At 37.4% G+C, this 72089-nt stretch overlaps 1 protein-coding gene across 1 annotated transcript; it reads right to left on the reverse strand.

Moving 5' to 3' along the window:
- Window positions 1-31690: 31690 nt before the first annotated feature.
- Window positions 31691-44222, reverse strand: slc6a1a (solute carrier family 6 member 1a). The gene is made up of 15 exons (XM_036591423.1): window positions 43726-44222; window positions 42367-42724; window positions 42069-42200; window positions 40466-40566; window positions 40253-40362; window positions 39957-40089; window positions 39266-39400; window positions 38616-38719; window positions 38114-38238; window positions 37308-37420; window positions 36385-36516; window positions 35487-35589; window positions 35056-35156; window positions 33080-33247; window positions 31691-32104 (listed from the first exon to the last, which is right to left on the reverse strand). The coding sequence occupies exons 2-15, from the start codon at window positions 42605-42607 to the stop codon at window positions 31832-31834; spliced, it is 1971 nt and encodes a 656-aa protein (XP_036447316.1). The 5' UTR covers window positions 42608-42724; window positions 43726-44222; the 3' UTR covers window positions 31691-31831.
- Window positions 44223-72089: the final 27867 nt, after the last annotated feature.

Below are 72089 nucleotides of genomic sequence, written 5' to 3' on the forward strand. Positions count from 1 at the left end.
GTTTCCAAATAAAAAGTGTTACCAAATATCTAGACATAGCTTAAATTATCTTATACCATGCCTGCAACAAACAAATTTAGAAATATTACATATATTGACTAGATGTAAGAGGATTTCTTTTTTACACTGTAGATGATTGCCCAACTCAAAAGCCCAGAGCCTCAAACAATTTAAAAATGTGCATCCAGGGAGCCCCATTCTTGTCTTTTGCCTGAAGCCCCAGAATCACTAAATCTGCTCATACATACATGGTCTAATGCAAACAATTAGGCTATCGTTACATCCTATGGGTGGAGTGACATGTGATGCATAACATCCTAGCAAAGCCTCTGTGTTGGGTAAGCAGTAACCTCTACTAAACAAAACTGGCGTCCCATTAATTGCAATTGTAGTGAACTTAAAAGGCCACTAGGGGGCAATATGACTCCATGTTCTGCACATGCCTGAAAGCTTAAACAAAGAAATATGCCACATCACCCAAGGCCTCCTTATGAATGTATCAACATCCTCTTCTTCTTTTATCTCCATAAATAGCATTAAGCTTCCGTTTCCTTTTGGAAATCTATGATATGTGATTGAAACATGGTGTTTCATAAACATGTGTGGAGTCCAATATGTGTGGTCTTCTCAAAAATATTTTTGCTAGGCAAAGGAAAAGGCCTAAATGCACTACATCTAGTTGGCTTTCCATTCGCTAGGTTTGGAGTAGCTCTAAACCCGTAAAAAAAGGAACTCAGCCTCTGTGAGATTAAGCTGAAGCAAAACACAACGACTCTCTCCATGACAAGCCTTCCACAGAACTGGGCTCTTTGAGGATTACGGAGTGGATTTCCTAATTTTCTCGGTTGTGGAGAAGCGAATGGAGAATGGAGGTGTTTTTTGCACGGCATTGGCACCTGTCTGCAGAGAAAACGAAGAAAAGCTTTGAAGTGACACGACATATCGGGGTCACATGAAATTCTGGCCTCTGGTTTGCATGGGCCACAAGGAGCGTGACATCTGCTTATATGAGGTGGTGCAATATAAGATTGGATGAGACTATCTACGTGTTCATCTACTCATTTATTTCTCTGTTTTGATAGCAAATGTTGCTCACCAGCCTTCATTTTTGGAAGAACATTGGGAACAAGGTTTCCACCTGTCCTGTTATATCCATAGTGAAGTGTTCATGAGGATAGTGGCAATGAACCTTCCAAATCCTGGATGTGTATATGTACATCATTCTGCAAGTGGCTGATGTGAATCTCGTCCTTTTTTGTCCCCTGTACCATTTTGGTAAAGAGGTAAAGCTGCACTACGCTATCTCTGTTTTTTGGGGGCGACGCCATCACAGGATTTCCATAATTGCTTGTAGATTATTTGAGCTTTATCCATCCCTCTTGAGCAGCTCCCCTCTGAAGAGGATGTGAGTATGTCCTCAGGGGGGAAAGGCAAATCTAAAATAGATCCTATAAGCAAGTGGAGTAGATGCACACGCGCGAGACCACGGCCCTGAGGCGGACTTGAGTCATGCTGGCAAGATCATGCTCCCTGGGCTGACAGTTTACCATGCCCTATTGTTAAGCATGTCATTTCTGCAGCGAGCAGTGGTCACTATGTTTGAACAACACGAAGAAGAAAACAGTGATTCGTGAGGCTGTTCTTCAGTACTGGCACTGGAAAGCTTGGTGAGGTCCAGAAGGCTGACCTGGCGAGGATAAAGTGGCCGGAGCTCGGAGATTCATCCATTGTGTCAGCTCCACTGCTGGCAATGGCATAACCTCTGTGAGAAAAGAGGAGACAACGCGGTCACTCCCCATCACGGTCTACCCACGAACAGAAACTGAACCTGTCAGGCCGTCTCAGCGTCAGCTTGCCTTTCAGCACGAGTCTCTGCCTATTGGTCATCTCCTTTCTCTCCTTCTATTCCCCTACAACTTGCTTTAGCCCAGCTTAAGCATTCTACTTTAGCCCACATTCATTCTCACTACTCTCTTAAAAATAAAGATACCAAAAAGAATTCTTTGGAGCCATTTGAGCTGTTTGGTTCCCTGAAGAACCTTTTAGTGGACAGCTCTCTAAAGAACCATTGTATAAATGAGGTGTGTGTATGAAAAACCTGTAAATTTAAACCAAGAGCCATTTAGGAATGTTTATTTCAAGAGTAGAATGGTGCACCATTTTAATAGGGGCTTTAAGTAAAGGCATAGGGCAAGGGCTGGAAACACAGGGCTCTTTTACTGCCATGTTGCAGCTCCACAGCAAAATTAGATTTTTAGGTAATCTGATCGTTGTAACACTGTTTTAACAGTAAATGGTCTTAAACGATGGAGTTAATGTAGAACTGCTAATTCACCCTTTAACTTTGAAGGTTGGCACTCACACTGCTGGTCATATAGCAACACAGACAACAATCTCGCCTAGCTAGCAGCTAAAGAAAAAAGGCAAAGAGAAAGATTTAAGATGAACATTGATAAATTGGAGACAAGTGGACTTTTATAAGCACTCAGCTGTTTTCCTGATACATTTAATCTGCAGCGAGAAACTGTCCAACACTAAAAAGGTCATGAAGCTGAAGTCAGCTCCTCATTTGCCAGCTTCTTGTTCGAATTTTCCTGTTCTACCTTAAATGGTGCAGCAGTTAGCTACATAGTTAGCTACATTCTGCGCCTTAGGCACCATTTAAGGTGGAACAGGAAAATTCGAACAAGAAGCTGATGAATGAGAAGCTGACCTCAACCTTGTAAAAAGTCAAATGTTAAGAGATATTTTACAAGAAACTGTTCTACTTTTGTGGAAAAGTTGCCTGCTGGAGATGCGAGAAAAGCAGCTATAGCTGAGCTAGAGCTTAAAGTAGAGCAAAGTAAGTCTGTGTTTTTGTTTATATTACTTTTTTTGCCTGTACTAGGACATATTTATAGCCAAGATGGTGAAATGTTAAAAATGGAAATGAAATGACTCCCAAGGTGGTTTGATTTTTGTTGTAACTTGACAAAATGGCTCTTAACAAATTTGGTTGACAACCCTTGGCATAGAAGAACCACTTTTGGTTCCCTTAAGATTTTTTCTAGTTTTACTAGAACCATACATCTAAGCTTGGGACCATTAGTGGTTATTCTATAGCATCTCTCAAAGAACCCTTTTGGAATGTAGTTATTTAAACAAACCTTTCAAAAATGGTTCAGTATTGTACCAAAAAGTGTTCTGCTATGGTTACAAGCCACAGAGCCTTATTGGTACTGTATAGAGCCTTTTTAGCTAAGAGTGTCGGTGCTTATCAGTTCATATATGGCTTTGGACTTGGATGTGTTAAAAATAAGGTTTTTTCCAGCAGCGGAAGCTAAACTGAATCAGCTTGTGATGAAAAAAACAGGGCCTTAATCCTGTAAAAATGGAAACATGCAGAAAAGCACGTAAGACAACTATTCCTTTCTCTCAAAGGCTTTTTTTGCATCCTTTTTGTGCTTTTTTATGCAGCTTATTGTGTTGTGAGGAAGCACTCTAGCATACACACTTATGACCTAGATAGTACACTCATTTCCATAAGAGCGCAGCACGGAACGGGATTTGAGCTCCTAGCAGTTGCCTTGACAAGCTGACAACAGAACTGTTACATATATTGTCTATGGGACAGTCTCTTATATGTTTGTGTGAGACATTTTCTCCAGCATCATTGCTTTCTGACCATTTAGGTTTGCCTCACAGTGCCTTGCCTAAAAACTGCTTGCTCCAAAGCAGCAGATAGGTAAAGACATATCCAAGTATAAACTGACCTGTATAACTTTTTCAGATTAATGAAGCACATGGTATGGTTTGGTAGCACATTTACTATAGACAATACATAACCATTCTGTTCTCAGCTTGAAAGATAGGTATGATAACACTTTAATTTGAAGCTTACGTCATAGGAACTTCATAACACATGCATTAACTTTGCATAATGTTTTATACTTTCCTGTAGGGTTCTGTTCATAAGGCTACATGATGGCTACATAAGCTTATCATGACAACTGACATAACCGTATGTAAACATTTATAAATGCTTATTCCAGTAGGCGTCACCGGTCATAAAGGCCGCTTTAGCTAACTAATCAAAACTGGCACATGTAACCTTTATAGTGAATTACATAGTGAAAAAGCATTTATGAACATTTATGTAGGGTTATGTCAGTTGTCATGACAAGGTTATGTAAGTGACATATAGCCTTATGAACAGCACTCTACGGTAAAGTGTTACCAATACATATATATACAGAGAGAGAGAGAGAGAGAGACAGAGAGAGAGAGAGAGAGAGAGAGAATTAAATAGCTGTTTAACAGGGTAGTAACTGTTTATTTGCCTAGAACAGTCCTAATAATATAATAAATAGATATAACATTAATTCAATATGCAGTGATTTTATCAAGTCAATGTGTTCGTTTGAATTTCCAAACCTCTCCTTGAGGAAGCTCAGTACTGACTGTAGTTATTCCAATACTAGGTTTATCTAATCAATCATTCATTAAGTTAAATGTTAAAAGTGTGCTGCTGATGGAATTTAACAAATCCATGTGATGGCTGGTGGTATCCAGGAGAAATCTGGAACCAAACTTTCTTCAAACTAGCTCACAAACTAATTTTTTTCAAATTAGAAATTCTTTTACTTTGCCTTGTTTATGTTTATTTGCATAATTCGAATGATATGTTGTGTGTTTTACAGGCAAAAACAAACTTTGTAAATGGTTTTAAACATCTTAAGAACCTTAAACCAGTGCCAAGCATGGATTAGAGGGGTTTAAAGCCCCCCATCATTGGACTGTGGAGCAATGGAACTACACTGGAGTGACAGAGCTCCATCTAATACTTTATACTTTTGGAATGAGTTGGAGTGATCCAGAACTGATCATCAACATCAGTACCTGAGCCTTACTAATGCTCTTGTAGCTGCAATCAAATCCTCACAGCAAGGTTCCAACATCTAGTGTCAAGCCTTCCCAGAAGAGTAGATACTGCAACGAACTCCCTATTAAGGCCCTTGATTTTGGAATTATGAAACAGCATCATTGCTTCCTTATAATCATGCTTCTGTATGTCCTGCACAAAGAGAAAGGCTCTTCAATTGAAACGATCAGACGTGTGAAGGCAGACAAATGTTGCACCGTCACTAAGAGCCATTCTCGAGTCTCATTATCAGCCTTGTTAGGCGAGACATTAAGCCTTGCTCGGCTGAGCAGCCTTAATAAGTGAAATGACACAACGCCAATATGAGCAGCACTGTTTCTCCTCTCATGTCCCTCCATCTTCGCCCTGCCTTCTCTGTCCTGCTCCTTTTGGCAGTCACACATCCAGGCATGTGTGTTAAAGACGTTACATAATCGCCGTCATTCAGAGTGTAGCTCATCAAAGGCAAGCCGCTCCGGAGACACTCTCCCTGTTCTCCTGCTTCCGCTGCTTTTCCCTCTCTCTATTTTCTTCCTTCCTTCCTTTCTTTCTTTCTTTTTCTTTTTTCATTCCTCCTTCCTTCCTTCCTTCCTTTCTTTCTTATTCATTCTTCCTTCCTTCCATATTTTTTTCTTTCTTTCTTTCTTTCTTTCTTTCTTTCTTTCTTTCTTTTTTCGTTCTTCCTTCCTTCCTTTTTTCTTTCTTTCTTTCTTTCTTTCTTTCTTTCTTTCTTTCTTTCTTTCTTTCTTCCTTTCTTTCTTTCTTTTTCTTTTTTCATTCCTCCTTCCTTCCTTCCTTCCTTTCTTTCTTATTCATTCTTCCTTCCTTCCATATTTTTTTCTTTCTTTCTTTCTTTCTTTCTTTCTTTCTTTTTTCGTTCTTCCTTCCTTCCTTTTTTCTTTCTTTCTTTCTTTCTTTCTTTCTTTCGTTCTTTTTCTTTCTTTCTTTTTTCATTCTTCCTTCTTTCCTTTCGTTTTCTTTTTCATTCTTCCTCCCTTCCTTCCTTCCTTCCTTGCTTCAATTTTATTCAGCAGTGATTTTACATAAAGAAGTCAAATATGTTTGTAGATATGTACAGATGCATGTTAAAGGAATACATTTTCTCAGTCTTCCTTGAAGAGCCCCCTTTTTTAAGGGTGCAGTACAAAAATGAACAGGTTTTATGACTTGTAACAGTGGCGAAACAATTTTTAGTGCCATATTAAAACATTTTTTTTAAAGTTAAAAAAAAACACATACATCAGGTTCTCCCTCATATAGATAAACCATTTAATGATTCAAAGAAACATTTATGCAAATGATTCTGTATTTGACCACTGCTTTTACTAAAAAAACCCTTAAGAGCCCTCTTTTTAAGGGTTTTGTAGTAGTATTGAAACAATAGCAGAACCCTTTTTTGGTGTCGAACCATTTTTTTAAAGATTTTAAAAAAAAATCTTATACAATACGTTCTCCATCGTAGAGAAGAACCATTTATGCATTCAAATGGTTCAATGAATTGTCACAGTTCTACACTATTAGCAAAAAGGGTTCTTTATAGTACCAAAAACGGGTTTTTTGGCTTGTAAGAGTAGTGGTACCCATTTTGGTGCTGTATTGAGCCATTTTTAAAAGGTTCTATATTGAAACCATCTCCAACATATTCTCTATCAATCTGAAGAGCCCTTTCACCATGCAAAGAACCCTTTAATCATGCAAAGAGTTGTTTTAGAGTGTTTGGTTCTATATAGAACACTTTTCTTTACTAAAGAACCCTTGAAGCACCCCTGTTTTAAGAGTGTGCTCTCACTTGTAACAATGGTGAAACTCTTTTGCTGTTATAATGTATATAGAGCCATTTTTAAAGGTTCTTTAAAGAACCAGGCACAACAGGTTCTCCATCATAGAGAAGAACCATTAATCATGCAAAGAACCATTTATGTATTCATGTTTTTTTTTGTTGTTTTGGTATTAAATATAACCACTGCCTTTACTTAAAAACATTTGAAGACCTTTTTGGTTTAGTACCTGAAAAAACAGGTTCTATGACTCGTAGCAATATTGGAGCCCTGTTCGGTGTTCTATAGAACTATTTTTTTAAAAGTTATTTAAAGAACCAAATAGAACAGGTTCTCCATCATGGAGAAGAATCATTTAACTATGCAAGGAACCATTTATACAGTTAAATGGGTCATGGTTCCATAAATAACAGTTGCCTTTACCAAAGAACCCTTGAAGAAGCATTTTTTTACTTTAAGGGTGTACTACATATGATTGTCTGTCAAAAATGGTTTACATAGAAACACTTACAATAATAGCCAATAGGCAAATGATAAAGCATCTGTCTATTAACTTCTATTGTATTTTTTTATTTATTTAACACATGTAAATACAGAGGAATGCATCAAAATGATTATCTGTAGTAATGGACCATATGCTACAGATCTGGCAGACAGAGATTACATTGAAAAAGTGTTTCTTTAAGAACTACGCTGCAATCTAATGATCCAGTATGGTGTGTGATGCTTGCCGTCTCAGTGGCAGCACATTAATTGAAATTAATTGTGACTGAGGCCCTTTCTTGTAGCATTCTCTGAATAATAGATGATGTTGATGACCAAAATGGAAACCCTTAATATTCTTCCCTCTACATATTTATGATTACAAACAGCTCAGCAAAGCTGAGTCCTCTCATCCTGCTTCTTCACATTTTCAGCATCTCAGAGAGAGACAGGGAGCGAGAGCTGGCATCAAACAAAAGGAAAAAGGCTCTGCCGTGTCCAGAGGCACGTGAGGATTGAAATAATGAGCTTGTGCTGCGCAATATTACCCCCACAGCCAAATTAACCCAGCAGATTTTTTTTTCTTCTCTTTTTTTTCCGGAGACTTAGAGCTATGGAGGATTCAAAAGGACAAAGAAGTGGCAGTAAAGGTGGAAAGAAAGAGTCAGACTTCTTGCTCCAAAGCAGGTCTGTTGCAGGGCATTGGCTTTATCAGTTTAAATGTATAAGGACAGGAGGTGAAGACTTTTGCAAGTGTGAACCAAGCTGTATCTGTTTTATTAAGCAGGTGCTATACATTCCCAAACCAATTCCAAACAAATGTTTTTTTTTTTTTCAATTCACTTCATATATTAATATGTCATACATACAGCACTGTGCAGAAGTCAGGAAAACAGCATGTTTAAATAATTACAAATAATATCATTATAATAAGTAGTGATTTTTTCAGTAAATGTATTCATTTCCAAATAGTTAAATGGCAGTTATTTGTAGGTGTCATATATCTTATATATCTTATTTATACACATATATGATATACATCTTATACATACATATAACATTTGATTTATATATCACTGCTGTCAGAAGAAAACCTTGTATCTCCATTTTTGATGTTTTTAAGTTTTTGACATAATTTGAAAATGCCTGTTGCCCTTTTCATTGTGTGTAAATTCCATGATGGATGGACCAAAAGAAACAGGCTAAAATGACTTGGAAAGAGGTCTGGTTCCATTGACTTACATTAAAAGTAAAGTGTGTTTTTTCCTTCTCCTGTAAAGTTATCATTTTGGAGATACAATGTTTTGTTGCGACAACAACGATATATATATATATATATATATATATATATATATATATATATATATATATATATATATGTGTGTGTATATATATATATATATATATATGTGTATATATATATATATATATATATATATACAACAACGTATGTTGTTCTTTAATGTAAGTTAATATTCTGAGATTTTATTCCAGGAATTTTTGGACTAATTCTATTACTAAAACTATGCTAATTCAATTTTTTACATAATGTAAAGAGCTGCTGACATTTTCAAATGGTGGAACAAAAAAGAGTTACAAGGTTTACAAATTTATAAAGCCACAAGATACACATCTGCCTGAGCTCTTAAAGGGTCTGACAACTACACTGAGTCTAGTGAGGTGTGTTAAAACATAAAAACAGCCATTGTATCTGAACTGCAATTGAGAAGCTCATGACTTGCACATTAAGATATTTACTGTTATTTTACGGCAGAATAAGCCATCATTTTTACCTACCCATAATGAGATTAATTCACTGACTGATTTATCGATTGATTACTTCGAACAATGGCCCTGCACCAAAGATATTGATTCCATGTGCTTCAGCTTCATGACCTGATGACCCTAGACAGACCTTGCCCTTAGCTCCCTGAGGTCTCTAAAGAAAGAACACCACCATTTTTTTTGTTTTTAAATGCATTGCTGATGCAACCCTGCGCTTTGAATCTGATATTCCAATATGTCAGACCAATAAATCAGGATCAGACAAAGGCATGCATGCACTTAGGAAGCAGTCATGAAAAAGCTTGTTTCCCAATGGAAATAAAAAAAAAACTAAGGACTAAAATTAAAAAATCTTTTGCTTCTATATAAACAAGTTTTTGTTGCTTTAAAAAGTGTGTATAACTACAATTCACAACCACTCCTTGAAGTTCTACAGCTTGACAACTGGCTGTACCATTCAGAGAAAATCTGAAGTAAATAAAAGCTCCTGCCTGTTCATGAGACAGGAAAAAAGGGCTGCACTCTCTGACAACGTCCCGCTGATGTATATTTGGTACACCCTCTAAGCAGTCCCATTGTGAAACAATAGGGAACCTGAGAATGATCTGAAGACTCTGACCTGATTTAACATCCTCATGCAGCTTCCCTGGTGGTGTGGATGGCTGGTGTACTCAGCCTGCTCGAGCTGGATGTAATTTCCAGTGGAACAGATTGAATTAGTGGCAATATTCTCTGCGAAGCTGCACTCTGATGTTCTACACAGTGAAATGTTATTGCTTGTGGAGAGAATGGGCGGCTTAGACATGCCAGTGCTGTTGCTAAAAACAAGGGTTAAAGATTAAAGAGGAATTTCACCAAATTTTAATTTGACATTTCTGCTCAATCAAATTTTTGACATGTATAGAAAGTCATTCATAGTGGGTTGATGTAAAATAGTTTGTTGTAGGAAAATTTACTGACTCAAATTTCTTTACATTGGTGGTGATAGGAACCAGGGGTCAGCATGTCTATTACACAAATACAGCCATGTTATTTACTGTCCAAAACAGACAGTAAACTTACAAGTCTTCATAATTTTTATTTGTAATTTCGGTGATCGTAAAGCCCATTAACCTAGAATATACTTATAATAAAAGCCATTGGGCAATTACTGAATAAAAAAGTAAACAGTTATGCAAATGTATTTTTGCAAAATACTTTCATAAATTCTCCAGTGAAAGGTATTTATAAGTCTTTAAAGTTTGCTCTTTCAAAGATAAGACTAGTCTTCCAGGGGCAGGAGTTTGTCATAATACATTAGCAATGTAGTGATCAGAGCTGGTCAGCCCTATACACTCACTATATATGTTGTGTAGGGCCCTGCAAATTAAGATAGGCCCTGCCTCTCCCTCGTGTCAAGGATGAGAGGATGAACTATTTATCTGGTCATGAGAAAAGAAAAAAACACCATGAGAGTGAATTGCAGGAACAGCAATCAGGTAAACTTGTGTTCTCTCCTCTCCAAGTCTGATGTCAGCAAATAACAAAAAAGTGAGAGTGAAGTAAACTATTCATTACATTCGATTGATGGCAACGAGCAACTGTGTTTACAAACTGTAGCTCGGAAAAGATGACCATGTGTAAACGTGTTCATATGCACGTGCACATGGAGATCAGTCCAGTCCAGACTGTATATGAGTGTGAAGGCACACTTCTCATAGGTTAAACATCATTTTAAAACAAAACAGTGATTACCAGTCTCTCAGTCAAGGTTTAGTTACAACTCTGGACTAATGAAAAACGGAAAACAATGGATTGATACCGACTATGGATTAAACATTGAATTTAAAATGATTAGCTGGGCATAGTGGGCAATATGAATGCACTGCTCTCAGTAAATAATAACCATCAAGTATTCAGCCAAGCCATTGTATAAATAGTATTTTATGTTTAAAAATATAGAAAAGAAAATCTGGGGGAGCCAATTTGAATGGGCCTGATAAAAATAATAATAGTACTATCTATAATTGCTGTGCTTAAATTTGTAATAAGTAAGTATTTATATTCAATTTAATATTCACTTTTCTTTAAGATCTTATAAAGAACATTCTATTTGGTAAATATTGTTTGTTTATACCTTATTCTGTTCTGTATAAGTGTACTTATTTTAAGACCAACACTTGGAGCACACTGTTTCAAAGGAGAGAGGATTGTTGTGGGAGCACTGGGGTGTCAGGTGTGACTGTGTGGCAATTGCAAATGATTTATATGGCTCCTGGGTCAAGTAGTAGGGTCCTCTTGTAGAATTTTGCTTAGGGCTACAGGGAGTTCAGGACCAGCTATGGGTGTAATAGTTATAATTTTATAGTATAATTTATGTATGTAAAAGATTTCTTTACAGTATTCAGCTGCCCATAGCCTTCCATTATAAGTGTGCTTTGAATCAATGGGTTTCTGTTCTCTTCTAAGTACAGGAAACACATCAGAATTAATGTTTGTGTTACAATACAAATGTAATACAAATGCTGTAGTTAGAGACAAGGTTGAAAAATGGAAGTATTCCTTTAAACATTGAGTCCCCCAGTTTTTAATTGTTCTTGCCCCAATTCACCAAGTCCTATGGTTCATTCACTGCTAGCTTGTTCAGTGCAGCTACACAGAACCTGACTGAATTCAAACCCTATGCTTTCTTTTTCCATTTTCACTCTGGCTTGCACTGTCCTACCTTACTGTTATATAACCAGCTGTATCTAATATGAATACTGTAATAATGCACATTATAATATAGTATTATAATGCTGACTCTCTGGCTGATAGAGAGGCCTGAAAGCTGGGTGAATACAATTCATAACTCAATTCAAATGAGTCTGTGCTTTGAATTGAGTTATGAATTTTATTCACCCAGTGGATGCAAAGCTTTCAGGCTTCTCTATCAGCCAGACTATAATAAGCACACAGAGTATGTAAGACTATCAAAAGGATCTCACCTTTTAAGATTATCAGCAAAATTAGGTTTAGAAAGATAATGCAATGTAATATTCCAGAGGACCATATGTTCAACTCTCTGAAGTGTTAGTGGGTCTATTTCTTTGCTTATCTTATTAACCCTGCAGATGTTCATTCTTTTTGCTAAGCTGTGTAGCGCCTACAGCTTTTAATTACACGCAGACGCTGCTGCTCCCACAATCCCACTGCAGTCTCCTGAACTGAGTACACAGTTCGCCATATCCCAATAGCAATATCTTACAAATTTGACTGACTACAGAGTAGATAACTGTGGTTTTCAAACACATGCTTGAGTCTAGTACAACACTGATGCTAAGCTTATCACTCATGATCATGTCCACCACTGAGCAGACATTCAGTTCAGTCATTTCTCAAAAGAGCTTGGTTATGCTGAGATTAATAACTGCCTCATCACTTTGATTTATCAGTCTACTCAGGCTTTAGTAGGAACTTTAGTGGCTGTTTTTTAGTTCTTTTTTAGAGAATGTCTTTACATGCCATGTGCTGATTTTAAAAAAACACAAATGCTGTTCTTTTGTTTTTTTTTTGTAATTGTATTTTTAAATTTAGTGGGGAAGTATTCTCCTAAAATGTAAAAAGTATATTCTGCATATTGCCTTTATATAACTTGGACTAAATGTAGATACTTAATTTCTGGATTCTGCGTACTGTGCATACTGTTACATCTCATCCCTGGTAGTCAGTCAGCCAAGACATGGTTTGGTATCTGAAGTTTGCTTCTTTCACTTTGCACTGAAGCACAAATATTAACCTTTGTTAGATTAGCTTGATGCTAATGTACCACTGAAATTCCAATTACTATGCTAGTGGAAGTTAGCATTATGTAATAGGTGGTAAAACAGGTAAATAAAACCTATTTATAAAGCGAATAAAAAGGTTTCTGCATTAAGCACTACTGCTTTGCTGGCACATGCTCTTGATTTAGTGACTGTATCTGGATCTCAGTGTAAACAAGCTTAAAAAATCTAACAAGTAGACCTTGATCTCTCTTTGCTATGTTCCACAGCTGCACAATGACAACATCCCTTAGCCCACAACCCTTACACAGAGACAGCCAGTGAGAGCAGTGCTCATTAGCATACAGAATCAACACCTAGAAAACCTTCTCTCCATAGAGGAGTAAATGATACATCGCAAAATAATGAGCAAAGGGAATTATATGTTAATGATGCAACAAATCTTAGCCAATATTCAAAAAATTCAACAACCAAAAATTTTAAAACAGAAAAGCCACACAAATAACTCACACATTTGGTCCTTTTATGAACCTGTGCACTTTTATGGGGAAACAAACATGTATTTATGAAGCCAAATACTTAATTAGCTCATCGCCGGTGGTATGCAGTCACCAGCTCTGCATAATGGACTCACTGGGGCTGCGATTTGGCACAGCTCTCAAGACTCTCGCAACTTGAGCCACCATATTGGTTTTAACTCCAGGTACATTGCCAATTGGTTTCCCGCTGCTTCGGATTGCTAGGTAAGTATGTGCTCAGATATATTTTTTATCCAGAATAAGTGAGAGCGCGCTGGCTAGCTAAGCTAGCTGTCCAGAGTGGTATAAAAATTATTCAGAATTCAGATAAAAGCCTTTATCGTTCATTGTTTCACGAAAAAATAGATTTCATTTTTAAAATGATGGTTAAAAAGATGCTAGTCTCCTGCACCACTTGCTGCTCTTTAAACAGACCCAGCAATCTGCTCAGGGTTGCCAGATTGGGTAGGATATCAGTTTACTATTTTGCAAGAGTACAAGATACTACTACTACTACTTATAATAATAATAATAATAATAATAATAATAATAATACATGAATAAAACCTTTTCTTGTTTAGCTATTCAAGTGAAACATGTCTGGAGCTTTTCGTATTGTAATATTTGCAATAACAGTAGAATTCAAAATGTAAATGAAAATATTCGATAGTAGCAGTCCAACTATATGTCACTGAAAAAAGAGCAAAATATGCCTCCTCTCATTAATTGGCCAGATATTTATAGCCTAGACAAATATCATTTGGTGTCCTAAATTAAAGGACATTGCCATTTATGTATGAATGCACAGATATACCCATGCCTGAAAACTCAAATTTTTTTAAGAGTTTATTAAAGGAGGTATATGCAGCAGGGATAATGTCGAGGTTTCGGTAACGCCAGACCTTCAGGTGAAGCACAGAAGCAGCCGAGGACACGCCGCAGAGTTAACTGAGGGCCACGAGCCATAGAGGATAGTGGTGTGAGGGGAATCAGACGGGGCAAGTTTCATAGCAGATTGCTTTGCACTAACTCTTATCACACCTGACAGTGTCTGTTTTCGGATCCAGCAACGCACACAGCATACGCAATAGACTACTGGGCCGTAACAGGGAGTGATAGGCTCTGACGAGCTACGCTTCAGCCCTGTGTGTGCGTGTGCCAGAGCACAGACTGCCCACGGAGATATTTGCTACCAGTTCTCACTGTCCTAGTTCTTCTCCATGGCTCACTCACTCACTCTGCTAAATGCTTTCTTTGCGCAGAAGGGAGAGGTAAGGAAGTGACATCAAAATCATCAAAGAATTTAGATAGGTAGACTGATATTAATGATTAAGATCAGACAATTTTAACTCTTGTTTGTTTGATGATTCTTCTGAGCATGTGAAATTAAATTACTCAATTTATTATTAAATTTCTTATGCATGAATTCATTTTGCTGTTGCTCATAACTATACACAACCCCCGAGGGCCTCGTCTGAACATTTATTATGTGTCCCAAAAGCATGATCACATTTACTTTTCAGTGATGCCTGAGTTGTCTGAGTGTCTGGCTCTAAAGAGCTCATATTCTACATTTTTCTAATATTTATATCTTACATTTTTCTCCCAAATCCACTTAATGCATTTCTGTCGGTTTACATACCAAAAGAGTCATAATAGTGTTTTGTGGCTTAGTTAGCTGAGTCTGGCTAGCTAATGGACTTACTTTTGTTACTGTTAACTCTCTGAATTTAGCAGGCCCGGTGTAATGATAATAGTTGACACTGCTCAACTTCTCACAAAACTGTAAATGTTAAAAGTTGACTCTGAAAAAAGCTGACACTGTACAAATGTTTGTTCCACAGTACTATAGCTGCATCTCAGCGTTTAGCCTATATATACTATACACCAATCAGGCATAACATTATGATCACCTCCTTGTTTCTACGCTAATTGTCCATTTTATCAGCTCTACTTTCTATATAGGTGCACTTTGTAGTTCTACAATTACAGACTGTAGTCCATCTGTTTCTCTGCATACTTTGTTAGCCCCCTTTTACCCTGTTCTTCAGTGGTCAGGACCCCCTTGGACCCTCAGAGAGCAGGTACTATTTGGGTGGTGGATCATTCTCAGCACTGCAGTAACACTGATGTGGTGGTTGTGTGTTAGTGTGTGCTGTGCTGGTCTGAGTGGATCAGACACAGCAGTGCTACTGGAGTTTTTAAATACCTCAGTGTCACTGCTGGACTGAGAATGGTCCACCAACCAAAAATATCCAGACAACAGCGTACAGTGGGCAGTGTCCTGTGACCACTGATGAAGGTCTAGAGGATGACCAACACAAACTATGCTGACACACATGAGCTGCTGTCTCTGACTTTACATCTACAAGGTGGACCAACAAGGTAATAGAGTGGACAGTAAGTGGACACAGTGTTTAAAAACTCCAGCAGCACTGCTGTATCTGATCCACTCGTACCAGCACAACACACAATAACACACCACCACCACGTGGTCATAATGTTATGCCTGATCGGTGTATACTAAGGCTTATTATTCAGTAACTACAGATACTTCAATGCAAACTGGTTGAGTTACACTATGGGTTATGGAAGTGTGTAATTAAACATTTAGTAAGTTAAATGGCCAGTGAGAGGTCTGAATATTGTGGTGTCGGCATAGAGTAAGACACAGGGGGGACCATGAGTTCAGTAGCTCAGTAGTCAACATACTGCCCAGGGAATCAGCCATTTTCTAGGGTTTCTCATCGTCAAAATTGTTACAGTGCACTGGAACTTTTGTTCCCTTAAAGTTCCCTCAATACACCATAAAAACCACTTAGCCTGATGTTCTTTTATTTCTCACTTTCTCAATGTAAATTTTAGACTCCATTATTATCCTTTAAGCATTAGCATTACTAATCTGCAGAGAGATCACAATGTTCTTTTTCAAATACAACCCCATTTCCAAAATAGTTGGGATGCTGTGCAAAATGTAAATAAAAACAAAATGCAATGATGTGCAAATCATTTAAGCCATATATTTCATTGAAAACAGTACAAAGGCAACATATCAAATGTTGAAACTGAGAAATTTTATTGTTTTTTGAAAAATATATGCCCATTTTGAATTTGATGCTAACAAGATGTTCCAAAAAAGTTGGGACGGGGGGCAACAAAAGGCTGGTAAATTTGTGTAATGCTTAAAAAAACACAGGTCAATTGGCAATGCTTAAAAAAACACAGGTCAATTGGCAACAGGTCAGTATTATGATTGGGTATAAAAAGAGCATCCCAGAGAGGCTGAGTCTTTCAGATGTAAAGGTGATGAGGGGTTCACCACTCTGTGAAAGACTGCATAATCAAATAGTGCAACATTTCAAGAATAACATTTCTCAACATAAAATTGCAAAGAACTTGAGGATTTCATCATCTACAGTACATAATATCATTAAAAGATTCAGAGAATCCAGTGAAATCTCTGTATGCAAGGGACAAGGCCAAAAACCAATACTGGCTGGCCATGATCTTTGGGCCCTCCGGCAACACTGCATTAAAAACAGACATGATTCTGTAGTGGAAATCATTGCATGGGCTCAGGAACACTGTGAAAACAGTTCATCACTGCATCCACAAATGCAAGTTAAAACTCTAAAACACTTAGAAGAAATCATAAATAAACAGGATCAGGAAATGCTGTGAAAACACCATTAGTGCTGAATGATATATACATGTTTTGGCATCATATGCTGCCATCCAGATGATGTCTTTTTCAGGGAAGACCTTGCTTATTCCAGCAAGACCATGTCAAACCTCATTCTGCATGTATTACAGCAGCATGGATCTGTAGTAAAAGTGTCTAGGTGCTAATCTGACCTGCCTGTAGTCCAGACCTGTCACCACTGATAACATTTGGCGCATTATGAAATGAAAAATACTACAAAGGAGACCCCGAACTGTTGAGCAGCTGAAATCCTATATCAAACAAGAATGGGAAAACATTTCACTTTGAAAACTACAGCAGTGTCTTTTCAGTTCCCATATGTTTACAGAGTGTTGTCAAAAGAAGAGGTGATGAAACACAGTGGTAAACATGCCCCTGTCCCAACTTTTTTGGAAATGGGGTTGTACAAACTGAAGAACTTATGGCCTACACTCTTTTGGATGTATTGCGCCAAAGATTTCTAAGAGTTCCAGGTTGTAAATCATCCATCTTTGCTATCAAAACCTGTCAAATGTAGCAAAAGCAACTAAAGGAGGCGGGGCTTAGTGATAGGTCAGTTGCATACATTATGATGTACTAGTCTTAAAGAAGCTCATTATGTTTCAATTTAATTTGATGGTATAAGATCATAATTATTTTACTCTAAACATTGTATAGCTGTTATTATTTCGGTCTCTTTTTATTTGGATAGTCCCCTGTAGTCCCCTATAGATCATCTACAGACATTCAAATTGTTAACAAACTGTCTGTTAGAGTTAGGATTTGGATCAGGGTTAGGGCTTGTACCAGGGTGAGGGTTGGGTTTAGGTTTTAGGTTGAGGTTAAGGTTAGGGTTAGGATAAGAGCCAGGTTTAGAGTTAAAGGAAATTATGGTCAAGTGGATACTAAGTTGAATGTAACTTGAAAGTTGACCAGGGATGCCCAAATTTTGACTATGACTGTGTTGTCGCTGTTGAAACAGAATCTTCTATCTCTAACACTTACATTCACAGAAGGAAAACATTCTTATCTTTAGTGTACTTTAATGCAAAAAGTAATATATTAAAAATAATAGTAAAAATTAAGCAATACCTTACTTCATGTAGTTTTGGAGCACTTGTATTGGTCCATTCATCATGAAACGTACAATATTAATGGCAGCTGGGATTATTTTCAAATCATTTAAAAATAGTCATAAGGTTTTCCTTAACATCTTAAAATCTTTGCATATGAGAATTTTAACTTTATTGAGAATAATAAAAGCAAAAATGATGACTTGTTGCAATTGTTCACACTGAAAAAAGAACAAGCACAAAAGGACCGAAAAGCTTGCAGAATGTCGCTTGGAAGTGAAAAAGGGCCGCAGTTGGTCTTGGCTTCTCTGAGCACTGTGGTCTGTCAGATAAAGGGTGGTTAGTGGCGGCGCTGCCTCTGTGGATTGTGCGCGAGCTGAAGCGCGGCCGGGCCGTGTGCAGGAGGCAGAGCCCCGCGCTGTCACACTCACCCATCACACAGCCCTGCTCTAAGACACACTGACAGCCAGGAAAAGAAAGCATCCCAGGCCCATCAGAGCTTCTGATTCACTGCAGCCTGCAGTGCTGGCCTGTCCCAAAGTTGCCTTTGATATATGGTAATCACAGAGTGTGTGCGTGTGAGCACTTATTCTGCTTTTTGGCAGATCTGTGTGTGCAGGCACATGTCCATGCATGTGTGTGTAGTACGTGTGACATCTTACACAATCCACTGATCTCAGTGCGCCACCAATTTGTTAGTCAACAGGAATTGCAATTGTATTTCAAAATTTCTGAATAATTCATTCATTGACAGTGGTTTGATCTGAAATGGTTCAATGTAGAGAAATGTACTGATTCAGATTTCTTTACAGTGGTGGTGATAGGAACCAGGAGTCAAGATGTCTACAAAACAAATATAGCTATTTTATTTACTATCTAAAACCACCAGTGAACCTACACATGAGTTTTCATACATAATAGTGATAATGCTAAAACAGTGCTGAATCAAAAAAAAAGAACTTTTAGAAATCCCATTCTCCATAGGCATTAATATGGAGTTGGTCCCCCTTTGCAGCTCTAACAGCTTCAATTCTTCTGGGAAGCTTTCTACAAGATTTTGGAGTGTGTCTATGGGAATTTTGGCCCATTCATCCGGAAGAGCATTTGTGAGGTCAGACACTGATGTTGGACGAGAGGGCTTGGCTCGGAATCTCTGTTCTAGTTCATCACAAAGGTGTTTGATGGGGTTGAGGTCAGGGCTCTGTGAGGGCCAGTCAAGTTCTTCCACACCAAACTCGCCCAGCCATGCCTTTATGGAGCTTGTTTTGTGCACTGGGTCACAGTCATGCTGGAACAGAAAAGGGCCTTCTCCAAACTGTTCCCACAAAGTTGGAAGCATAGTAGTGCTGTTTATCTGATGGGGACAGTCTTGGTGGTCTACCAGGTCTTTCAGGTGGTTGTTAGGGGTCCCATCTTCTCCGTAGCTTACAATAATGTTTCAGCTTCAGTTTTGGAAACTCCTGCCTTTTCCACTTATTTTTCTTTGCGTTTATCCTTCCATGTGCAAGTGGATTATCTTATATCTAATATACTTATAAATACCTTGTGAAAAATAAATCATTTGTACTTGACTGTAAAAAAAATAAACAAAGAGTGCTGTCTGACTTTTGCATAGTATAGCAGGATCTAGAGGTGTTAAACTCTTTGGACGTCTCGTTCCTTTCATCATTGGCTTTAAAAATTCTGACTTTGGTAAGTTTCTCTAGAATGGAGTATTTCACATCAAACCACACTGAATGACTTTGTTTACATTTTTAAACTAATATATTAAATTCATGTATACCTGTAGCACAATAAGGGTACAGAGGTGTCATTCAGAGGCACAAAAACAGATTCGTTTGTGAGAAAGAGTTGTAAAAAATATGCTTTCAGTTTGCATGCATTTGTATGTGTGCATGTATTAGCATGCATTAGTGCATGCATGTGTGCATGTGTGTCAGTGTTTCTTCCTGAACCTACAGGCAGTGTGAGTTATTCTGTAGCTCAGAGTGGTTTGAGCCTCTGCTGTCTGTGCCTTATTCTTCACCTGAGTGTGCGAGTGCATCTGTAATGAAGTGTAGACCAGCCCCTGGCCTGCAGTCAATGAACAGTAAATGCACACTGGCAAAACTGACACAACTCATTTCCAGCTCAGACCCTCTGAGCCCAGAGCTCTAAATCCGCAGCCCTGCAGAGCGGCTATTTGAGTCACAGAGGGACAGTGCTGCCTGTATAATACAATATCTCCTCAAATGTTCCTTATAAATGAAACTGTATTTGCTAGCTCCATGTTATTTCTTAAATACAGAAATATATATATATGCAAATCGTGTAAACCATATTTGTAAAGGAAAATACTACAAAGACGACATATTAAATGTTAAAACTGAGAAATGTTATTTATGAACATTTTGAATTTAATGCCAACACAATGTTCCAAAAAAGTTGGGATGAGGGCGCCTCTTCTTTTAACAACACTCCGTAAGTGTTTGGAAACTGAGGAGACCAATTGCTGTAGTTTTCAAAGTGAAATGTTTTCCCATTCTTGTTTGATGTAGGAATTCAGCTGCTCAACAGTTCGGGGTCTCCTTTGTCATATTTTTAATTTCATAATGCACCAGATGTTTTCAGTGGTGCAGGCAGGTCAGATTAGCACCCAGACTCTTTTAATACATGCAGAATGTGGTTTGACATTGTCTTTCTGAAATAATCAAGGCCTTCCCTTGAAAAAGACGTCATCTGGATGGCAGCATATGTTGCCAAAACATGTATATATCGTTCAGCATTAATGGTGCCTTTACAAATGTGCCAGTCACCCATGTCATGTGCACTAATTCACCTCTATACCATCATGAATACTGGCTTTTGAACTGTGCATTGAAAACAAGCTGAGTGGTCTTTAGTCCAGAAGACACATGTCCATGATGAGAGAAGGTGGCAGCATTCCTGAATACTGTTTATGTACAAATTCTTCTTTGTGTTTTAGAGTTTTAACTTGCATTTGTGGATGCAGTGATGAACTGTTTTCACAGACAGTGGTTTTCAGAAGTGTTCTTGAGCCCATGCAGTGATGTCTACTGCAGAATCATGTCTGTTTTTAATGCAGAGCCGCCTGAGGGCTCAAAGATCACGGCCAGCAAATACTGGTTTTTGACCTTGTCCCTTGCATACAGAGATTTCTCGGAATTCTCTGAAACTTTTAATGACATTATGTACCACAGATGATGAAAATCAAAAGTTCTTTGATATATTTGCCCACACAGAGTGGTGAACCCCTCCCCATCTTAACTTCTGAAAGACTCAGCCTCTCTGGGATGCTCTTTTTATACTCAGTCATGTTACTGACAATAACATTTCTCAGTTTCAACATTTGATATGTTGTCTTTATACTATTTTCAATTAAATACAGGGTTTAAATGATCTGCACATCATTGCAAATAAATGTACAAATATATCTATCTCTATCTCTCTCTCTCTCCGTCTCTGTGTGCACATATATTTCCTCATATCCAAAATATACATGCATTGCATCTCAGTATATTCAGTCTTCCCAAATAGAATGAAAATACATGTACATATTTTTTATACACAAAACATATGAACAATGTATGTCAATATATTTGAAATATTCCTATATGGAATAAAATTTTTGTGCTTATATTTCCTCATATCCAAAAAAATATGTGCAACTTGTGTCAGTATATTCAATGCAGAATGAATATGCATGTACATTTATTTCCTCATCCAAAATATATGTGCAATATATGTCAACGTATCTGGTCATAGTATTCCATCATTATAGTTAGAAAAGGAGAGAAATACATAGCCAGTGAGCCTGTGTTCTCTTAATGCTTGCATCATCAGCGATGCCTATAAATAGCTTAATTTTCCAAATAGCATGAGATTCACAATGTGTTTAATTGTTTTGGAGGGATTGCTCAAAACGAGTCAACCTTCACACCAACCACCTCACCGCTCCACCCTTATTCTAACCTCACGTTTCTTGATCCTCACAGATTCCTTCTTCGTATTTCTCCACTCAATGATGTCTGCTTAGCATGCAGTGTTCTGTCTGCATTGTAATCTGCTGTGACTCCTGAATAAGCCTATGGCAGAACACGGAGATGTTATGAGCTGTGACACACGATGAGAGGCAGGCTCCAGCACACAAAAGGTCAGCGGGGACAGGGCTCTAATGAATATAAATATACTCTTTCAGTCATTCGAAGGAAGATGTTTTGCACACTATGCCGATGCTGCTGATATGTTTTTTTTTTCCAGAAGCTTCACAGGGAAGGCGTTGGGGACAAAATGGGGCAGTGCAGGGTTGAATTAGGCTGAAATGGTGCAAATGAATCTGTATGTATGTAGACATGAATCAAATTTAATGAGCTGAATCAAATCCACCCTAACTGTGTTGCATAGATTAGAACTCATTTGCCTTTCCACAACATGGCTCACGCATCACATTTGTATTGTTGAAGTGGAGGAACGAGAAAAAAAAAACAGTTGCAGTTCAAGGAAAAGTGTTGGGACCAAAATGAGATTTAACTAAACAACAGATTTGGAGAAGTGAACTGAACTTAATGAACTGATCTGCATATGGGCCATTCTACTGAATTCAATTAAATGAAAATGATTTTAAAATGTATTCATACCTTAGATATTGACAAAGATTCTGTTGTGACCTATTTAAACCCAAGGCAATAATTGAGAAAGTAATAAGATAAATATATACAAAATCATCATTTATAGGGTACTTTCTATTGGGAGGGGTCTCTCACCCCTAAATTTCATTTTTTTCAACGTTGAGCTTTTGATTAGTTGAGTTGAAAGTTGAAAGATTTAGATTTATCATGAGTTTAATTTCTAAATCAAAAAATGCTGTTCCATGCTTTCATGTCAGTACTGAAACACAAAGAGTTTTAGTATGTAGGCGGAGCCTTATTTTAGCCACGCCCCTTCATTTTAGAGAAGGACGTGAGACTGCATCCCTGTCCCTCATGGCCACATGGTGAGCAGTTAGATCTCATTGATTTAAAGTTTCTGTAGTGCTGTGATTGTTTTGTTAGTGACCAAATGGAATGTTCAATCATTTAATTGATATAATAAACATAATTAAGGTACAGGATCACGCAAAAGTCCAAGTCAGTTAAAATCCAAAATGAGTTCTGAAATCAGATCTTGAACTAATTCAATAATGATCAATATTGTTTTGATTAGGATTGAACTGAATGAAATTTCTTGCTACACCCGTAAATGTATTGTTTTGTAGCCACTCTTACTAGATTGGACAAGCTTTACCAAACATTGGCAAAAATCCTATTCAACATGATGAGAAACTGTAGTGTGCAATGTCATTTTTGTCGAAATACATGAATTATTCACATCATAACACAACAGTGAACAATTACAGTGAATAACAACGTTTGTGTGGTGCTGCTGCATAATGAAGATTTTTTTTAGTTTAAAATGCTGCGCTGCTGAGCTGCTCCATGCTGTTGTAGGTAATTGAAACTAGGCAGGTTGGAAACGACATTGACAAAGTTGCTGCTATGCTAAAACTTTTAGAATGGGGTTGTAATGTAAGCCTTAGAGATTTTATTGGGTTGGCATACTGCTAGGGATAAAAAGCATAACTGTATTAAAATGACAGAAAAATTATATGTTGGTTTTTCTCTGTACATAACTATCATTCTACCATTTCCACAGTAATAAAATAGTACATCAATACAGTTATTGCTGAAAGTAAAAATAAAATCTGTGTTGATGTTACATATTCTAGTCATTCATGAGGAAATTCTGTATTCGAATAAATAAAATAAAACAAAACAACTCTTTTCAGTGCACAACATTAACTTTAATATATAACTTTCATATAGATGGAACATAGAAGCTATTCATTTAGGTTGTCCTCACTAATTATTACATGAGTCTAATTATTAGAAAGGCAGCCAGACAGTACTGTATGAAGTAATCTACAACACATGCATACATTCAATCGCAAAAACATGAATTAGCATTATAAATTATTACATCTGAATAATTTTTGATAGTTAATTAATCTTAACATCACATGGCCTACTTCATAATATATATATATATATTATATATATATATATATATATATATATATATATATATATATATATATATATATATGATAAGCAGCACTGTTAAACAAACCCAACACACATTCATCCACCAGTTTACTCAGGAAATTAGCCTATCACAACAAGATGTGTTAATTATTAAATTCAGCAACATCAAATGCCTTTAACTGATTGGTACTCTAATGGCAGATTTTCACCTAAAAGCGTAATTGATGCTTTATTGATGATGGCTGGCTGGTGATGACTGACTAGCCCACTTTCACTAACTAAGGGGGTCAGAAGGGTGGCCCTGCTTCATTCTAGGGTGGCACTGTCCACCTCTTGCCACTCCTTGGCTGCACCTCTGCTACTATGCTAATGCTCTATTACAAACATGACAAAAACATATTCTTTCACAAGCTTACAAAATGAGTTTTCTGCTACATTAGACCTCCCACGGCATGCATTACTTCATAGTCTGCAACATTCCCCAATAAGGAACTCTTCATTTTTGCCTAAGGGAAAAAGAAATGGTGTTTTATAAAATCACCCTTATCACACACTAATATTGCCTATGAAAAACAGTTTTAGCTTTTAATCCAAGTTGATCCAAGTTACCCAAAGTTTCTTGATATTAGAAATTTGAAAAAATAAAAATACTGCTAATACTGTTTAAAAAAGAAGAAATTTAAATGTTAAAATTTTTAACACAATGTAAATTTTAGTTGTCTGATTTTTTTTTTGTATTTTAAAAATTTCTCGAGATTTTTAGGGAGAAAATTAAACTAAATTTAACATTGTAATTCAGTTTTTTTATAAATACAAATTACATTTTGTCATGATCACATTCCAGTTTTATTTTTAAGCAATTTAGTAAGAAATAAATTTAAACAGAATAGAGCTCCGTGTTAAAATGTAATTAATTCCAGTAAAATATTCTGCATTAAAAGCATAACAAAAAGTAATGGCCTCCTTAGTTACTCATCATCCAGGTAACCAAATATAGTTGATAACTAGTATCAGTTAATCTAGACACACTCAGGCTTGACTACTCCCAGCCTTGCTGAATCTAAACATCCCTTAAATGGAACATTTCCAGCAATATGAAATTGCTTTATATGACATTTTGATTGAGGCATGAAACACTTTTATTGTGACAAATATGCAAAAGTAGAGAGAGCATATATTTTTTCACAGCACTGTAATATAACACAAATGGCAGAATGATGTTTGTTGTTTTATGAAAAAATCTGGTTTGTACAAGTAGGATGAGTAAAGAGGGTCACAGTCTTTGTATTAAATTTTAAAGAGTGTAGGATGTAAGATGCAGCTTGTTTGACAGACCTTTCATGTTTTTCTAAGAGCTGACACTGATGTATCCCTTGTGCTCTGCCATCCCCCAAACCCAGCCTAACCAGAACAGAAATGTTTGCTATGTCATAAAAAGAGGTGAAGAAAACAGGAGCAGCAGTCACACACGTCTGTCCTCAGCATACAAGCTCATCTTAAAAAGAAATGATGTTTATTTAAACAGATCTCCTACATATATGTATATATATATATATATATATATATATATATATATATATATATATATTATATATATATGTATGTGTGTGTGTGAGTGTGTGTGGATAGGTAGATAGAAAGATAGATAGATAGATAGATAGATAGACAGACAGATGGATGGATAGATAGATAGATAGATAGATGGATAGATAGATCAGCATTACTGTGTACAGTGTTACACGGACTGCTGCCGATGGACATCAATATTACAGAATGCACCAACCTTACAGACCAAAACTACAATAGACGTTAACAGTGTGCCCTCAATGCCTGCTTCAGTGTTGAAACAAATCACATGAATTGGTTAAAATGAATTTAATAAGACTGGATGAATTGCAACGTCAAATAATGGCTGTAATTAGGTTTGCTGGCAGAAGCTGTATTCATATTGTGATTGTGATTCATATTGTGGTTATGCAAGGCAGTGACTGGGCCATTCCTGCAGCCCTAATGCCAGCACACACTTACACAATAACGCTGTAATTGCTCACTCACAGCACATGAAGCGTGTGCCGTGTCACATACTAGCATGCATTTGCGTCTGTTAGTCATTTAGTGTGCGCCTGTTTTTGCTGCTTAGAGGTGATGCTCTCTCTCTCTCTCTTTCTCTCCCTCTGTCTCCATCTCCTTCCTTTCTCCTTTCGTCCTTTTTCTTTTTCTCTCTCTTTCTCTCTGTTTCTGTTTCTCCCTCTCTTTTCTCTCCATCTCCACTCTTTCTCTCTTTCATCTCTCTTCTTTTCTTTTCTCTCTCTTTTTTCTTTTCTCTCTCTCTCTGTTTTTCCCTCGAAACCCTTCTCTCTCTGTTTCTCTCTCCTTTTCTCTTTTCTCTCTCTCTCTCTATCCCCTTCTTCTCTCTTTGTCTTTCGTCTTTTTTGTTCTTTTTTCTTTCTCTTTCTTTCAACTCCTTCTCCCTCTCCCTATTTCTTTTTCCCCGTTCTCTCTCTCTCTCTCTTCTCTCTCTCTCTCTCTCTCTCTCTCTCTCTCTCTCTCTCTCTCTTTCTCTCTTTCTCTATCTCTGTCTGTCTGGTTACCAGCGGCAACCATACAGAGAGGTGCAGAGTGCAGGTGTGTCAGAAATACAAATCTCGTTGCGTGTGTGTGTATGTGTGTGTGTGTGTGTGTGTGTGTGTGTGTGTATAGTAATCTATCTTGCATTTCCAGAATCTTGTATGTGTGTGCATGTGTACATGGTTTTTTACTGTTTTCAGAGATTTTAACAAAAGCATTGCATGTTATGACAGTCTGTTGTATTAGCAGAAATAATAGTATTTTCTGTGAGAACAGAAAGCCACTATTATGTTGTTTGGGGAAGAACACTAATCTAATGTGAATAATACATATAAAATGTAATATGTATGTCACTCAAAGTCAAGTCTCTTTACAAATAACATCAAAGCTGTGATTTGGTTGCAGGAATGAGGTGGAGACAAGTATCATACGTACATCACAGCTGATGACAGTTTTTCACAATAACACAAGTCTAACACAATAAAACTCTTAAAAAATAAAATAAATATTCCATAACATTGTGTTAAATGTGCTTTAACATTTCCTTCTGCCAAAACAACAGAAGCCCTTTTGTGTTACAGACAGAGCCATAAAAGTGTCGCAATACCAGGTTTCATTACGTACCCTGATGAATTGAATAATGTTTTGTTCCAATCAGTCTGTAAAGCATTTTACATCCCAGCTTGTTTACTGAATTGTATTCTGTATGTTTCAGCCTAATTCCAGTTTGTTTAGTTGTCACAGCTGCTGATCAACAGCTTGTTTAGAGGGAACAACAGGCACAGAATTTGATGTAATCCTGGTGTCACTCTCTTCTTCAGAGTCTGTTAAAACAGCCTGCTTATCTTACAGAAGTTAAGTAATGTATTAATGTTCTGTTTATGTATGTGTGTATTTGTTATCACAAAGAACAGCACAGGCAGAAATCAGATTTTGCTGTTGGAACTTATTGTATAAAACCATTTATAAAACAGGTTCCAGTCCTAAAATCTGATTGGCTGAACCGAACATTCGAAGCCGTTGTAAAACCCATGAAATGCGCACACATGACTGCCTCACAGCAACTGAATTGTATATCACTGTGCCACGGCACGAAAAAAACCCTTGTGCTGTTATTTGAATAATCCCCTGGACCACCAAGTATATTGATGAAATAAGAACCCATGTTTTGTTTAAACTGAGAGGCTGGCAGCTATGTTCTTAACTAGAACTAGGCAGGTCAGCGAGCTAACAGGCTAAAAGATAAACAGCCTAAACTCCATCATTAATATTACAGACTTGAATTAAAGTATTTACGGTCTGATTAACTGTAAAATGACAGTATAAAAGTCTAAAAATGTCACTTGAATTAATTACATGCTTTAACTGTTCGTGTTTCAGTCAGAAGTTGCGTCAAACCCAGGCTAAATCCCAAACAGCACTGTGTTCCCTAAATAGTGTGCTAGCTATGAAAGATTAGAAATTCTAGTCTCTACAGCCAAATAGTGCATCATTTATCGAGTATGTATGTAATTGAGTCCGAAATGACTATTTCTTAGCTATATTTTGTACCGTTGTGCTGCAGGATCCAGTATTTAAATTCTGATGTAGTGGAGTATGTAGGGAGCAGGGAGCAACCTGAGATTGAGCTTCAGCACGAGAAGAGGGGCGCCGCTGGTTTGGTGCCACGTAAGACTCGCAATGGTAATTTAGTGACCAAAAAGTACTTATTAAGCAAAGGTTTTGCATCAAACAGTGCTGTGTTATGAAATGTTCATTGTAATTTGACAAAAAGAAAAAAGAAATCATGAAATGACCGCAATATAGTGGTCCATGGTTGCTTGGCAATGATACCACACTCTAAAGAAAGTACATACTTGTTTAGTCAATTATTGTGAATAATAACTGAAATTATTATCTGAAAAATTGTGTATTTTATGATATTTTATGTTAGCTGACATTTTATAAAGGTAATAAGCCACTTGAGGTGTGTCTTACAGCAATTTTATCAAAGGGAAGGGAGTTTTCCACTTCGTGTTCTGCCTAAGAACACCCCTCCTGTGATAAAATCGCAGTAACGCACAGCCTGTTGTTGCTTATTGCTTTAATCAGCCTCATATATTACGATTATCAATATCTCTGTACCTTAATCACAACCTACAAGTGAATTCCTGCCTATTACTCACTATATTCTTTTGCATTCAGAACATTTTTTAGACAATTTGAGGTCATTACTGATCAATACATGGCTAAACTACTAAACAACTGCCTTTATGTACGTTACCATTCTGCACACATCTAAATTTTTTTCATTTTTTACAGCTTCCTAGTGTCCTTCTAATTATCTGAAAGCTGTGAACATAAAAGAATACATTTAAGGAGTTAACTGCAAAAATTGGCCTTATATTACTGAAAACATTCAAAAATTTTCAGCAGCAGACTTGTTCATGCTAATTCTAGTCAAAATGCCAATGCTCATATCCATCAAACATAAAACTGAATATTTTCAATAATCTTTATTTGTACATTTTCTTAATAACATGACAATCGTGCTTTATCATATGACACCATTTAAATACATATCCTGTGTATATTATGTTGTAGGCAGTTTAACAGTTAAAAATATACAAAACAATATTATTTCTTACTAGACATAAATTCTATTTGTTATAATAATTTTTATAATCATTGTCACTTCTCATCATTTCCATGATATATGTGCTTCGGTTTCTGAGATCAAAATATTATTGCAGAAAACAGCAACTCTTTTTCAAATGTTTCAACATTGAGACAATAACTTCAAATGTAATACAGACATTCACAGTTACATGTTTTACACGACACAGTTTTACAACAAAGTTTCCAGAGAAAACTGTGGTAAAGTAAGTAACTTTTGTACAAATTTCACAGGACATAGCCGTTTCACATTTCATAGGTGCTTTTCTCCTCGGAGTAAACATGTTTCGAATGACCAAATGCGTTTCACAGGTAGCTGCCATAGATCTGCAAACTATCGCTTTATCGTTGTCCTAAACACGCCGCGAGAATGCTCTGCGGACCCAAAATGGAAATTGTATAGAGCATATCTTGTAACAGTTTTTGAATTGAGATTGAAAGTCTTGTGCTTTTAATTTGTTATAGTACGCAATTTGTTTACAGGCTAATTACTCTGAAATGTGCTTTTCCAAACAACATTTCTTATTGTAAACCAGGGGAGTCAGACTGGGTTCCTTCCAGGTCGCAGCTCTGCAGACTTTAGCATTCCTCGCTAAAAACACATGATTCAACTCATCAGCTAATAAGCAAGTCTTCATGTGTTGAATTCAGAGTGCTGGAAGAGGAAAAACAAAACTCCTGACATTGTGTATGTTTCATGTGACTGAACTCATTTAAAGCAGTTTTACTTGCTGTTGTTGCATGATGGGCACCTTGCATTTCATGTGCCCTGCACAGCTGTGATTTGTGCGTAGCTGATGGGAAAATAGTTCAACTTCAAGCAGTCATGTACCCTACATCATAAGCATTTTTTCTGTCATGACCAATCTGATCAATGGTAAGGCAGGCCTTCAGTGGCAGTTAGAAGGCTCAGATTAGTGGCTGCAGTTTTTCACAGGTTTTGACAGAAACATAAAAGCAGCTTGTTTTTTTAGTTTGCTTGTTTTTGCTAGCAGCACCACATTTGCTAGTAACAGTTAAACGTTCTGCCTGTACACATTAAACAGTAGCTCACTGATGGTTACAACGTTGTTGTTGATTAGCAGCAATCAGAAAAAGAAAGTGTGTGCTAAGCTAAATGTGTTGTAGTCTACTGCTACTGGCTAATGATAATGCAGATTAAGCATTTGTCTCAAAATTTAGTTTTGTTCACATAACAAGGGGAAGTGACCTTCCCTTAACCCCTTAAATGGCCAGGACCCACTGGCAGGTCCAAAGTTTCACTAAACATTTCTATAACCTCAGAATAACTCAACCAGTTTGCCTTGTAGTCTTTGTATTTACTGAATACCGAGCCCTAGAATGTAAGCCTGGAGTTTTAGCTGGTTAACTTATTTCTGTGGAGCTGTGGCCTGGAGGAAACCAAGTCTGACACCCTTGTTGTAAACTGTCAGAATATAAAATATTAGCGGCGCTTTCTTTTTTTCTCCATTTTGATCACAGATATGGTCTAGCGTTTTGGCACATGAATGAATTACACCTGCACAGTCATGCACTCTGTTTAGCATCAATCTGTTTGGTCCTCAATCATTGAATTATGAGCTCAAACGCTCCTTTTCTTTCCTTTGCGGCAATCTGGAGATTCAGCTGTGCTTTGCCTTCCACTCATATTCCTGATAAGAAGCACAGAAGCGTAAACAGGACTGATATGACAGCACTGGTCGACAGGCGGATGCTGACACTAAAAAAAAAACCCTGTGGTTTTGTTTTTCCTTTTTTTTTTCTTTTCAAGTTCCATACTTTTGTACCCTGTCCTCTGTAACCTATACACTGCATGGCATAGATACGTTTTTGCTTTAGTCTATAATTTTGGTCCTCGATCACAACATTAAGTGTACAAAACATCCTAAAAAGAATTCTAAAAATGGTTTTCGATCACGTACAAGTAGTTTTCTCTTTTTTTTTTTTCTTCCAGCAAAGAAAATAAAATAGTAACAGTCTCTCTAACAAAAATATTGAAACGACAGATAGTGGGTCACCCAAGGGCTCTCCTAATTCAGATTTCTTTGTGCTTTATACTTGAAAGTAATATCACCCCACTTTCAAAGTAGGGGCATGGGGGTCGCTTGCCAGACATTTGTTTTGGATTAGCGACCAATGACCCGATATATATGTAATCTCTTGCATTTTCTCTTTGATATTTTACGCCTTCTGTGCGCTTCTGAGCAACACAAACTCTTTTATACCTCACTGATATAGCTTATGCATCACTGCACTGTGCTTTTAATTGAACTCACAGTATTAACACGTTAGAGACAGATTCACTCGCATACAGTATAATGGAATTCTTTTCTTTTTTGGATTTTTTTTTTTTTCTCTTTTGACACCAACACGCTTTGCTTTTACGTTTAGAACACCTACCCATGAGTGTGGTAGGTTTTATAAACGCGAAAGTCAAACTGTCACACATATATATTTTTGAAGATTGAATTAGATCATGTTTGGCCCCTGGAGGTAGATGATTCTATTATTGTATAAACATGGAAGTCCTCTGTATTGTTCGTCTTTGATTGCTCTCAGCTAGGGTTTAGACGTTGGCGTCTGCATTGCCGGGGTTGGCCGGGACGGCGTTATCAACCTGCTGCTGCTGCTGCGGTTGTGGCTGCTGCGGTTGCTGCTGTTGGGGTTGTTGAGCTTGCTGCGGTTGCTGCTGTACCTGCTGCTGCTGCACTGGTTGTGCTGGTTGTGCTGGTTGCGCCGGTTGCTGCTGCTGCTGCTGCTGCTGCTGCTGCTGTTGTTGTTCAGGCCCGTTCTCCTGGGCCTTCACCACATGCGGAGGCTGCAACATTATCCTGATCCGCTGCAAGAATACATCAGATGCCAGTGAGTGCGGATCATGGGACTCTCCCTAACTCACCCTAAGCCTACCATTCTACAACCTGCCAGTGAACTGAACCATTTTACAATTACTGTTAAAAGGCCCATTATCTGTTTCGATTGACTGGCGCATTCAAAGAAACATCCTGTGCAGAGCAGATTGTAAAGTTCCGACTGGAATCCTCTGGGAAAAAATAAACTTCAGCCACTCCTTGTGTAGGGGTGGATACTTTGGAAGGCTACAGTGATACATTTACTTGCTGACAGCAAAGAACAGTGCAACGTTTAATCACTTTCCTCAGCTTCCACTCCAATAACTCTGCTACAGACTGTCTGCAGGAACACCACTCCTTATCGCTTCAGTGTAAATGGGTGGGGCTAAACTGCTGTAGGCTGAAGGGAGACCAAATGCACTGCAAAAAATGATATTGTGGCACCCTAAAAACATCATCTAGTCGATATGTCGAATGTTTCTCATTATGAGACTGTTGTATTGTAAAATTGTAAGATTATTCAACTTACTTCTAGATGTTTTTACTTGATTTAAATAATTTTATCTTCAGAAATCTTGTTGCATTGGCAGACAATTTTGTTTGTTTCAAGACATTATCTGAGGCAATTACATGATATAAAATCTGTATTATAACTGTATCATATTTTTATGATGCATTCTTAAAATCTCATAATGAGAGACTTATTGATTGAATTGATGCGAATTGATTTCAAGTGAATTGATTTCACTTGCCAAGATAACATTTTTAATTTCGTCTACATATAAAGATTGTATGGACTAGAGATTATATTCTGAACAATATTAATAGTACATCAAACTCTCTTATTTCTAAAGGAAATTTGGTTTTCTACTCTATATTATCTAGATCATCTGAATGAGATCTTAGTTTTACTGCTGTTGCACTGTACAGTGGCTAGACTCAAATGACAAATTGAGCATTGTTACCTCCTTATATGTTCCCTTCATGTTAAGGAACATGTAGACCATGTAGCCTGGAATGAGGATCATAGAGGACAAGGCCATGAGCCAGCCCACACCTTGTCCCCACGCTGGGAACACATAGTTGTTCATGGTGAGGGGAACCATTTGGACTGCGCTGAAGAGGAACACTCCCTGAAGGAGAGGAGACGACATCATGCATTTAGAATATGGTTGATAAGCTCATTTACACAATGCCTTTGTGCAGCTCAAAAGCTAAAATGGCAGAATAGCTGGAAAAGATTGGAAAAAAATGAACTGCACTGAGAAGCCTCGGGTGCTCGCTGTGTTTATTTATGCTCTCTGCATTGAAACAGCAGTGGGTTAATGCAGTAGAGACAATCCTTTAAAAAAGCAGTGAATTCTTAAGGCTTCACCTTAAATTGGATCAGGGATGCCTCCAAAACAGGTCAATCTGATGCAATTTAAAAGCTAATTTGTAGGAATGCCCACAAATCAATTCTATAAAAAGTGAAAGGTAAGGTTAGGGGCTATGGGAAGGATATTTTTTTTTTCTTCTTCCAGTATTCAACATTTTGTCTTCTTCTAAGCTTTTTTAGCTGCGTTTACATGAATATTTTATATATTTTATACATTTTATAGTTAAATGTTTAAAAACAGATTAAAATGGTCAAAATAAACATATCTCCAACAGTTCTTTTTAATGTCTTATTTCTGATGAATATAAAACATAATACAGGCCTAAAAATAGTCAGTCATTATTTAGTCTGTATACACACTTGATTGGGTAAATTAGCTAAACTTTGTAAAGGACCTGTGCCACAATAAAAGCTGTTCAGACTGTTCACCTTCCATAAATGTAAGTTTGCATGAATGGAAGTCCCTCTGTTATGCTGGTAATTTTTTTCTTCCAGAATGCTGGTGGAATACATTTAGGTGGACTCACAAAACCTAAAGCGAACTACGATGTTTGTCTTCATAAGTGAGTAAGCAGTTTAACATTCACAAAAATGTTTTATTGTGTTTAAATGCTCATTTTTTATTGTGGTAGTTTTTTTTTATATGAAGAAAGCTGCAGATGTTCTGTTTAGTCTCAGCACAATCATCTTTGTGGAGAGGTGTGAACTGTTTTCACAGAAGAGAGATCATAACCCTCCCCTTTTACCCAAAATTGCTCACTTGCAGCTCAGCACAGTCACACAGTCAACAGTGTCCTAGTTAATCTGAGTAACAGTGGAAAATATTTTATTTGATTATGTTCATAAAAAATATTAATTGATTCATTCTATGGGCGGAGTAATGGCCACTAGGATGATGATGATGATAATACTACTACTACTACTACTACTACTACTACTACTACTAATAATAATAATAACAATAATAACAATAATAAACATTTCAAACAATTAATACAATAACCTCTTACAATACCGGCATGAACCAGAAGAAAACCCTCCTCTAACCCAGTGCATCAATCTAGAACTTTTACTATTGTTATTGCTGTTTATATTGTCATCAATCATTATTACCAAAATAGACAGGTTGGAAATAGATTATTGTCAAAGTGACTTTTAAAAAGATATATTTTGGTTAACCATGGATGTTATGAATAGGTCACTAAATAACTTACTTCTTAAATGCAAAGCAGCTCATGGACCTGGCTTGTAACTCACTCACTCATGTTTGGCAGGCTGAGCAGTCTCCACAAGGGGCCGCTATTACTTCTCAAATAGCTTTTGGTGCTTTGCATCGATGACACTATCTTGTTAAAAATGTCTGTTGACATTCATAACGTCCCCACTGGACTGGCTATTTTTAAACAAATTTTAGACATTCAAGTACTTTCTTTGTGCACTGTGTTTGTACTTTGCTTTCTCTCCTTTTTGTTATCTATGTTTTTCCCAGTATATCCTTTCCCTCCAGAACAGGCCACAAGATTGTGATCAGGCATGTGCAACAAAAAAGAAAAATTTACTTACAGCCACAATCAAAGGAGTGAAGAAGACCCAGCAGAGTTTCCACCATAAGCAGGGCTTGTATCCAATCATCTCCTGGATGTTATCATAGAACTTATTCACACCTAAATCAGCATGAAATCAGATAGGACACTTGAGCGGCCACATTTAGCTGTAAGCCAGAATGCCTGAAGACATTCTGACTGAAAACTTGAGCTGTTACACAACAGATCTTAATCATGTTCTAGAACCGTATTTGCTTACATGCCTACTGCAGTTCCAATTCAGAAATTTAACTACTCTTCAGTACATATTTGTAGATAGACTGTATGGACTGTATGTTCTGTATCTCCTAATGTCCATGCATGATTACCAGTGTGGCAATAACATGAGAAGGTTTTGTAGCTGAATGTTTAAACAAGTGAAACCCTCTAAGTTCCTCATGTAATTCTTACCATAGAACCAGGAGATAGAGATGCACTCGAAGAAAACCAGGAAAAGAAGACACATTCCACTGGCAGAGTAGTAGTCAAACAGTTTGAAGACGTAGAGGCCACCCTGAAAAAGTTAAGAAGACAAGCTAATGAATAAGGTACACTTTATACACCAGTTTTTTTAGACAATGTAGACTAGGACTTAATTGCACTCTCACAGTGGATTCTCCTTTGAGAGTCCTGTTAATCTACACTCTTAAAAACAAAGACTGATTTTTACTTGACCATTTTCTACACTCTCTTAACAATTACAGTTTCACAGGCTTTTTTGTTTCTGTTGCCTTATGCTTGTTATATTCAAATGACTTCTGTTCTAGCTGCCCTGTATTGTGCCTCATTCAATAAGCACCCTGGGCTGAAACACTCCTTATAACTTCAGCATGAATGGGCAGGGCTAAAGTGCTGTAGGCTTAATAGGTGGGTTTATGTAAATGTAGTGTTTTTTGTGATATTACTAAAACAAAGAATTTAAAGCATGCTGTTTTTGCAGCTTAATTTGCATATATGGAGTGTATAGACTGGAAGGTCCTTATATAGAAACATCAAGGAAATTTAGGTTTTCCAGGATATGGCCCCTTTAAATGGTCCTTAGCTGGGACACATGCTTCCAGAAGAATTTTTAAGCTTCTAAAAGGGTTGTTTAGACTCACAATTTAAAGAAAAATCCACTATAATGTTCTTTAGGCAACTAAAATGGTTTGTTTATGGCATCTCTCCAAAGAACCCTCTTTGCCACCTATATTGTCAGGAGTATAGATCTTGGCTTAATCCACATGTGCAAAGCCTGCCCAATAAACTACAAGTCTACCAAATTTGACACTCTATATTCTTTCACGACATCAGATGGTCATTTGTTTACCTGTGTGATATTGGACAGGCCGATAATGTAGGACACGACACACACACATGCAATGAAGATCTCTCGTCTTTTCCTCAGAACCCTCGGGAATTCATCCACCAGAGCAGTGATGAAGCCCTCCACAGTGCAAAACTGAAGACAATATTGACAATGGTTAGAAAATTACAAATAACTAGGGTACTCAATAGTCATCAGGTTACTCAATGGAAAAGAAATACCCAATGGGGAAACCGCCATGGCCTTTTATGCCACGAGAGAAGATCTAACGATTTCTGTGATATCTGTATTTTTTGTTTTGTTTTATTTAATATAATCATTGTGTATATTGTACTTAAACCCTGCAAGTATTATAGAAATACTCTTATATCATTTTAACATTTTTGTAAACAAAAGAGTAGATACAGCCAAGGGAGCTCTCACACTGGCTAGGACTTGAGGAGCTGTACTGTGAACCTATGTGTCATTTTAACCACTTAAATAGGAACTGACAGTGGAATCAACCAAACATACTTCTGATTTTCCATGCCTTAATATCATTGATAAAAATGCTGCTGATTAATTGATTGTTTCTTTTCTTCATCTGAAGCCTTAGAGATCTTTACAGAGAAGAAAATCTGGCATCTAGTGCATATTCTCAAAGCCGGCAAAGATAAAAACAGCACGAGAAGCATGGTATGCAAAAATTGCACGAAGAAGTCAAAGAAATAAAAGCGCCATTGAAAGCTCTGACAAGACCCAAGGCTCTGTGGTCTAATCGAGGTAATGCAAGGAGACAACATAAACCCTTGTCATTCCACGTCTGGCCACTAGGGGAGCCGGAGCAGCCGCATTTTGCAAACCTGCATGGCTGATCAGAGATCCGCTGTTTGTTTACACCTGTTTTCTAGGTCAGATCTTGAATTTGTAATGCTGAATATTCTCACCTGGCTGTCAATTCCCAGCATCAGCAGCATAGAGAAGAAGAGGATAGCCCACAGTGGTGAGATGGGTAACTGCGTCACTGCTTCTGGGTAAGCTAAGAAGGCCAGGCCGGGTCCTGTGGATGAAAAGCATTGAAGCCTGAATAAAATGGCGAGACTTGCTAGTTTGCTGGTTAGAATTATTGGTAACATTTTATCACAACAGGCCCTAATAAACAGCACCGTAATCATTATCTAATACTTTGTTAAAGGCTGTTAATAATGACATAACAGTTACATAAGCATTAACAAATGGCATAATTTGAATTATTACCCATTTATTGAGATAGTTTGGTAATAATCACTAGTGCTAGTGATTTTATTTATATTTAGTACTCTTAATCTTACAGTAATAGACTAAGTAATCTTAAAATATGAAATATTTACTTATTTACATAGAAACTTTTCATCATACTTATGAATGCATCATGTGTCTTTGTGATGCAAAAATGTTTTCTTAATACTGAGATAATCATTATTAAATGATTAATAAATACTTTTTTAAACATTTATGGTCATTATTTGGACTCCTAATATGAAGTTGCAACTTTACAATTGCATTTATAAGAATATACTTTATACTTTATTACACTGGAATATAACAGTTTTAATTCACAAATTGAATAAAACAAATTATTTAACTTTATTGTTAGATTTTATTAAGGTTTTCATCTCTCCTTCTAATGAAAGTGCAAATTACAGTGGTTACTGCTCACATTAGGTGATATTTGGTTACATAATGGCAGCACTATAGTGAATTTGTACATTACCTGATGCAGCTACATCAGCTATGGGTCTCTTTGTCACATGAGCCATGAAGCCCACAATAGAGAAAATAACAAAACCAGCAAACATACTGGTCGAGGAGTTTATACAGCACACAATGATGGAGTCTCTGCACAAAAGAAGGACAAAGATGGACATCAGACATTTCGTAACTGACCTGATGTTCAATACAAAAACAACTGAAGAATTAATTATGTAAGCAGTGGGTACCCAGATGAGAACTCAGTGGTTTAATTACATGGAAATTCAAGGCAAACACCGGTTTTGTTTATTCATATCCTCATACATTAGCCAGTTGATGGGTCTTTAATTACAGTCAACAATTCTGGGCACAATTAAGGCAAGTGCTAGTGGCAAGAATTAAGTTAAAAGAGCCTGCAAAGGACTTAAAACGACAACAGTCTGTAGTGATCAGACAGATGTTTGGCCACTTTGCGAGGAAATGCAGCTGTATTTGGGAATCTCATTTGATTAGACTGACTATACCTGTAAACATTGTTATTGAAAGGGTTGTAGCTGCCAAGTGCAATCAGAGACCCCAGACCCAAACCATACGAGAAAAAAATCTGAGTAGCAGCATCCAGCCACACCTGAGGAGAGAAGAGAAGAAGTGAGTGACAGCAGAGAAAAGATGGTAGAAGAAAGTAGAAGAAAAAGGGAGATAAAAGATGATGGTAGAAGAAAGTAGTAGACAAGAGATGACAGAAGAGAAAAGGAGGAGCAGAGAAAAGAAAAGAAGAGAAGAGAAGAGAAGAGAAAAGAAAAGTGACAAAAGAAGAGAAGAAGTAAAAGAGAAGAAAGGAGAAGAAAGCACAAGAGAAGAGAACAAAATACAAGACAAGAGGAGAGAAGAAAGCAGAAGAGGAGGGAAGAGAAGAGTTATTCAAAAGAAGAGAATGAAGGAGAAGAGAAGAATGTAGAAGAGAAGAATGTAGAAGAGAAGAGAAAAGAGAAGAGAAAAGAGAAGAGAAGAGAAGAGAAGAGAAGAGAAGAGAAGAGAAGAGAAGAGAAGCAGAGAAACAATCTCTCATTTTGTAAAGGCGTAGGTGCGTTCATCACATGTGTTTAACTGTTGGTTTGTTTGCTGTTTGTTTAGTTGATGATTGGTTTACTCTGGTTGTTTGCTGTGAAATTACCTCTGACTCTTTGAGCTTCTCAAAATCAGGTGTGATATAGAACATGATTCCCTCTTTCGCCCCAGGCAGAGTAACCCCACGGATGAACAGAATGAATAACATGAAGTAGGGGTAGGTGGCAGAGAAGTAAACAACCTAGAAAACAAATATATATATATACATTTGTGTGACTGTTTGTTCTATCACAGATGTTTTGAAGCGTGGAACTATATGAAATATTGGATTAATTTAATTCAAATGTGTACATCATTTCCACATGAAACATATGTACATATCTGTATCTATCTATCTGTCTATCTATCTATATATAGACATATAACATAATGTTCATCAACACAACTATTGTCAAAAGTAAGTCAAATTATGTTCATATAATATGTCAGTGTTGATGTAACATAAGCGATGATATCTAAAAGATATTTATAGATGGTTTACCTCTATGGCATTTGGTTGAAAGCTATCAGCATATTTAATTTTCAGGCTATTTCAGTACAGCATTTTAATTGGTTGGCAACTAGATGATGATACATTATGCACCTGTCAGTCAAACTAGGCAAGGAAAGTATCTATGCTATCTTCAAATGAACCACATGCAGAAGAAACAACAGATAGTCTGGTAGACGTGGTAGTAATTTATGTCATCATTACAGCTCACTGCAACAAATTCTTGACAATCAGAGAAAGCTCAAACCTTTCCAGTCCAGCTAACACCTTTCCAGATGCAGAAGTACACAAGGACCCAAGCAATGGCAAGAGTTATTGCTAATGGAACCCGGATCTGGCCAGGTTTCTCCAAGCCATCAGTGATGTCATGCACGTTGCGCCTGTTTTAACATGTACAGCAACAGCCATTCATCCAACAGTCATCTAAAGAGAACGTTTACTCAAGAAACATGCAGTTTTCATAATTTAAATGGTCTTTCAAGCTATATTCTAAAGAAAAAACAAGCTCTTTGATATTTAAAGGATTTTTCTGCAAGATCTTACTCCCAGAACTCCATGACTGCACTAGTGAGGTTGGTGGTATCTGCAATGCTGTAGTTTGTAAAACATCTCTCCGTGTTCCATGGATTGTTGCATGATTTCCATGGAAGGTCCTGCAATAGGAGGATTAACATGCTGTTGTCTTTTTCTTTTACCTATAAAAAACTGATGGTGGTTTCTGCCAAGAATGGCATTCATGACGGACAGATTACTTACACTTGTAAATGAGTTGTACAGGTAGTACAAGGCCCAGGCAATGATCACAATGTAGTAAATGTTAAGCCAGAAGGAGAGAACTGCTGCAGCAAGTCCAACACCTGCAGTGAGAACATACATAATTACACAATGCAGCGAGGAATCCATCTATTGCCAACACTTTCTAATGTTGTATTACAGTTTGAAGGCAGATGCATGGCAAAAAGCCCCAGGGTTGAATTAGCATCTACAGTGCTGAACAGACACATAGTGCTTGTTTAGGTTCAGCTGCACACAAATGGACAAATGGACTCTATAAGTGTTAATTCAGCTCTGGAGATTTGACTGTAAATTGCATGCATTATAATGCAGCCTTTTGCTCCTTTTATTGGACAAATCAGCTCCCTCGAGTTTCAAATTAAGTTACTGTGCAGCCCTAAAAGTAAATGTAGACTTGACTGAATGTTGCCTCCTGTGACCTTATTTGGTGCTCTGCATGTCTTAGACTGGCTAGTGTGTAAAAGGTCAGTGTGGGAGGTGGGGTTAAACACTGAGTTTAATGTTTGGAGGTTCATTTTAGGTACAATATGACTACACAACCCATCAACCTAGACCTCTAGACTCTACACTCCTACAAATAAAGATGCCTAAAGGGTTATTTCCATTATGCCATAGAAGAACCACTTTTGGTCCTCTAAAGAACCTTTCAATGCATGGTTCTTTGGTGAACCATTTTTATAAACGTGTGACGACATAGAAAACTGAGAGGAATGAGAACAATCTTTATAAGGTTTAAAGAACCTCCATATAATTTAAAGGTTCTTACACAGGTATAGAACTTTTATATTATGTGAAGGGTCTTTAAGCCTTTAGAAAGGTTCTTTACACTCACACATCTCTTTTTCAACGATTGCTCCTTCAGGAACCAAAGTGGTTCTTTTTTGGCTTCACTCAAAAACACTTTGTTATACTCATAGATTTAAAAGTCCCCAGTCGGTTCTAGGCTTTGATATACGGTTTTAGGTAAATACATGTTAAAACTGTTCTTTAAAGGCTCCATAGGAAGATTTTTTAGTGCACCAAAAATGGTTCTCCTGATTTTTAAGAGAGGCTATACTCCAAAATGATTCTTTACACACTACCACAGAAAAAATATTTTCTCTAAAGAACCTTTCAATATTTGCAAAAGAGATATGTGAGTGTGAAGAACATTTTTAGAGTTTAAAGAACCTCCATATCATGTAAAGGTTCTAGGAAGAACCATAAAATTAGTATTGATTCTTTACACTACGTGAAGGTTCTCTAAAACTTCAAAAGGTTCTTCAGACAAGTTCTAAAGGTTCTTTAGGAAACCAAATGTTCTCTATGGCTTTGCTCAATGACACTTTTTTGTTTATTTTGATTTAATGTTCTACCTAAAAACCTTTCATTGAAAAAACTTTACATGAACTTCAAAAGGTTCTTCACATCTGCACCTGCACTTCTCAAATAGCTAAATGATTCTTTAAAGGCTCCACTGAAATGTTCCTTAGGGTGCCAAAAGTGGTTCTCCTATTGCATCTCTCTAAAGAACCTTTTTGGCGTCTTGTTTTTCGAGAGTGGCTATACCTGTAAGACACTATACCTTTGAACATCGGAGCTAGCTTCCACACTCCGAGTCCGCCGATGGACGTGTACTGACCGAGGGCACATTCAAGCAGAAACAAGGGGACCCCGGCGAATATGAGGGTCAGAAAGTAGGGAATCAAGAAGGCCCCTGGGGTGGCACAAGACACAAGGCACGTGAACATGACGTCATGTCTAAGCACATCAATCCATTAATCTGTAACCATGAAAAGCTTGTTACATCACCATTCTTGGGAGGACCACCCTCAAGACACTTTGTTCTTTTGGTGCCACCAAGCAGCTGCAACTGCACTTACCTCCTCCGTTCTTGCCGCACAGGTAAGGGAACCTCCACACGTTGCCCAGACCAATGGCATAGCCAACACACGACAGCAAGAAGTCAAACTTTCCCCCCCACGTCTCCCTGTCCGGCACAGGCTTCTTCTTCTTCTTCTGCTCCTCTTTGCTCTCTTCTGCTTTGGGTCTGTCGTTGGTGGTCACCTCGTTCAGCTCCGTAACTACCTGGCCGTCCGTGCTTTTGGTGCCGTTGGTCGCCATCTCTATGGGTTTATTAGCAGCTTGTGGTCGCGATGTTTTTATTTCTTTTTTTCTCTCGTGTTTTTTTTAACCCCCGCTTGAACAGCAGCGCCAGGCAGCTCGTCAGTTGCACTTAACCTGGAGACACGAAATCAAATTATTGGTCCTCGTATCGAGCTCGTTTTCTCTCGTGGCGTTTTCAGCGCGAGTTGATCTCTCATTTCACATGGAGGTCTCGTTGTTGATTCAGTCAACGGGTCAGTATTTCAGCGCTAGCCACTCGTTCATGTGTCTGGCTTTCGTGCACGTTCGTTCGTTTACATTCGTGGCGTAGCCTAAAAGATATATCCTGACCTGAGAGTCCACTGTGGTCAGAAACAAATAACCAAAAATGACCACAACAATTTTTTCTTATTGGATAAACTGACGCTGTTATAAGTACGTGGTAATAATCATTATTACAACAATTTAAAGCCATGTGATCAATGCAAAATGAACATTATTACTTGCCTAATGAACGTTACACTGTTTTTTTTCTACTACATATTTATTTCTACTATTTATTTCCCTGAAATGCTTGTTTATTTCATATGTTTATTTACAAAATGAACGGAAATGGAAACTCACTTTACGTGTCAACGAGCGCATCGTAGCGTGCCATTTTTGGACACTTCACCAAAATAACTAAAACAGTTCCTTCTCCAAACTCCCCAAAACAAGTACTGACTGTTTCAACGGGCTCCTGTTCAGAGTCATGCGATATAATGTCCTGAGCAATGATTATAACGCACGGAGAAGCGACTGAGCCACTGAGGACACCGTGCGCAAAGCTTTACGCACCAGGCTGTGCACTCTGTCCACCCTTTGTCTGTCACAAAGAGCGAGCAGAATGACCAGTTCGCGCAAACACTTTGAATAAACAAGCAAAATAATGCCAAAGGGACTTATTTGCAAGTCCAAACAAATCGAATCGTATTTCTGCTGGGTTATAGATTAGAAGCATCACTAATAGACAATGTATTCCTTTAATTGCATTTTTTGGCACAGCAAGTTGGGCTAAGTGCATGAAGGATTTTGACATTAATGCTTATTTAAGTGCATCACTAAAGAGTAAATGAGGAAAAAGAATGTCTACTTACAACAAATTCCAGAGCTCTTCCAAAGGGGTTTTGTTTGCGGCCGCGAGTCGTGCAACGAGGTATCCGTAGATTCCTCTCCAAGTTGTAAACTTCCAGTGTTACTTGGAACATAAATATATTTTATTTCCATTAAAAGACTTGAAACGAACCCCAAAACGGTCCTGGGGGGGGCAGGAGTCCAGGTGCCTCGCTGCGGGGAGCTGTCCAGAGGCAGGCAGTGCTGAAATAAAGGAGCTGTCCACAGGCAGGTAGTGCTGAAATACACAAGGAGCTGTCCACAGGCAGGTAGTGCTGAAAAGAAGGAGCTGTCCACAGGCAGGCGGTGCTGAATCCACCAGAGAAGGAGCAGCTTCGCCTTGTGCGGCTCTCTAACATCAACAAGCAGGAACGCGGAGGGGAGCACAATTCCCAACTCGCATCTACATAGCCTCAATGTCATCTGAAAGTCGATCCCTCCGCTTCTGTTTCTCTCTCTCTCTCTCTCTCTCTCTCTCTCTCTCTCTCTCTCCCTCTCTCTCTCGCGCTCTCTCTCGCGCTCTCTCTCCCTTGCTCCCCCCTCTCTCTCTCTCTCACTCTCTCCTTTCTCGTCTTTCTGGCACTCGACATGCACAGCAGCACGGTCAGCGTGCATATGGACAGTCCTCCAGGTAAAGTTGATAACTTATGTTTTTTATGTGGATTTTATAAAGAGCCAGTGTTTGCATTTGTGCTGAATGAATCCTGAATGGACCTTACAGCCAAGTCCCTGTGAAAAATTCCTGTGATATCTGAGTGAAAAATGACATAAAACACCTTATCAGCATTTGAGAGCATTACATGGGGATGTTTTGGCTGCACAATTTTAAAATTTTGCACCAATTATTTCCGGACTCTAGACAGGCTTAAGTTCTAGTGAAATTCTTCATGCAGCACACGATGACTCACACGCTTCACCCATTCATCTGTCCTCCTCAATGTTTGTGGATTTGAAATGATGAAAAGGGAAAAAAGGAAAAGAGGAACCACTTTTTTTTTTTTTACCTTATGCACCCACTACCCACCCCAAAGCAGAAAATGTCACCCCTATAATCCCAGCCCACCTCAAATGACTATACATCTAATGTGTTAAATGCTGAGACATATATATCACACCTGAGGTAAAGATGGCAACCGTAGGGAAAAATAATGATTGCTACAATCATGCCCTCTAAGTGATGACATACAACTGGAGCATGAAAAACAATTATGAGTGTGTCTGAAATACTAATAAGGCTGAATTACAATCCAGGTTTGTGGATACAGCTTGACTGGAATGTGGTGGACAAAAGGAATGTGGCCTGTGCTTTGGATGCTGAGCCATCTTTAGAGAAATATTTGGTAAGTAAAACTTATTATTAGTCTATTAGTCTATTAGTCTATTTTGATTTACAATGAACAAGCAGCTCTGTATGTTTCATGTATCACATTCCCATATATATGTATATATATATATATATATATATATATATATATATATATATATATATATATATATATATATATATATATACATATATATAGAAACGATTCAGGGAAAAAAAAACTGGTTCTTCTTCTGTCTAAAAATAAAGGTGCCCTGAAGATTTACTGATTCCCCAAAGAACCAAGTGTGATGAACCTTTTTACAGATAAAAAGAACCTTCACAATGGTTGGTTCTTTAAAAAAACTCATTCAAAACCTAAATGGGTCCTTAATCATTCTTAGATCAGATGTGAGGGTCTAGGAAACACCTTTAATTGGTATACAGAAACTTTGCACTATGTGGAAGATGTTTCCACTTTACAAAGACTCTTCACATTTGTACATTTCATTTACAAAAATGGTTCTTTGATGGAGGATTCTTTGAAAGGTTCTTTAAAGAAAAAATGAATGGTTCTTGGTTAAGAAGAATGGGCTGTAGAAAAAACCTTTATGTTGCATGGAGGTTCTTTAAACTTTAAAAAGGTTTCTTTGAAATGACACAGTTTATTTAAAAAAAAATGGTTTATCGAGCCATCCACCAAAAAGTTCTTAAGGGATCCAGTTGTGGTTCTTCTATTGCATCTGTCCCATTTTGACACCTTTTCTTATGAGTTTACTATTTGACGTTTTCTTCATTTGATATTTTTCCTTCCAAAATGTTTACGACTCACCTGTAGTTTGCTAAAAAAATCAAAACTTTCCATAGATTAACTGCTTTTGCCTCACTAAAGAACCTTTCCATGGATGGTTCCTTAAAAACCCATTTAAAATCTAATTGAGTCGTAATGTTGTGTCAAGGTTTTTCAAACGTTTGAAAGGTTTTTTGTGCCATCCACTGAGAGGTTCTTTAAGGAACCAACAAGGTGCTTCTATGGCATCTGCCCCAGTTTGACACCTTGTCTGATAAGATAATTATTTGATTTTGCCTTTATTTGATATTTTTCCTTCAAAATGTCTATAACTCACCTATAATTTGCCAGTTGTTAAATGCTGCTGAAGCATTCAGTGCAGTAGTGGAGAGTGAAACAGCTCTTTGGAGGGATTTGGGTCACACTAGTGTAGATTTCACATCCTCTGTCATGCCTTGGCTCAGAGTAGTAGAGCTGAAATGGCAGCAGATGGCAAACCAATGAGGGGTGAACTAACCTACTAATGATACTACACAAAATTTAGCATCACAACTTCCATCTGGCTGGATCTCCCTCTGGTAATGGGTTGTGAAAACATGGCATATTTATGCACCTGCTGTGGACACGTAAAGTGCCTGTGAATTACTGGTGTCTGCCCTCCAACCCCTGCACTGCCTGACATGCTGCTGTCTCCCTGTTGAGACCTGCTTCAGCTCTGCGTCATGGCATTTTAATATACAGCAACTCTTTTACTCACTGATGATATTAAACAAATCCTGTTAAAACTAAAGCTTCCTAAATTGTTCATGACTTGACTTTACAGATCTTGGAAAACACTTTCATTTATATGCAACTTTTACATTATATGTATTTAAAAGGGTTCCACATAGGGTTCTTTGAGAGATGCCATAGAAAACCTGTTGTTGGTTCCTTAAAGAACCACACTAAAAAGAAAATTTGTGAGTATGAAGAGCCACATAATGTGAAGATTCTTTACCAATTTATGGTTCTTCCTAGAACCTTTCTATTATGTGCACGTTCTTTCAAACTTCTTCAAAAGGTTCTTTACACACACATATCTCATTTGCAAAAGTGGTTCTTAAAAGGTTCTTTAGGGAACAAAAAATGGTTCTTCAATTCTTCTGTGCACTGTGCATAGAACTCTTTAGGGTGTATGTGGAGGTTCTTTAAACTTTAAAAATATCCTTTACACTCACACATATCATTTACAAAAAGGTTCTTTAAAGATGCGTTCACTGAGATTCTTCAGGGACCCTAAAGGACATTTAGATTTTTTTTAAAACAACAACAAAAAAAAATTGAAACAGCTGGACTCTTCAGAAAACCAAAACTGGTTCTCCTTCACTCTAAAAATAGGTGCCACAAGGGTTCTTTGAGTGATGCAATAGAATAACCAATTTTGGTTCTCTAAAGAATCAAGTGTAAAGAATCTTATAACCGGCTTAAAAATATTCACATTATGTAAGAGTTTTTCTAGAACATTTACAAGCCTTTAAAAAGGTTCTTCAGTCTCATATATCTCATTTACAAAAATCATTCTGTAAAGAACCATGCATCAAAAGGTTCTTTAGGGAACCAAAAATGGTTCTTCTCTGGAACTGTGCAAAGAACTCTTTATGGTGTGTGTGGAGGTTCTTTCCACTTTAAAAGTGTTCTTTACACTCACAAATCTAAAAAAAAAGGTTGTTTAAAGAAGCATCCACTGAAAGGTTCTTTAGAGAATGAATGAAAAGACCTTTGCCATAAAAACCTTTTAGCTCACTCTTAAGAACATTTCAACTAAATTGAAACAGCACAACTCTTCAGAGAACAAAAACTAGTTGTCCATCACCCTTAAAAAATGGTGCAGCAAGGGTTCTTTGAGTGAAGCAATAGAATAAAAATAATAATTTCTGGTTCCCTAAAGAGCGAAGTGTAAAATATCTTTTTACAAGCTTAAAGAACTTTCATACAATACAAAGATTTTACACCACTTTAAGGGTTCTCCTAGAATCTTTACATTATGTGGAGGGTCTTTAAGCTATTAAAAACATTCTTCACACTCACATATCTCATTTATAAAAACAACTCTTTAAAGAATGATCAATTGAAAGGTTCTCTAGGGAAACAAAGGAGGTTCTGCTATGGCACCACCCCAAAGAGCTCCTTTATTTTTGTAAATGTACAGAATTGTAGACTTTTCCTCAAATTTAATAAATGTGAATAGTAAACATTGTTGCTTTAAGATCTTTTAACATTGAAATGCAATTGATATGAAGGAACTGTTGATTTTTGCTTTTCTATATTTTGTTCTTCTCTGAAAATATGGTTAGACACTCAACGTCTGATCTTTTCCTCTGTGCTAGCTGAGGCCACAAATGAGCAGATTAGCCTGATTGCCTGTTAATATGCAAATGACAAACCAAGTAGGTCTCCTAATGCTTCCACACAGACTCACATCGGAAAGAAAGCAGCATTTATTTTCACATTTACATTTCAAGTCAGAAAAAATGTGTGAAAATTCAGTTTAACATGATCTAACATGATCAGTTCAGTGAAGCTAAACAGCTACTTCATACAGGAAGGTGAGTAGAACCACAAAACCTGTTTTACATTCCATTTGCAGGTTATATAAGATGCATTTTTGGGGCATTTTGAATGGGACGAGTTTGCTCAGCTGATTTGCTGCTATCCACTGCGCTGGCAGTGTATTTGGATAGAAGAGGCTGCTAATAGACTCTAAATGCCCTGCCATTAGCAAGTGCCTTCTTTAGGCGTGATAACAAACTGCTGCTGCTGGAAGGATTGAAATTACACAGCCAGCCAGCTGAGCAGTTCAAACGGAACGACCTTCGATATGAGGGAGCGTTTTTTGAGAGCATGATCAGATTTTTTTTTTGAAAGTCAACCGCCGGGGCGTCAGATTGTGCAATCCATTTTCTCAGCAACCCCAATGTCCCATGGCCCTGATTTTGAACTAATGCAATATGCAAAACCCATCTGCCATGGAGAATAATCAAGTTTTCTCATGATTGCTGCTTACCAGTGCAAACCCACAGCCTCTGAGAAAGAAGACAAACGTCTTCTACCTTCAACCTTCTCCTGATATTTCTTTAAAGGCTGAGCATTTTTTGTAATCGTTATTTTAAAGTCTGGCCGACAGAGCAGGGCCTGTGTGTGCACGTTCTATTGTGTTGCATGGGGGGAAAAAAATGTATACGCGTGCTAAACCTGTATGGGGGCAACAAAATCGTTTCAAATTTTGTTCAAGTGTTGCTAGGCAACTGCAAAATGGTCTCGCTCTCTCTCTTCTTATTGGTATCTCTGCTGGGATTGCTCGGCTGCTGCCATTGAAATATTTGATTAAGTTCTTTTCTTTTTTCCTTTTCAAGCCCTCCCGCCGCACTCACTCACACATTCACACAGACACATTTGCACATATAAGCTCCTGCAGGTATTTGATGAGAAGGCCTTAAAATCATAGTGAGTCGTTTGAGAGTGATGAGTTATCAGTGCAGTTGAAAATGCTCTTCCATGTTCACCTGTGTACGCAAAGCCTGCATGCAATCATATTCAATTAAATGAGTATACATCTGCTTCTCATGATTGTTTGATTGTTTTAGTCATCATGGTAAAGCCATGCCTTATACTATGACTAGCAGGATCATTTTTGACATATATTTTAAGATGGAAACAGATAAAAATTGCTTGTGTATATATATATATATATATATATATATATATATATATATATAGAGAGAGAGAGAGAGAGAGAGAGAGAGAGAGAGAGTCCCACCTTAAAAATGTATATACAAGACAAAATCTGTTTAAAAAAACATTCAGGATTCAGGTGTTCTGACCCAAGGCATTCATAGAGATAATAATTAGCTAAATATATACAAATTCATCATTGTTTTCTATTGATAGGTGTCTGTCCTAAACCGTAACCCTTAAATTTACACTTAATAGTTGATTTAAAAAAAATCAAAGTTGTTTTTTTAAGGATCTTTTTGATGAAGTGGAGATGAAACATTCAAAAAAATGCTGTCTTACATTTTCATCTCAATATCAAAACATAAAGGGTTTTAGTCCATAGGTGGGGCCCTATTTTAGCCACACCTCTGCATTTTAGAGCAGGAAGTGAGACTGCATCCCTGTCCCTCATGGCAACATGGTGAGCAGTTAGATCCCATTGTTTTTGAAGTAAATGAATCCCAAAGCCTGAAAATCATTGTGGAACATTGAGAAATTTAACTACCGAAACACATATTTTATGCAATTAAGTGAAATATTTTGTGTTTTGATGGAAAATAGTATGTGTATGTGTGTGTGTACAACTGTTCAAAGCTCTGTTTGCTTGTCATGTGCTGGCTAGTGTTTTTGAGTTCTGCTCAAAATAAGCTGAAATTGTCACTACCGAAACAGTCACTACTGAAACACGTTTTGGTAACGCAATTATTGTTTTGTTAGTGACAAAATGGAATATTCAATCATTTATTTTAATAAAACAATCATAATTAAGAAATGGGGTCACTCAGAGCAGAACAATTTAATCAAAATGTGAATTATAATTTCAAATCTGTCTTTGAACCACTTATAAAATATATATATATATATTCACATCTCACACAATTACACTATCAAATTTTACACTCTGTGAAAATTCCATGGCGCTCCAAAATTACTTGAAATAAAATCTTGTTACATTAACTTGCATTAAAAGTTACAATGTTTTTGCCTTCTCCTGTAAAGCTACTATTTTGGAGACACATTTTTGTTTTGGACAGCAACAGTATGCATATACCTACAGTTGTGTGCAAAGGTTTGGGCACCCCTGGTCAAGCACTTTTCTGTACATTTTGATGCACAATTAATGTTTAATTGCTGAGTTTAACAAACAAAAGCATAAATGTGGCCTATGTAAAAGTTATGGCACATTTTTATGTCTTCTGATTTTCTTTTTAAAATTTACAGAAAAATGCTATACATAAGTGTGTTCTCTGTAGAGGATGTGTTAACTTAACTTATTAACTTAACATATTTTCACTTAGAAAATCAACAAAACATCATTTGACCCAGAGTGTTCAAGCTTTTGCATGCAACTGTACATACATATACATATTCTGTATGCATATACATTAAATTCAATTCAAAATTTAATTCAGAAACACTATATATTTTTTCCTGTGTATTTTGGACACACAGCTGCACATAATATACAATTCCATCTCATATATACATAAACATAGACATATACATATACATTCAATTTAGCTGAATTTCATGGCCACTGTATACATTCAGAATGTTGTAATTCATTTTAGGGCACACAGTGACGCACATAATATAGATGTAACATATTTTTGCTCATGATGATGAACATACATGGGGAGGTGTTGATCAGTAATGTGGAGTGTGTGTGGCACATTTCACTGAACGGCTGCAATCTCTCTTCACCTCTCTGTCCTGCTAATCTCTTGCATTCGTCCGCATTGCTATGGAAACGGACTTGCTCCTTGACTTGTGCCACACATCCCAATCTCCAGCCGCCATGCCGATTGGGCAGAAAATGTTGCCGAGGAGCCGTCCACCGCAGAGACTGGACGATTGGATGTCGTGTCCAATGCCCTTCTCTCCGTTCTCCTTGTTCAAAGGGGATGGAGGGTAATGAGCCATTTATTTTTGGCTCTGTTTGCCCAAAAGTGATTCTGACCACTTGATAGTGTGTGATTCTAGTGTAAACTGCAAGTTTAACATGGGCTCAATTGCATCTAATGTTGATGTATTTTCACTTTGCAAATAAATCAACTCCCTTGGTTTATTTTGTTTTTGGTTGAAGAATGGTTTGTAAATTGAAGTAAGACTGTTATGCTGGAGGAAGCCATTCAGCAAACTATACCCATCAAGTCAAGCCCTGGTTCTTCCAGTTCAATCATGTTTGAAATTGATTCTCCATTGATTGTAAAGATCTGACCATGTCAAGATCATTTGACCTTTTATGTGCATGAATTATATGCAGAAAAACAATTAATATAATTTTATGTATGCACAGTCTCAACAATAAAGGTTGCTAAAAGGGTTCTATAAAGCCATGCTGTCAAATAATTACTTTTGTTTTCCTAAAGAACCATAGTTGGTTGGTTCATTGAAAAAAGCACGTGGACTTGACTTGAACATAGAGTTACAGGAAAAACATAATTACTAGTACATAATGTTATGTTGAGGTTCTTTAAACTTTAACGAAATGGGTTCTTCTATGGGATCACTCCAAAGAATACATTTTGCACCTATATTTTTAAGCCTGTTCACTCTTAAAAATAAAGGTCCCTAAATTATTCTTGGCTTATATGTGCACTTCTAGAAAAAACCTTTAATTAATATAAAACATAACATGGTTCTTTAAACTTTAAAAATGTTCTTCACACTTACACACCTACACACTTGCAAAAATGTTTTTCAAAGAACCTTCCACGGTTCTTTAGGGAACCTGAAGTGGCTCTACTACACCATCGTTTTAAAAATCCTTTTTTGGAATGTTTATTTTTTCAGGCGTGTGCACTTTTAAAAATAATGGTCCCTGGATTATTCTTAGCTTGGATATGTGGTTCTAGGGAAAGCTTTCTTGGTACAGAACCTTTACTCTCATTATGTGGAGGTTTTTGCTTACAATCTTAATGATAAAGGTGCCGCAAAACATTCTTTGCATGATAGCATAGAAGAACAAATTTTGGTTCCTAAGGAACCTCTTAATAGATGCCTCCTTAGAGATCTATTTTTGTAAATTAATGTGTGAGTATAAGGTTATTAAAATTTTAAGTACTTCCACATAATGTACAGGTTAAAGGAAGAACTTTTAAATTAATATAGTAGCTTTACACTCACAAATCTCTTTTCAAAAATTATTCTTAAGGAACCAAAGGGATTCTGCTTTGGTAATGCTCAAAGAACCTCTATGGTACGTTCTTATTAAAGTGTGTATCTCATTTTATAATGAGATTTACAATGAGATAATTTAAAGAACCATTCATTGATCCACTGAGAGAACCAATATTGGTTCTTCTTTAGGATCGCTCCAAAAAATTAGCTCCTAAATAGTTCTTATCTTGGAAGTATAGCTCTAGAAAAAAAAATCTTTAACTGGTAAAGATCCTTTATAATACCTTTATTTTGTATATCTGCTTTCACAAAAGTAGTTCCATAAAGAACCTTCTATTAATCCTTCAAGTGAACCACTCTTAAAAATAATGATTTAAATCTTAATGGTTTCTGTGGTTGGAAGTGCAGTTGTACACTCTTAAAAAAGATGGTTCTTTGAAGGTTCTTTAGTTACAACAATGGTCTATATAGAACCAAGAACATTCCAAGAACCATTTGCATACTTAAAGGGTTCTTTGTATTGTGAAAAGGTTCTTCAGATTGATAGAGAATATTGATGTTGTATATGGTTCTATGTAGATCCTTTTTGAAAAGCGTTCTATATAGCACCAAAAGGGTTCTGTTTTAGTTGATCTCAAGATTGTAACAATAAAAGACCCTTTTTAGTGCTATATAGAATCTTTTTCATATACAGCACATTATCAATTTAAAGAATCATTTAATGATGCAAAGAACATTTAAGCAAGCAAATGGTTCTTTGAGTGTTCATGGTTCTATACAGAACCACAGTCTTTACTAAAGAACCTTTGAAGAACCATCTTTTAAAGAGTGTAGTTAATTCATATGGACTTATACACATGGTACCTATACACATTCACATATCTCAATTTACAAAATGGTTCTTTGAAGAACCTTCTATTGATCCATCAAAGAAGCCACCCTTAAAAATTAAGGTCCCTAAATAGTTCTTGGCCTGGAGGTATGGTTGTAGTTAACTGGTGCAGAACCTTCATGCTCATTTTACACATTTGCATATTGTGTTTTACTAAGATGGTTCTTTAAGCGAGCATCTATTGATCCATTGAGGGAAACTAAACTGGTTTTCACTCCAAAGAACCTGTTTTTGGTACCGTTTTTTTTAAGAGTGTGTGTGATATGGAGAAATCAGTGTGTTTGCTGTTAGCTAATCTAACAGTCAGAGTTTTGGGGACACGATGATGCTCAGACACAACACTGTGCCAAATGTATCTACACAGCTTTCATTTCCCTGCCTGCCTGCCTCGGGCTGCATCGCAAGAAAATGCTCGTCATGGTTTTAAAGGGTTTATCTGCTTCAAAGCTGGCCCAGGCCGGCTGGCTGATCTATCATTCAGCACCGTGCAATCCTCCCAGTCCCAAAAAGAATGGACTGAAGCATGCGGACACGTCTTCCAGCTAAGCCCCACCATTTGGCCCCCCCTTTTTTTGAACGTAAGCCTGAAAGAGGCGCATTTACATATGAGGTTGACGTCAGCAAATAAGCCTACTCCAACCCCCTTCCAACACCCACCCCCCAAAAAAACAGTATCTTTCCCCCCCGGGTACAAATAATGGTTAATCATGACTGCCAGAGACGTAGTAAACACATTACACAATATGGTCATTTGTGCGGTACTCGCAGGAAGGAACAGGCCTGGATGTGATCATTTGTGGTGTGCATTTGTTTGTGAGCTTGCTTATTAGTCACAGTTGGAGAATGGATGTATGAAGCGTAATGACATAATAGGTAGACTTCCTTTCGGCCGCTCATAATTACAAGGCAACACGCAAAGGGGGCAGCAGGGGTGGGGCCAATACTTTCACATATATAAGCCATTTCAATTGATATTGAATTCATATATTACCATTTGGCAAATGTTTTGCAATATAAAAAGAGAAAGAAGACTAAAAAAAAAAATAAAAAAGCCCCCCCCCCTCTGTCCTTGTTGCTGTCACCCTAAATCTTTTCACAAAAGTGCCACAAGCGTGCCTCGCATTTGAATTAGCTGGATGAGTGGAGGCTTTTTTGCCCACGGAGGAGCTGGCGGTGCTTTTGAACGTCAGATGACGCTTAATTAGGGATTCTTCTGCCATTATCTTACTGGGAATTCTGCCAAATGTCTATCAGCGGTTCCAGATGATTGGCTAATCAACGGTGCTAGTGAAGCGCCGCAGCTGCCTGAGCAGAAAGGTGGGGAACATTTTGGTCCTCTCCTCTCTGTCGCTCTGCTGGCATTTCACATTTTAAGCTGCCCTGTGTCCAGTCATGGAGGAACGGCACAGCTTCACATGCTCTGTGAAAATGCGACAGTGCACATTTCCTCTTTTTGATGTGGTTCAAAAAGGATTGCATGGAATTTTTGGAAATCCTGGCAAGACTTGCTCTGTTTTGAAGTTGGCTTGTGTCAAAACTGAGTCTGGTTATGCCAGGAAAGGCATATCTGACGAGTCTGTGGTTACAGGCTATTTAAAGCCCGCAGTTCTCCCAAAATATACTGTTAAATATACGATATTTATAATTTTATCATTTACAAAACAGGACAAAACAACAACTGCATGGTTCTTTAGGGTTCTTGTATGACATTGGATTTACAGTAAGTCTTTTATCACGTTATGTAATTTTCTATGGTGCAGCATTACATTCCTCAGCCTCATCAATTCACAAATTTATGTTCTTTTTGTGTTTTCATGCAAACGATCAATCTTCTCTCACTACAAACCCAGCTTGCATTGCACAAATACATCATAAAACCATTGGGGACCCAACCAGCAATAAAGAAATCCAGTAATCACTCACTTAGATGATAATAAATATAGACATGATAATCATGTCCCAGTGTATCTGCACCAAAGTGCTTGTGGTTTTTCAAAAGCTCCTCCCACCTTTAAAATACATCATCAGAAGGCATTTTATCTATTCTTTAAACTAGAAAATCTCACTCTTGAGACTATGGGGGACTAAGATGCGAGTAGACATGTTTAACAATGGTTCAGTTTTTCATTTTATCCCATAAAAAATATTTATTTTTCCAAAAACAGAAATACAGCACAATGGGAGAAAGGAACAGTGAGAAGCCAATTATTCAATCTGGCTGTAAGCTTTGCTTTGGAACTGCAGAGTAACGCCTTTATTTTTTTTGTTGCATGCTAACTAGCAAGCTAGCAGAGTAAATTAATAAATTTGTATCTGCAGTCATGTATGACAGATGGAGTAGTTTACTGCCAAAAAAAAAACAGTCTAAAAACACAACAAATCCAATGTTATGGTTTTAAATATTAAGCATTTTAAAGTATTTTAGTGCTATGGCTTATAAACAGCTTTGTCGCAGTGATTTCTGGGATGAATAAAGCTCTGCAATGACACTAAAGCTGATCCAGTTGTTGATTCGATCCCTTGTCCCTCCAAAAGCTCATCTAACAAACCTCACTTAAGCTAATACAGTGATGGAACGAACAATAAAAGATCACAGTTGAGATTTTGATAAAATAAAATGAAAAATAATGATAAAATAATGAAAAAATAAAAACAAGAAATGGGGAAATAACTGAAATTTGTTTGTAGTGTAGATTAATTGTAACTTTTTGTACATGATACATTTTAATAAAACATACCATATTTTCATTCATTAAAGTAATACATAGCCTACAAATATTATTACTGATTCTTATATTGTATACTCCCATAAATGATGTTTTTTTAAGGATTCTTTAATAAAGAAAATAGTTCCATACAGAACCATGAATACTCAAAGGGCCCTGATTGACTTGAAAGGGTTCTTTTCATTGTTAAATGGTTCTTCAGATTGATTGAGGATGTGCTGTAGATGGTAGAACCTTTTTGAAAAGCATTCTATGTAGCACCAAAAAGGGTTCTTCTATCACTGCAGGCTTGATATCGTAACAATAGAAGAAACCTTTTTGGTGCCATATAGAACCCTTTTCAAAAAGGTTCTGATGTGCAAATAATGTTCAATAATGATATAATTCAGTTTCTAATTACTTCAGACAGAGGCATCATACTCGGTTGGTCTCTACTCCACTTTAACCCGAGACTGAGACAAGACCAAGCCCAAATGAAGTAGAGACCAAGAAAAGACAGAGACCGTCAATTTAGGCTTTCGAGACTGCTCTAGGGACTCAAGTACTATAGCATTATAGTGACCGCGGAGAGTACAAAACATGCAACCTGCCTTGCTTCATTTTTCAGCAGGTCTGAAACATCATCCAGGTATTAACATTAAACATGAAGATGCCCAAAATGGTGGGAAGAACTAACTTTACAATGGATGGTTCTCTAGAGAAGCATTTTTATGAGATGTATGAGTGTTTAAAGTTTAAAGAACCCCCACGTTATCTAAAGGTTATTGGAAGGCCTCTTAAATTGGCATAGAACTTTTACATTATGTGAATTTCAGTCTTAGAAGTTGGTTGCATTTTCTGCTAATCACTATCCAAGTAATCCTAAACACATTGAATGATGCTAAAGTGTGCTGAGGTGGTCAGTTTATTGTTCTGAGACCATCAGCAGCATCTTTGTTTGACAAATTTTCTACTGTTTTTGTCTCAGTGCGGGCTTCTTGAAAGCTACACATTCTTTCAGACCCATAGCACTCAGTTGTCTTCTCACATTGGAATGACGGACAGAAACACCTGTGGATGCTTTCAGATCTGAAGCAGCCTGATTTTCTTCTCTCCCTCAAAGACAAGGGACAGTTTCGGTCTTCCAGGTGGTTGTTAGGAGTCCCATTTACTCTGTAGCTTTTGATCATGTCTTCAGCTCCAGCTTTGGAAACTCCTGTTTTTTTCACTTACCTCGCTTTGACTTTCTCCTTCCTTATGCAAGTTGATTATCTCATATCTAATCTCCTTAATGGCTTTTAATAAAATGAAATAAATGAATGTGTGTCCCCTTGTGTGGGAGAGACAGAGAGTGTGTATTGCAACACCTTTAACTAGCAGCAGTAGATCCATCCGTCCACCAAGATGGAACAAATGAGTGAAGGGTGGTGAAGTCACTTCATTTAGTTGTGGGCAATGGCATCAGGAAACACTGACCTTTCGTGGTTTCCTGCGGGCCGAGCTGTGAGTCAGGCGAGGTTTGGATATTTACAGCGTCGCTCGTCATCGGCCTTGTCAGATTTCTGCACACTCGAATGAAGCGTCAGAGCCCGGAGCAGAACCCCAGTACCACATAACCACTGCTAGGTGATTTCACTGCTTTAAAAACAAGCTTGTATTTCTGAGTTGTTTAATGATTGTGGTTCAAATTAGAGTTTTAGTGTTTCATTTGTGAAAAATTGCATTTTTTGAGTGGCCTCTATGACTAATTGCTTCTTAATTAACATTAACTTTCTAGGTCTTTGTCCTTTATCCTCCAATATTTCTGTAAAGAGAATTCTATTCTAGAATCCAAAATGAGGTGTTAGGTAACAAAACACTAAAAAATTGATGAATGTACTTACATTACTACATTAACACAATTATGGTCAAAAGGAAGTATTTATTAAATTTTTTATTAATGTGGAAATGATCTAGACATTTGAATCAAGTCAATTTAAAGGGAAATTCACAATTTCTGCATGCTTAAATTGTATAACAGGACATTAAAAGCACTTGTTCAGACTAAAAATGCTCATTTCAATTTCCAAGGATTCTTGAAAATAAAAAATTCTGAAATGTTTTGTGAATTAAATGTATGATTCTAGATAGAACAAGCAATTGGAATCTAGAATTGGAGTAGAGTGGCATGGAGGTTCTTTACACTTTCAGAATGGTTCTTCACCCTCACACAGCTCATATACCTATAAAAAAATACTTAAAAAAACATCAATTGAAAGGGTCTATGGACCTTCTAAAGGAGTTCTTCTATGGCTTCACTTCAAAGAAACCTTTTTGGAAGCTTTATTTTTACATGTGAAATTTAGTTTAAAGGGATTTTTTTCACAAGTACTACATAATTCAATCATAAGATGTAAATGAAGTCAATTAAGAGTGCTTTGATTCTTACCGTCTGAAACTTGCCGACCGAGATTTCTTTACAGTGGTGGTGATAAGAACTAGGAATTGTGATGTCTACAACACATAAATAGTCAGTCTATTTACTATCCAAGACCACCAGTGAACCTTCTGAAGTGGTTATTTTAAATGTTGGTAACAGTAAAATGGAGGTAAATCTGAAAAAAATATGCTTCCTTAGGGGACTACACAACCTCGCTCTCCACCAACAATAGCCGAAAACTTGTCTGAAAGGCATGTCTCAGACATCAGGTGGTGTATTTACTACCATTCAGTATAATCATTTTCTTTGAGGGGTGTTAAACTCTTCACACGTCTGGCTCCAACCACCGCCACTGTGAACAGTAAGTTTCTCTAGAATTAAGCATTTCTCATCAAACCACTCGGAATGACTTTGTTAACATCTTAAATATTTTAAACATAATGCTTGCTTTTGTTCTAGTTTGGAATAGTAACTTAGTTATCAGAGAAGAGTCTCAATTTATGAGTCAGTTATCAGCAAAATTTATTTCCCTTTGTCACATGAGCACTAATTCACTACTGACTTGTTATATCCAGCTAAACAGGTCCAAAAGAAAGCTGGCCACATTCCTCCAAACTGTGTTCATAGTAAATTACAGACTTTGCAGGGATCGCTCCTTTAATTCCTTAAAGCCCCAGTCAGGCTGTTTTTTAGGCCTAAAGCTTCCCCAGTCTGTGTGTTCAGCCACTACTAAAGCATGAAAACTGTCATGTGTACAGAATCATGAAAAAGAGTCTATTCCCAGAAACAGCTGCTCTCTATAGTTGCTTTGTAAATCTAACTATTGTGAACGGATGTAATATGACCACCAACCCCAGCTCTAATCTCTATATCACTGTGTAATATAGAAAACTGTCTAAATCTCTGTATGAATGTCTACTGTATAGCAGGTACAGCAGCTGTGTATAGTATAAGCAGCCTGAAAAAGAACTGAAATATTTTTATGAGCCCTCCAAAAATCCCAAAATGATCTTAGTTATGTAAGCAACCCCAATTGCAAATTATCCATGTATTTACTTTTCATTCAGATAGCATGAAGAACTGAGCATTATAGTAAATGTGTTCTAGAATAACTAGAACAGAATATTCTAGAACTAGATCAGGATGTTCTATAAAAACTAGATTACAATAGTTACTTTATAGTTGGTTAGTTTTATCATAACTAAAATAAAATCATCTAAAGCAAGTACAATAGAATGTTCTAGGACAACTTAAATATAATCATCTAGAACAACTGCAAGAGAACATTCTAGCATGACTAATATAGAATTTTGTAAAACAGCTAGAAAATAACATTCTAGAATAACTAGAACAGAATCTCTTACCAGTGTTCTATTAGAAGAGAATGTTCTAGAATAACTAGAATACAACCTTTTTGAACAATTAGAAAATAATGTTCCAAAATAACTAGAAAGGAACGTTCTACAACAACTAGTGATTTTCTGAAATAATTATAATAGAATCCATAGAATGTTCTAGAATAACTAGAATAGAATCTTTTAGAACAGTAGAGTAATTGATCTAGTAGAATAGAATGTTTTAAAACAAAAAGCATTGCATTTTCTGAAACACTAAATACAATAGAAAGATAACTGGAATGCAATATTCTAGAACTGCTAGAAAAGAACATTGTAGGACAACTAAAACAATCTTCTGGAACAAGTGTCACAGAATGTTCTAGAAGCAGAATAGAATGCTCTGTAACAACTATAATTTTCTGAAATAACTACAATAGAATGTTCTAGAATAAGCACAATATAATGTTCAAGGACAAGTAGAATGCAAAATCCTAGAACAAGTAGAAAAGAATGTGTTAGGAAAACTACAATAGAATGTTCCAAAACAGATACAACATTGTTTTCTGAAATAAGTACATAGAATGTTCTAGATTAGACCCTGGCTTGTAATTTAAATGTAACTGCAATGAGTGATTAAAGAGAGAAAGCGTAACTGAATGAAAAGCTGAAAAGACTCATTCTAAGATGTAAAGCTCTGTTTGGAACTTGCAGTGACCTGTACGTACAGCACTAGTGTAGACAGAGGCTGTTATGAAACAAGACTCACCCTCTGTGACAGGCCTGGGGTGGGTGGTGGCCATGCGGCCCTACAGGGCAGCTGTGTACCCTCTGTCATCCGCGTGACGCAGTCTACTGCCATTACTCAGCGGCTCGCAGTCATAAAGGTGTAGAAACACTCCCTCACACGGCTTCCCATGCTGAAAAACACAATATATTTTATTTACTTGATTCAAATGTCCATGTGAATAATACAATGTCACGTTTACAAACACTAGTACGATCTGCTCACATACAGTACTGTGTCTTGGGAACAGAGGGAAAATGTCTAAAACCAGGTGCAGTATACGATTCGGGAGAACGACTGCTGATATTTGAACTCAACAGCAAAACAAATACACCCCTTTCTTCGTTGCTCCTTCAGAAGCTCTGCCCCCCAAATTCATGAATGCACTTTGCCACTAGGCTAGCAAACTTGTCTTTTTAGATCTTTGTGGCCACATAATTAAATACCATGATATAACCTTAGAGCGAGCAGCAACACAGCAAGTAATTTAACAAAAGTTAGCTATGTTGTGGGTCAGCAAGCTACAATTGCTGCTGTGAAGCTAACCAGTTGTGACCACAAACATTAGCAAACAGGACAAAACAATACTGACCTATTGGTTCTGCTAACAGCAAAAATAAGTTGATTTTACCCACCTGTCAAGCAGAAACAAGCAGAAACAGAGTAACCTCCTCATCCGTTTTCATGCATTTCAAGTCTTGGTTTCCTGTTCAAGTTTTCCAGTTCAACCTTAAATGGTGCAGCAGTTAGGCCATATTCACATGCCTCAGCTTCTTGTTCGAGTTTTCCAGTTCAACCTTAAATGGTGCAGCAGTTGCATTCAGATGCCTCTTATTCTTTACACTGCATGGAGTTCAGCACGTATTGCTGATTGGCTGGAATAGTGTTGTGTAGCTCAGTCCGGTTCTTCATTTCTCATTCACAGAGTCCCTGACCTGTGTACAAACACTGGATCTTTTTCCAATGTGCACACTGAACAGACAGCTAGCGGACTCTGAGGAGATGTTCACTGAATTTGACAAAAAATGTATTGGATAGAAATCATATACTGCACCTTTAATCTGGAACAATATCTGTGGTTTTGCACGTCGCATTAGAGTGTTTGAAGAACAAAGTTTGCTTCCTGACTTCTCCTCAATGCCCCCACCAATCACATTGATTCATTCAATTCCACCACCATCATACTTAATTTAACTTTATGAACTATTGATTAGCCAAGCCAGATATTGGATGATAACTGCAAATAATACTGGACTTCCTCAGGTAAAAGTTCGGAAATGGTTAAACACACATTTATATACATGATACACATTGTACATACTTGTATTGGTATAGTTTGTTTTTATTCTACTAGTGTTCTAAAGGCTTGCCTAATACAGGTGCCCAATACTTTTGCACAGTATTGTATATTAGTGAAAAAGGGATCTGCTTGGTTCCTAAAGCCTTTTTTTAAGATTAATTTCATCCTGTTCTTTTGGTTCAGCACCTGGACTACTTTGCTCTCAATTTGAAGCTTTTGATTTTATTTTAGACCAAATTAATCCCAGTAAGAGAAGAAAAGAGCCTATCGAAGTCCTATGCTGATAGATGCTGGATGTACTAAAAAGTTTCACTGGAGTTCTGTAAGTCACTCAGTATTGGAGGAAGTTTTAGAGTTGATGAGATGTTTTTAACTCCGACTATTTTTTGTTTTTTTGTGCTACTTTCACTTGTAACTTACTATTAAAAATGCCAAAGGTGCCAAAACAGGTTCTTAAAAGCGGTAGAAGAACCACTTTTGTTACCATAAAGAATCTTTCAGTGGACAATTCTTTACCAAATAATTTTTGTAAAAGAGATGTGAAGATGTGAAGAACCATTTTGTACACTCTTAAAAAAGATGGTTCTTCAGTAAAGAAAATGGTTCTATACAGAACCACAAACTCTCAAAGAACAATTTTAATTGATTAAAGGTGATTATGATTAAAGGGTTCTTTGCATCATGAAATGGTTCTTTAGAATGAGAATGTGTAGTAGATGGTTCTATATAGAACCTTTTTAAACATTGTTCTATATAGCACCAAAAAGGGCCCTGCTATTGTTACGATACAAGCTTGTAATTATAAAAGAACCCTTTTTGGCTCTATGTAGAGCCTTTTTGTTTTCAAAAAGTTTCTATATAGAACCATTTGCAACACATTCTCCATCAATATGAAGAACCTTTGCACAATACAATGAACCCTTGAAAACCCATCTTTTTTAAGAGTGTAGTTTAAAGAACTTGTAGAACCAAGACAAAAACTACGTATTATTATTATTAAGTGCCATCAAGTTGACTTAGACTCCTAGTGATCATATGAATAGTGTCTCTCCAGATTATCCTGTCTTCAGTTTGGGTCCTTAGGCTTCTTAATGGTTTGTTCATGATTCCTGTAATTGTCTCCATCCATCTTGTAGCTGGTTGTCCTCTTCCTTATTTACCTTCCACTGTTCCAAGCGTAATTGTCTTTTTCAGTGAATTGGTTCGTCTCATAATATGTCTAAAATAAGAGCATTAGATTGGTTATCTGGGCTTCGAGTAAGAGGTGAGGCTTAATTCGCGCAGGACCTTCAGGGCAAGAGCACAGTGCAGAAGCCTGGATAATGCTAAGCTTTGTTTATAGAGATAAATCACATCATTACATTCAAAAGTCTTTTCAGGCTCCTTCGCTCTTGTCCTGCACAGTGCCTACCTGTGTTGTACTTCTTGATTGTTAGATCTTTTGTCATTTGTAATCATTGATCCAAGTAGGCAAAAGCTTTCTACCACTTCATGTTGCCCAACAATAGCTATTAACTGCTCCTCCTTTGCTGAAAACCATTCAGGAACTTTTATTTTAATAATGTTGAGTTATTTTTTCGTTTCAGTAACAATACTTTTAGTAGAGTATGATTTTATGGCTGCTCTCCTCACCTCTATTAACTACCTGGGTGGCTAATCTGTTGGTTGCTCTTTGACATTGATTGTGAGGTTACATCACAGCAAAGACAAGTCCGTTTCTGATTCCATAGAGATGTACTACCCAGTGTCTACTACTGCACTCAAAAAACTATAGTTTATAAAATTAATGAGTAATCGCTCACAGTGTGAACAGCCCATTACATGTTATGACATGGAAAATAATTTATACTGCAGGCTACATTTTTGCGTGAGAGCCTAAGTGGACCATCCAAACTGTGCCAGAAACGTCAGTCATGGTATCAGTCAAGCTGCATCCAGGAGCGTCAAGCCTTTGTTCAAGCTGAGGGAAAGTGGAACTGGCAGGTTAAAGGAACGACCTGTCTAAAAAAGCTAACGAGGCTAAAGACAAATAAGCTAGCAGCCACAAATCAGCATGACATAATTTTGCATAATGCTACTAGCCTTCATTCATTATTAGCAATAGTAGCACACTTTATTGAGGGTAGAGGTTCTCATGAGAAACCGAAACACCGGAGTAAGCTTATCTATTTCCAGTCCAGCTGCAGTATAATGAGACATTTGGGACTGTGCAATCTTTGCTGTGCCAGGTAGTTTCAGTCGACATAACAGTGTGCCACGGAGGCTGAATCCAAATGTCAGCATGTTCTGCATTTCCTAGACATTCAAAAACCATAATCTCAGCCGCTCAGTCCCAGACTGGACATCGTTTTCTGTAGTGAGGCGAGCTGAGGCCAAAAGCTAGCATTACTATGAAATTAGAAATAGTACCAGTATCCTGTTAAAGCATGACGACGGTCAGAAATCTGACACTGTGCACCCGGCTAATTCTTGCTGATGCTAGCAGTGGAGAGGTTTTACAAACATGATGCATTTATAGACATGATTTTTTCAGCGCATATCCTCTCCTAAGGCTGTGCGCTGCTATTCAGAAACACATGAACACAATTATATGAGCACAATGTAAACACAAAGGGCTTTTTTGTTGTCGGAACTGTTGAAAACCTCATAGATATTCTTTCATGCAGGACAAAAAATAGCATATCTGAGAGGGACACCAAACAAAAGAGAGAGGGGAGGTTATGGACTTGGTGATGCGCTGGACTGGAAGAGTTCGCCTGCGGCCGAGATGGTGCGTGCGTGTTGGGAGGGGGAGTTCTGGGTAGGCTGGCCAGGCTGGAGGTAATGTGGTTTCAGCTTCATTAAAGGTCCGGCATGCAGTGGGGACAGTGGTTGGAATCATGCTTGGGCTGCACAATAATGACTAAAATGATTATCACGATTATTTTGCTCCTTGATTATTTATCTTCCGTTATTCATCCATTCATGGCTTTATTGCACTACACCAGAATTTAGAAAACATGTTTTTAGAAAACAACTTTTCTTGCACATTTAACAAATGTGGGGGTTGAGAGTCAAAATAAGATGTGTTCTTAGTCATTGATTGTGTCTTGTCAATAGGGAATATGAACAAAATTAGACTCTGAATAAGCAGACAAATGAATAACAGTTTGCTACCAACAGGTCTGCGCACAGACATTATGGGGGACAGGGGCAGGGCAATATGAAGGTAAATTAATTTTCCTTTACAGCACATTGCAACCACTCATATGAAAAGAGAGAGTGTAATCATGTTTCATAGGTTTTAAGGGTTTTTCCCAATGCAGCCAAAACCACTTTCATTACTGTCTGAGCAGGGATTTGAACCCCACTCTCTAGTTTATAAGGATATAACGTTTCCTTATGCTACATTATTTCTATGCATATTGGAGTTGCAATTCTATGTGATTCTATTTTACAGTAACACAAAGAAACAAACACTCAACAGACTCTTAGTAACATGTCATAAACATATGAGAGTTAGGATTAGGTTTTAGGTTGAGGATGAGGTTAAGGTTAGGGTTAGGGTTAGGATTAGGGCCGGGGTTAGGTTTTGGGAAAAGTTGGTTAAGGTTACATCTTCAGGATATTTACTTCAATATGTTTAGATGCTTCACTACTGCTACTTCACTGATATGTTGTTGACATACCCTTACTGTCATTTGTGGCTTGTTGTTTACATTTCATGTGAATGCTTTCCTAAAGAAAACATCTGTGCTTTATTTGTGGGATTTCCAGTGCTGTGGTGATACGTAAATGCATGTCACTGAGTTATTTAGGAAAGGCAGTCATTATTGCACTAGAGAGGTCACTCCGAAGTGACCCACAAGCTCCAGTAGCGAGGCAAGGTTGCACTGATCTTGATAAATGTTCATATAAAACACACTTCTTATATACGCCGACCAAGAGGGCGCTTGCACAGTCTGAGGGTCAAGCCTCCCTTGGGGTCTGTCTGTGCACATGCCTGGCTACCAAAGAGAAAGGATTTATGCCTACATAGAAAAGCAAATAATGTAAAACAATAACATTATTATTAATATTATTACATAATAGTGTTTTTGTTTGTTTTTTCCAGAATCACAAAATGATTTAATGCACCTGAATCAATAAAAGACCAAATTCACATCAGCCAATTAATTAACTTCAGCTGATTGGACAAATATCTGAGGCAGTTATGTGTAATTATCTATGCTCCACCCACAAATGCATTATTCTGTAGCTGCTGTTGGTGGATTAGACAAGCTTTCAGTGTGCATTAGGGTGCATTATTCATTTCAAATGATAGGCTTTTTTTTGTATGAATGTGAAGGGAAACACTGTTAGCAGTCTAGATGTAGTTTTTTTTCAGTCTTGCAATCAAGCTATCATTAGCATGGTGGCAAATTTGTTATTGTTCCAACCTGTTTTTTTCTTTTGGAAACAACAGTAAAGTCCAGCTGACATAGCACTTAAAAGTAGCCATTAAATGTAATTTCCACCTGTTTTGAAGTTCAATTTTCTTCACTAATGGAATTAATGGAATGTAATCAATTCATGTGGGATTTATGAAAATAGAAGTGAACTAGATTTTTGTCTTCATTTGTAAGCAAGCATTTCGATGTTTATAAAAGTGTTTCGTTTAAAAATGGTCTGTGGTGTGAATTCTTTTCACAGCAGTGGGTTCTCACTCCTCTCCTTTTACCCTCATTGCTCACTAGCAGCCCAACACAGAATCACAACATTTCACACTAAGAGCACCAACAGTGTCCTAGTTAACCTGAGAGGGAAAAATATTTCATTCCATTTTGTTAATTAACAGTAACTGTGTCGATTTCCACTCCATAATGGCCACTAGGAGGCCTGCAGTAAGAGGCTACAATATGTTGTGTGGCGGCTATTAACAAACACTGTAGCAGATAAATATAAAACAATGTAGGCCCCTTGACTTACATGCTATAATTTCTCAGGTTGAATGGACCTTTTGCTGATGTTCTCTAATGCTTGTCCAGCGTAGCAACTGTATATACAAACTGGAAAGTGCAATCTCGATTAAAATATGACTGTGTAGCCCCAAATGACTCGAGATAATAATGCAGGAGGTCTGTGAGGGAAGCGTAGAGCCTAGTGCATCTCTTCTCCCCCCAATATCAAGCACTATTTAAAAGCCTCCTCCCCTCCACTCCCCTCCCTCCTTCTGAGAGCTAATCGCTCGGCTTGCTAGCTGCATGGAGAGATAAAACAGCCTTGAGCCACTCTTCTTTTAATCCCGCAGTCCAGAGGTTTTCTCGGCAAAGCAGGCTGATGGACTCATAGTAACCCCCCACAGAGAGAACAAGTACATAGTGGCTGCATAGCAAAGACTTCTGCTCAGACAATACAGTGTGACCAGCAAGCATCTTCAATAAGGGGCATTGCATAAGACAGAGGTTCTATATACATCAACAAAGAAAGCTTCAGTTTAATCCCCTAGAATCCCAGGCTTATTACATACTAAGGGTTATTACTCAGTAACTACAGGGACATCAAAGCAAAATGGCTGAGTTATTATTAAGTTATAGAAGTGCATGATAAAACTTTGGGCCTGCCAATGGGCCCTGGCCATTTAAGGGGTTAAGTCATAGCCTACCAGCCTGTCAAGGTCAAAGACAATAAAGACAAAGAAACGCAATCAGCGACACAATATATGTGCAAAAGTTAGACAGCGGTGTTTCTTCTGGAATCAAGGGTACTTCTGGAGTTTGTCCTCCTTTACCGCAGTAACAGTCTCTACTCTACTCTGGGAAGGCTTTACACTAAATGATAGAACGTTGCTGTGAAGATCTGATTGCATTCAGCCACAAGTGCATTAGTGAGGTCAGGCACCGATGATGGATGATTAGTTCTGGATCACTACAACTTATCCTTAAGGTACTGGATGGAGCTCCATCACTCCAGAGAATGCAGTTCCACTGCTCCACAGCCCAGTGCTGGGGGCTTTATACCCCTCTAGCCAATGCTTGGCATTGGACATGGTGACCTTCATGTGCAGCTGCTCCAGAGTGTAACATTCTTGGTCAGTGTTTTTCTATGGAGATTATACAAGCTGTTAGTGCACAATTGAACACGTTTATCAGTAATGGGTGCACCATAAAGGGTTTATAGCATGGAAAAATCTCTAGCTTTTCATTAAATAAAATTTCTAGCTTTTCATTACATAAAATTTCTAGCTTTTCATTAAAAAAAATTAAAATGTTAAATTTTATATAGTCCATGTATGAAAACTAAGAATTCAATTTTTAATACATTGTTTTGATGATGTTAAGAAAACCAACACATTTACATGCATGTAATATACAGTCATATGGACAAATCAGTTTTATTGTATTTTCAAGTGAAAATAAGTGAGCACATCCTCTACAGGGAACAAATATACAATGTGCTCATTTTATGCTGAGTTTAACATATTGGGAGATAAATAAAACATAAAGTGTAAAATGTGGCATAACTTTTGCACAGGCCACAATTCAATTTTTATTAAATTTAGCAAATAGACAGTAATTGTGCATCAAAATATACTGAGGCATGTTCTCGGTACAGGATGTCTTTATTTATTGTCATTTAAACAAAACACAAGTGAAACAAACAAAATGTGTCATTTGACCCGGGGCACTCAAACTTTAGCATACAACTCTATACATATTTGCTTATTCACAATACAGCAGTTTAAATCTGCCCATTCAAACTGAAGCTATAAGGAGTGTTTCAGCCCAGGCTAGTTTTTGAAAAGTGTGCAATGCAGGGCAGCCAATCAGAGCAGAGGTCATTTACATATACAGGTCTTAAAAGCACAGTAACAGAAACAGTTTTTTAATTGTAAGTGATGATGAGAGTTTGGAAAATGGCCATGTAAGAATGAATTACCACCGTTTTTGATACATAAAGCCAACCGTCATAAGTGGACCTTGGGGTAAAAAATAAAATACAAGGAAAATGTAGGGTATGGAACCTTTAAAGTAGTCAAAGTCACTTATTACCAGGAGTGTCTGGACACTTTTGGTCATATAGTGTTGAAATCAACTTTGAATGGCCTACAGACACTGTAGTTATGCTCCACTTGTGTAATGGGTTGCTTCTAGGTTATGTACTGATCCATATAGAGATTCTGACATAGCCTAAATCAAAGATGAATTTTTTTTTTTTGACATTTGCCTGTGCTATTTTAAAGCTCCGCTCACAGGAGGGGAAGAGGGTTTTTGAAAGAGCTTCAGCCATCGAAGAGAAGGAGGAGAGAGAGGGAGAGAGAGAGTGAGAGAGAGAGACAGAGAAGATGTGTGTGATTTTTGAGGACAAAATGGTGAGAGGAAATTGCTGTGCTCATCTCTCCCCATTCTCCTCCCGCTACTACGGAGCCGGAGAGTTTCTATGGCAACCTCTCCAAAATGATGTGTGCTGAATAGTGTCGTGCGAGATGTGTTTATGATTACAGTCTGAGGGGAAAGGAAGGCTGGCGAGCGCTCTGTCAGCCGGCGCTGTAAAAGGAAATTCGTAAGAAGTGTTCCAATAAAGCTGCTCTCTCCATATGTCCTTTTGATGGGACTCTGTCGGCATGCCAGCAGAAATTTGCGTCCTTTTGAGGAGGGGGGGGGAAAGGAGAAAGAAATCATTTGCATCTGCTGCCCCCTGCTGAGTGGAGAAATAAACAGTTAATAGATTTTTTTTTCCCTGTCATGGACATTCTCAATCTTGCATTCTGATCAGCTCTGCTGTCTCAGTAGGGGTAAGCATGCTAATCAAGAGAAAGAAATAGAATACACAACCAATCGTAATTGAATTGGTGAAGATAGAAGATGGTCCTTGGTTTAACGATGCAAACACAATATTGTAAGCCACACTGGGAATATATATCATATATATATATATATATATATATATATATATATATATATATATATATATATATATAATAACTTATATAATCAATACTAATGTGGGACCAACTGAAAATATCCAGCCAACAGCATCCTGTGGGCAGTGTCCTGTGACCACTGATGAAGGACTAGAGGATGACCAACACAAACTGTGCAGCAACAGAAAAGCTACTGTCTCTGACTTTACATCTACGAGGTGAACCAAGAAGGTAGGAGTGTCTAACAGAGAGGACAGTCTGATCCACTCATACCAGCACAACACACACTAACACGCCACCACCACCTCAGTGTCACGGCAGTGCTGAGAATGATCCACCACCCAAATAGTACCTGCTCTGTGGGGGTCTTGTGAGGGTCCTGATCATTGAAGAACAGGGTAAAAGGGAGCTAACAAAGTATGCAGAGAAGCAGATGGACTACAGTCTGCAATTGTAGAACTACAAAGTGCTCCTATATGGCAGGCGGAGCAGATAAAATGGGTAATAAATGTAGATACAAAGAGGTGCTCAGTGAGTGTATATTATAAACTCGCATTGGTGTTTCAGGAATTCACATCAATATTATATTTGAAAATGATGTTTGATATGTATGTAATGAACCAATGTTACTTATTCACTGTTTATTGAACAGGAGTCAGAGACTATGCTTCATGTAAGTAATTTCCAGTCAAGACACCCATAAAGTACAAATTAATCAATTTATCAGTAAGAAATTAGATATACTATAACTCAGTTGCATAAGGAAGGGTAAAGTCAATAAAAGAAAAAAACAAGGGCGTCCAAACTTGGAGTTCCAAAAAATGGTTAAAAGGTACAGAGCAACTGTTCAAGACCAGTTAGACCACCAAAACTATCCCATCCACAGGTGATTCTGTCCATCTTTCCACTGTAAGAAGACAGCTCAGCGCTATGGGTCTGAAAGGATGTGTAGCTGTGAAAAAGCCTCACTTAGAAAAGGAAAGAAACAAAACAAAAAAAGAAATCAAACAATTAAGCTGTTGGTGTTCTCAGACCCTTGGCTGTATATGTTTAAGTGCAGCAATATTTGTAGCAGTGTACCTTACAACATTAGCCCAACATTACATTACTCCAGCATTACATTACAACATTACCCAATTGCATTACACTATACTAACGTTATATTACATTACATAACCCCTAAACTACATCACATTACCCCAACAATTCATTACTATATTATCCGAATATTACATTGCAAAACTACCCCATAATGTTACATTACCCCAACATAACATTACATTACCCTAATACATTACACCTTTACCCCATTACATTGCCCCAACATTACGTTACATTAGCCTGAGATTTCATTACCTCATTTTCCAAACATTACTTTAAATTACCACATTACATTACATTCCACAGATTACATTACATTACCCCAACATTACATAACTACTTTAGCCCAACATTACCTTACAAAATTACCCCATTACATTACCCCAACATGACATTACATTACCCAATTACATCAGTACATTACCCCAACATTACATCACTATATTATCCCCACATTACCATATAAAATTACCCCATTACATTACCACATTACCCCAGCATTACATAACATTACCCAATTACATTACCACATTACCTCAACATTACATTATTACGTTAGCCCAACATTACATTACAACATTATCCAATTTCATTACATTATCTCATTACATTACCATAACATTGCATTACAACCTTACCCCATTACATTTCTCTATTATATTACCCCAACATTACATTACAATATTATCCCATTACATTAGAACATCACCCCATTACATTACCCCAACAATATATCACAACAGTACCCCATTGCATTACAATATAACATTACTCCATTGCATTACAACATTACCCTATTATATTACATTACCCCAACATTATATCATATTACTCCAACACCTCTTTATAACATTGCATTACCCCAACAATACATCACAAGATTACCCCAACATTAAATTAAACATTACCCCAACTTGTGGGGGTCACACTCTGCAGATGTAACTATAACACTACCTGCA

The sequence above is a fragment of the Colossoma macropomum genome, unplaced genomic scaffold (assembly GCF_904425465.1).
Source record: "Colossoma macropomum unplaced genomic scaffold, Colossoma_macropomum, whole genome shotgun sequence".
In the NCBI taxonomy this organism is placed as follows: Eukaryota; Metazoa; Chordata; class Actinopteri; order Characiformes; family Serrasalmidae; genus Colossoma; species Colossoma macropomum.

Excerpts from the sequence above, each read along its gene's own strand:
- slc6a1a (XM_036591423.1), bottom strand. The coding sequence starts at position 42,607 with ATGGCGACCAACGGCACCAAAAGCACGGACGGCCAGGTAGTTACGGAG. Across the intron at positions 33,248-35,055 it reads TCACTCCTTTGATTGTGGCT|GGAGTGTTCCTCTTCAGCGC; the intron begins GTAAGTAAATTT and ends CCTCTCCTTCAG. Across the intron at positions 32,105-33,079 it reads TGAAGGGAACATATAAGGAG|CGGATCAGGATAATGTTGCA; the intron begins GTAACAATGCTC and ends GTATTCTTGCAG.